This window comes from Dipodomys merriami, unplaced genomic scaffold (assembly GCF_024711535.1).
Source record: "Dipodomys merriami isolate MVZ:Mamm:240054 unplaced genomic scaffold, mDipMer1.0.p SCAF_497, whole genome shotgun sequence".
Taxonomy (NCBI): Eukaryota; Metazoa; Chordata; class Mammalia; order Rodentia; family Heteromyidae; genus Dipodomys; species Dipodomys merriami.
The window spans coordinates 459,639-521,599 of NW_027206065.1; the positions used below are offsets into that span (position 1 = coordinate 459,639).

The 61,961-nt window shown below is 46.3% G+C and overlaps 1 protein-coding gene across 6 annotated transcripts; it reads left to right on the forward strand.

The window, feature by feature from the left end:
• Positions 1-8,658: 8,658 nt before the first annotated feature.
• On the forward strand, positions 8,659-52,603 carry LOC138809395 (transmembrane protein 229B). 6 transcript variants are annotated; one of them, XM_069995913.1, is made up of 4 exons: positions 10,070-10,176; positions 34,908-35,039; positions 37,329-37,483; positions 49,131-52,603. In XM_069995913.1, the coding sequence occupies exon 4, from the start codon at positions 49,152-49,154 to the stop codon at positions 49,653-49,655; it is 504 nt and encodes a 167-aa protein (XP_069852014.1). In that variant the 5' UTR covers positions 10,070-10,176; positions 34,908-35,039; positions 37,329-37,483; positions 49,131-49,151; the 3' UTR covers positions 49,656-52,603. The 6 variants fall into 6 exon arrangements, with proteins under 6 accessions (XP_069852018.1, XP_069852014.1, XP_069852015.1 ...); XM_069995914.1 differs by having other exon boundaries at positions 34,972-35,039; XM_069995916.1 differs by having other exon boundaries at positions 34,990-35,039.
• The last annotated feature ends 9,358 nt before the right edge of the window (positions 52,604-61,961 follow it).

The window sequence follows — 61,961 nt, forward strand, 5'->3', positions numbered from 1 at the left end:
GAATGTAGTACCATCTGACTCGGCTATGATGCTCCTTGGTATTTTCCCAAACAATTGAAAATTTATATTCACACCAAAACCTGCACACAGTTTATAACATCTTTATTCCTTTTTCTTTTCATTTGTGTGTTTATTTTGTGCTGGCCCTGGGGCTTGAACTCAGGGCCTGGGCTCTGTCCCTGAGTTTCTTTTGCTCAAGGTTAGTACTCTACCACTTGAGCCAGAGCTCCACTTCCAGCTTTTTTGATAGTTAATTGGAGATATGAATCTCATGGGTTTTCTTGTTCGGGCTGGCTTTGAACCATGATCCTCAGATCTCAGCTTCCTGAGTAGCTAGGATTATAGGCGTGAGCCACCAGCATGCAGCTTTTTTTTTTTTTTTGAGTCCAGTCATGGGGCCTGAACTCTGGGCCTGGGCGCTGTCCCTCAGCTCTTTCAGCTCAAGGCTAGCGCGCTACCACTTGAGCCATAGCACCACTTCTGGCTTTTTTTTTCTGCTTATGTGGTACTGAGGAATTGAACCCAGGGCCTCAGGCATGCAAGGCAAGCGCCCTACCACTGAGCCACCTTCCCAGCCCCTGTTTTTTGTTTTTGACACAGCCTTGCAGTATGTAGCACAGGATGGCCTTGAATTCTTGATCCTCCTATCTCCCCTATTGAATGCTGGGATTACAGGTATGTTGAGAATCAAACCAAAAGTAGGGCCTTGCTCATGCAAAGCATACATTCTTACTACTGCTCTACATCATCAACACCAGCAGTTTTGCTCTTAATTTGGTCTTCACTGATCATATTAATTGACCAAGATGTTCTTCAGTGGGTGAATGATTAAATAAACAGTGGTATATCCAGAAAATGGAATATTATTCGTGTTTTAAAATGCATGAAATAAACCAGATAGCTCAATAACAAAATAAAAACTTATATATACATCTAGATGTGTCTTTAAAATTCTAACTTATGAAGTCTATAAGATACTATTTTGAAAACAAACTTTATGTCTTAGCGGGGGAGGGAGAAGTTGGGGAGGTAGGAAGGGAAGGGATGATATGGGAAAAACAAAGGAGGGGGTAACAATGCTCGATAGGAAGTATACTCATTACCTTACTCATGTAACTGTAACTCTTTTGTACAGTATCTCTACAATAAAAATATATATTAAAAATGCATGAAATAGGAGCTGGGAAGGTGGCTTAGTGGTAGAGTGCATGCCTCGCATGCATGAGGCTCTGGGTTCGATTCTTCAGCACCACATAAACAGAAAAGGCTGGAAGTGGCACTGTGGCTCAAGAGATAGAGCCTTAGCCTGGAATTGAAGAGCTCAGGGGTAGTGCCCAAGCCTAGAGTTCAAGCTCCACAACCCACCAAAAAAAGAAAAAAAATGCATGAAATAACATGGAAGGGACCTAAAGGCATATTACTGAATGAAAGAAACCAATCTGAAAAGACTTACAAATGTTATGATTTTAACCATATGGCAGTCTGGAAAAGACAAAACTATGGAGAGAGTGAAAAGTTCAGTGGTTGCCAAGGGTTCAGAGGGAAAGAGATGAATCAGCAGAGCACAGAGGATTTTTATGGCAGTGAAAATATTCTGTATGGTACTATATGGTGGATACATTTGTCCAGACCCATAAAATATATAACACCAAAGGAACTCAAGTGTCACTGGGGACTTTGGGTAATAATGTTGTGTCAGTGTAGGTCCATGGACTGTGATACTCGGGGAGTAGACGATGGGGAATGTGTTTAGTCAGGGGTGGGTTATTGTCTGTGCCTTCTGCTCAGTTTTGTTGTAAGCCTAAAATGCTCCAAGAAATAAAGTCTAGGGTGTGGGCTATAGCTCAGAGGCACCTAGCCTAGAATACTTGCTGCCTAGCTTATGTGAGGCCCTGAGTTCACTTCCTAATATGCCTGCCCCCCTCCACACACACAAAGGGATGTCATGGCATATGCCTGTAATCTCAGTATTTGAGAACCAGAGCTGGAGGCAAGAAGATTTCAAGTTTGAGGCCAAACTGGACTACACAGTGAGTTTAAGGCCAATCTAGCCTACACAGCAAGTTCAGGGCAGCTATGGCTACATAGTAAGACCCTGTCTCAACAAAACAAAACGATCCAAAACAGAGGCCAGAGCCATACTTTATGCATGTAGGCCACGCTATCCCAGAGGCTGAGGCAGGAGATCACTTGAACCTAGGAGTTTGGGATCAGCATGAATAACATAGTGAGACTCTGTCTCTTAAAATAAAATAGAAGAGATAAAATAAAAATAAACAAAACAAGCCAGGCACTGGCAGCTCATGCCTGTAATCCTAACTACTCAGAAGGCTGAGATCTGAGGATCGTGGTTCAAAGCCAGCCCAGGCAGGAAAGTCCATGAGATTGTTATCTCCAATTAATTACCTGAAAACTGGAAGTGGAGCTGTGGCTCAAAGCCATTAGAGCACTAGCCTTGAGCAAAAAAATCTCAAGGACAGTGCCCAGGCCCTGAGTTCAAGCCCCATGACTGACCCCCCCAAAAAATATTAAAAATAAACAAAATAATAATAACAACAAAAACTCACCAGGACCCCACAGTATAAATTTTCTGTGCCACTTGCTTCCTTGGTCCTGGACATTGCTGTTTGGAGTTGATTTGGCAGCTTTCGCTTTTCCCTTCCTTTTATATAGTGCCTTGACTTCTCTTTCCTGCTTACCTCTTACAGTGTGTAGCGCCAGAATGGCTGTTACCCCAGGGGGTTCCTGCAGAGCTTTTGCTGGCCTAGTGGGAAGGTACATGTATAACTCAAAGGAAATTTGATTCTGTACATAGGAACAGAGTGATCAAAAGACTGGAGATTTTCTGGTGGCAGAAATCCTTGGGGATTCTCTCTATTAATTCTCATAACCTAGACTCTCAAAGCTTACCTGCTCCTACCTCGTCTTCTCAAGTTCCTTTTAATCAACATTCCCTTGAAATAAACGAGCTTCCTGATCACATATATATCCTTCCAATAGCTTCTTTTAGATTAAGATAACAAATGTCAGCCAGGCATTGGTGGCTCATACCTGTAATCCTAGTTACTCAGAAGGCTAAGATCTGAGGATCACTGTTCAAAGCCAGCCTGGACAGGAATGTCCGTAAGACTCTTATCTCCAATTAACTACTAAAAGGCTGGAAATGGAGCCACAGCTCAAAGTGGTAGAGTGTTAGCCTTGAGCACAAAAGCTCAGGGACAGTGCCCAGGCCCTGAGTTCAAGTCCTAGGACCGGCACAGGCGCACGCACGTGCGCATACACACGCTCGATAACTCAAATCAGTTTCTGTTGCTTGCACAGAGTCCTAATTATGTTTCTATTTCTTCCTATTTCAAGTAGAGGCTGGTACAGAGATTTCTCCTATTTTCAAATGCCAGCATGCTAGCTTGGCTATGAGCTAAGACCATGACCACATACCCCCTCCCTCTCCTTCTCTCTCAACCGGCTTGTTTTCCTGTAAAGCCAATCCAAATACTTTCAAAGTCAAGATTGCCTTAGACTTTGATGCTCTTTGTGCTTCTAGCTCACTGCTCTTTTCTTGTCACAGCATCTGAGACAGACTATATGTGGTCATCTCTTGATCTCCAATTTCTGTACTCAGCCTCCCTCCCCGACCCTTTCTCATCTGGCCATGGGCCAGTTCCTCACTGAAATTACTCTCTTGAGCCACATCTCTCCTGACTAGTGGTCAGAGGGCAACCCCTAGGGAACCAATCCTCTGTAACAAGCATAAAGAAATCTTTCTGATTCCTTTCAAAAGTCATTAAGAACATTCCTTATGGTGGAGACAAGAGCAAGACCTTTCTGGATGGTTTGCTTTACAGGAAAGGCAGAAAATTCTTGTCCTTCACAAAAAATTTGCCTAATGCTGGGCACCAGGGGCTCATGCTTATAATCCTAGCTATACTAAGGAGGCTGAGATCTGAGGATCACAGTTCAAACCCAGCCTGGGCAGGAAAGTCCATGAGACTCTTATCTCCAGTGAATCACCAGAAAACCCAAAGTGGTGCTGTAGCTCAAGTGGTAGAGCTCTAGCCTTGAGCTGAAGAACTCAAGGACAGTGCCCAGGCCCAGAGTTCAAGCTCCACGACCGACAAAAAAAAAAAAAAAAAAAAAAAAAAAGCCAGGTGCCAGTGGCTCATGCCTGTGAGTGACTACCCAGGAGGCTGAGCTCTGAGGATTGAGGTTCAAAGCCAGCCCGGGCAGGAAAGTCTGTGAGACTCTTATCTCCAATAAACCACCAGAAAACCAGGAGTGGCTCAAGCAGTAGAGCGCTTCCCTTGAGCAGAAGAGCACAAGGACAGGACCCAAGCCCTGAGTTCAAGCCCCATGACCGACAAAAAAATAAAATCTCTCTCTCTCTAATATCTATCTATCTATCTATCTATCTATCTATCTATCTATCTATCTATCTATCTATGCCTAAGAACTTAACTTATTCAAGTCATTTTAGAGATGACAAAGATACTTAAAAGACTGTACTTTCCGCTGCTAGGTAGTAGAAGACAGATGTAAAGGGAATTCATATTAATTTACCCACTGTGGTAGGGACTTTCCATGACAGTATGGAGCTACTACCCTTCTTACCTATGTACTATGTACCTGGCACTATGCAAAATACTTTCTACACATTGTCTTATTCTCACAACACTCTAGGGGTGAGTATTACTATCTCATTTTGCAGATGAGGAAATGGGCTGAGAAAAGTTAGATAAACTGCTTTAAAATATCTAGCCAGGCAATGTTGGTAAGCCTAGCTACTCAGGAGGCTGAGATCTGAGGATTGAGATTCAGAGCAGGAAGTCCATGAACTTAGGATCTTGGATTCAGTGTTGCAGCAGAATGCTATGCCCTGTACATGACTGATTTTATTCAAAATAGTCTCAATGCAGATGAAAACGACCTTGGATAGGATGCCGAAAGTCCTAACTTTGAACCATATTTTGTTTTTATTAACAATGTAACCTTGACTAAAGTATGCAAGCCCTCTGAGCCTTGATTTTCTCATTTATATAACTGGAGATAGAATTAGCTGCACAGCCCTAAAGAGAAAAGTCACTACATTCCTAAGACACTATGTAAATTATTGTTAGATGATTGCTCATAGAGGAATGAGGAAAAATCCTGATCTTATTGTCAGGCCTGCATGAGAGCTGGAGAGACACTGATGCTGTCAAACCTGTGTCTCAGTTCCAAACTCCTCTCTCTCTTTCCCTCCTTTTCTCCCTCTCTCCCCTTCCTTTCTCTCTTACTTTGTCAGTCTTTGCCTGAACTCAGGGCCTGGACACTGGCCCTGTCAAGGTGAGCACTTTACCACTCGAACCACAGCTCCAATTTCAATTTTTTGGTGATTAATTGGAGATAAGAGTCTCATGGACTTTCATGCCTGGGCTGGTTTCCAACCTTGATCTTCAGATCTCAGACTTCTGAGTAGCTAGGATTACAGGGTGAGCCACCAACATCCCACAAACTCTTCTTTCTTTTAACTGTCATCTTGGTTTCTAGACTATATGTATATATATATATATATATATATATATATATATATATATATATATATATATATGTGTGTGTGTGTGTGTGTGTGTGTGTGTGTGTGTGTGTGTATATGTATATATATTATATATAATACTTTTTCCTTTGGCTTCAGGTTTATTTTTCTGCTTCTAATTTGAAAAGAGATTCATTTTTTATGGGCTCCTAAAAATATTGTTGATACCTGGTGGTGTGCCTACTGAGCCTAATGGAAAAACTGTGGTGAATTCAGATCTTGCTGTCTTGCCCACCCATTATGCTTTTTATCTGCTCAATGCTGCCCCCTAGAGCCTGAAAGGAGCAGTGCATCTTCCAAGGCCACAAAGGAGAATGGGAGACTGCTCATACACAGGACATCTTCTCCCCTCAACATTTGGACCTTGCTGCTAGACATAGTGATGATGCTTCTTGTCAAGATGTCCCTGAAAGGAGGCTTTGTTCTATCTCTCTGATGGTCACAGGCACAACCTACATGCTTGCCTTTATCCCTGACCTTTTCTTCCTTCTCCTTCTTACCCCTAGTAGAAAACAGTTCCCTTTTACTGAAAGGCTCCTAAGTGCTGAGGACTTTACGTACAGTATGTCACTGGGATCGCAGTGTACTTAGGGAATATGTGATATTTCTACTACATAGAGAAAGGATGATGAAGGTCAAGAGCTGTTGTAAAGAGCTGGGGGTATAGCTTAGTAGCAGAGTACTTGTTCAGCATTCATGGGACCCTTGGATTCAATCATCAGCACCAGAGAGGAAACAAACAAACAAACAATCAAAAAAACAACCTTTTGTGGATGGCACTTCATAGCCTTGAACTTCATATACTGGTTTGAAGAAGTCAAGATAACTCCTCTGTCTCTATTGGAAAAGGCTTGCTGTTTGTTTGCTTGCTTTTCCCCACAGTGTGTTGCTGAGGATCATATCCAGAGGCCTTGTGACTATTAGGCCAGTATCTTACCACTGAGTTCCATCCCAGCCCCATGCCAGTGTTTTTCTTAGAAAAGAATAGATTGGCTGCAGGGCTGTAATCTTAGTTCAGGCCTGTAATCTTAGCTACTTAGAAGGCTGAGATTTGAGGATTATGGTCTGAAGCCAGTCAGGGCAGGAATGTCCATAAGACTATCTCTAATGAAACACCAGAAAACCAGAAGTGGAGCTGTGACTCAGGTGGTAGAGTACTAGCTTTGAGTAGAAAAGCTCAGGCCCTGAGTTCAAGCCCCATAACCAAAACAAACCAAAACAAAAACCAGAATAATTGATCAGTGGAAGAACAGTATGTACATGGGGATGGATTCAGAACTCCTGGTCAATCCTAGTTTGGGGATACAAGTTTATTAAAACAGATTAGGTTCAAAAAGAGGAAAATAGCTTACCTTCTTAACCAGAGCAGGCAAGATGGGCTTAACAAACCTCCAGTTTCTTTTCTAAGAGACTGATGCTGCTTTGGACCTCTGAGTTCTTTTTTTTTTTTTTTTTTTTTTCCCCCAGAGCTAAGGACCAAACTCAATGCCTAGTGCTCTTCCACTAAGCTAAATCCCCAAGCCCCTCTGAGCTCTTTGTCCCCAGGGCATATTATTAAAATGGAAAAAGGCTTCAATCTCTTTTATCACCCCTCTCCCTGTTTCTCTTTCTGTAGGTTGGTGTGTGTGTGTGTGTGTGTGTGTGTGTGTGTGTGTGTGTGTGTGTTGGTGTTGAACCCAAATCCTCCTGAAAGCTAAGTACTTGCTTTTCTATTGAACTGTACCCCAACCCCTAGAGAAGCAGCCTTCAGACCCCTCAGATCAGACTAGCCTGGGGTGTGCGTGTGTGAGAATTGGAAGAGAGCACAGGTCAGTGACTCTAGCCCCCAACTGATGGAGAAAGACCCCGAGTTTAAGGAGGCCTACCAGAGTTACATAGCTACAGAATTCTAAGCTAGCATCTGGCCAAGTAGGAGATCTGACTTAAAACAGAGCAAACAACAAAAACCTCCTCCCCACTAGTGATATTACACGTTTTTAAATGTCCCTTCTTCTTGGCTGAGGTAGCCATCTCCTCCAGGATAGGAGTGGGGATGGGGAATTTCGTTCTCACTGTCTGCCCATGCATACACGAAGCCTTTTCCAGGACAGTATGAGGGGCCTGTTTCAAGTCAGCCCCCACTGATCTCCTACTTTCCATATACTGGAATTTCCAGGGTTTCCAGGTGCAGCCATTATTTTCCATCACCTAGTGAAAGATTGATCCCAGAAAGAACATACTCCTTTTAGTCTTTCACAGTATATGCTTTTCATCTTTGTGGACCTTGGAGGTTCCGGCCTTTGCTATAGGCGAACAGGCCTCAGTTTATTCATCTTGGAAATGGAAAGAAACAAAAGAACTGGTGGGGCTGTTGCAATGAACGAGCTGCATAGGAGACAATAATGGTACCCCATGTTGTACACGCGTCCATCCACACAACTCCTACAAGCGGAACGCGGTGGGTGGGGGGGATGGCTCAGACACCTCGAAAGCAGGAGGGGTGGGAGACGGAGGGGGCGGAGGGGCCGGTCAGGGAGGGCCCGGGAGTCTGCACTGTAGTCACCTGCGCCAACCCAGGCTGGGGATGCGCTGTGCGGGGGGCGCCCCGGGCAGGATTGACTCCTGGCTCGGGAAGGTAGCCGGGGGGTCAGGGCGAGCAGCGGGGCCAGCGGGCCCTGCGGGCAGGCGGGCGCACAAGGAGTTAATCAGGGCCGGGGGCAGAGCGCCTGTCAGACGCGAGCATGTGCAGTTTGCACCGCATCCGTACTATGGGTGAGTGCCGCCGCCGCCGCCGCCGCCGCCGCCGGGGGCTCCGTTCCGCCCGGGCAGCGGCGGCCGCAGCCCCCGGCGCCCCCACCCCCAGCCCGCACCCGCCGCACCCGGGCGCCAACAGGCGATGCGGGACTGAGCGCGGCGCGCGGGTCGGCCGGGCGGCGCGGGGGGAGGCACCGCGGGCCGCCGGGCGTGGGGGGCGGGGAGCAGGCGGCGCCGGCGAGCGCCGCGAGTCCCGGCGCGGGCGGAGGAGCGGGAGCCAAGCCTGGAGTGTATGGGGAGGAGGGGGACGTGGGGGGGGGGGGACGGCGCTTCAGGCAGCACCTGCGTCCGGCCGGCCCTGCCCGGGCTCTGCCGGCGGCCCCGGCCGGCCCCGCACCGGTAGGTGCCCGCGATGCCCGCCCGCAGACAGGCCTTCCCACGGCGGGGAGCGGTGGCCGCGCCGGGCGGGCGGGCAGCGGCGCGAGCGCGGGCCCCGGGGCGCGCGGAGGTGGGGGGGGCGGCCCCGCGGGGGAGACCCCGGCCGGACCCCGCCTCCGCCTTGCTTTCGGTTTCGAGGCGGCCGCCCGGGGGGCTTGGGCGCCGCGAGCGGGCGGCAGATTGGAGGGCGCTCGGGGTTGGGGTTCCCGGAGGGGAGGTGGGGGGGGTGGGCGCACAGGGGGGCGTGTTGGGCAAAGGGGCGCGCATGCACTGGCAACTTTCCCCGCGGGGAACAAAGAGGTGCCAGGCTGAGACGAGGGTAAAGATCCAGTGGAGTGGCGGGAAGTGTGTGTGTGTGTGTGTGTGTGTGTGTGTGTGTGTGTGTGTGTGTGTGTGTGTTGGGGGGGTTCAAGTTGCCATCTCTTCCTCCCCTCCCCCGCCCCCCTGCAAAGAGCACCCCGAGGCCGCCTCGGGAGGACAGAGTGGGGCACCAGGCTGGGCAGGGGCTGAGGAGCCATGGATCCTCTTTTGAGTTTGAGACTGGGGACTTCTCCCCAGTGTGCATGGAAAAAAAGTGGGTGAGGGTGGGCCGCACACCTGGGCATTCTCTTCCTCCCAGGTCTGTGCCCAGCCTGCAGTCAGGGGCCCAGCCCAGTCCCTGGCTGCCAGCTCCCCATCTGTGGTCCTTGGTGAGAGCTGCAGGGGGCCGGGATGCTCATGGCAAGGGCAGGGAGACTCTGGCATCCTTCCCAGGTGTCTTCCTTTCCCTCTTTCTATGTCCAGTCAGAAACTGACCCCTTTGCCTTCTCTTCCTGTCTTCATTTTTTTTTAAATTGGGGTGTCTTAGAGTGGAAAGGGTATGTTTGGTTTCCATTGAGACCGTGGCAGGTTGCTTTGATGCTGCTTCAAGATTCTTTCAGGAGAAAAAGAGGGACTCTGAGAAGCTGTCTGCCAGGGTAACCTTGGTGGTGGTGGCATGTGTGTGTGTGTGTGTGTGTGTGTGTGTGTGTGTGTGTGTGTGTGTGTGTTGTTCAGTTCATCCACAGACCACCCCAGTAAAAAACTGCTATTCCATCTGGAAGCCGAGGTTCTTTTCTGTGCTATACCTTGGGAAAGGGTCAAAGGGAGATCTGAAGGATGTGCTCTGGAGGTGGGGTGGGGTGTGTGTGGGGGTAATACAGTTTCTTAGTAGAAACAGATCAGATCCCAGCACCCCAGTTCCCATCTTTGTGTCTGCAGGAGCAAGGTGCCTTTAGCTTGCTGCTGGTGTGCATGTGACCAGTGTGGCTCCTGTCCTGTGGCAGGACAGCCCTCCCATAGCTGATCTCCGCCCCCTCCTCCTTCTTTATGGTTGGAAAGAGCTACATCTTCTGACCTATGAACACAGAAGGCACTGGAGGCTCTGGACTTCTGGGGACTGGCTGGCCTCTCCTGTGAGTGAGCTGATGATACAAGTGGTTGTAGGGATGGGGCCTTCAGGGACAACTAGAGCCAGAGGCATGGAAGGGTGGGCTGAGATGAAGCTTCCTCCCCACCCCTGAGAATTTGTATTTAGAGAAAGAGATGAGCCATGGAGGATGGGTATGGGTGGGGTGTGGGTGGGGTGTCTGGTCCTAGAAAAAAGTTGACCACTGAAAGATATAGGACCATTAAGGGATGGTAGAAAATGAAGTCCCTTGAAGTTTAGATCTGTCACCCTGAACATATTGCTAGAGTCAGGGTCCCCATACAGGCGCCGAGCCAGCCAGGTCCACTTCTGTGGACCTTTCCACTCTAACTGAGTAGGGTTGATTATTGCTCAGATCCTCTACTGGATTTACCCCAAGCTGTTTATTCCTAGCCGAGGATAATGATATGGAGGCCTGACGGCCCCACTCCCAGGGGTGAGAGAGCTGGCTTTTCATGGACTGACTGTTACTCAAATGTACGGGCTATAAGATGGGAAATTGATACTCCCTTGACTCCGTCTTTGAAAGTGATGAGGCATGAATTCTTACATTTACAAAGTGATTTAAGAGCCTCAGGTCTTTGGAATGAAAGATATTAAATGAGTTAGTGAGCCTTATACTGTATTTAGTTCGGTTGTATCAGACTTGCATATTGTGTCTAAAGGGAAAGGTGTCATTTTACAGGAAAAGGCTAAATTACAGCTTTTGTGATAGGGAAAGCCAACACTGGCTGGCTTCAAAAGTGTAGTTGTTATCAGAAAAGCTGTTGCCTCAGGTATACAGGCAGCAAGTGTTTGTGGTTGGTTTTTGTTTGTTTTTGTTTTTGTGTCAGCCTCTGTTCTCAGGATGTGTTAGAGCTCCTTCCTGGTGGGATTTCCCTGGGAAACTTCAGGCCAGGATGTCACCCTCCAAGCTCTGAGAAGGGTCTTTGATGATGTCAGCGGGGGTGGGGTGGGGTCTGATGTCATATGGATACTGTTGAAGCAGGCTGGCCCCATCAACAGTCCTATCAGATCTGGCTGTCCTTGAAGAAGAAAAGGTATAGCTAACTCTCCCCCAACCAGAGGGCTCTCAAATTTGTGTCCTTCTGACTCTCCTTCCTCTTCTCTCCACCCCTGAATTACAGACAAGGTGTTTTGGGTATTAGTTTTTTTGTATTTCAGGAACATTCCTTGTAAGATGTGGATAATTTCTCTCTTGGTAAACTCTTAGCTCCCTTTGTGTTAATACCTTGGCCAAGCAGTGGTGGTGGGGATATGGGGAAGGATTCCTATAAACCAGACTTTCTGTCCAGATTTTCTGCTTCTCTCTGCCCCTCCCCCTTCCATTTCTCCGATGTAAAAAGGAAAGCGTAAACTGATTCAGGAGGAAAGGGAAGAGAGGTCATTTTCTTTTTTAAATTGTAGTTCCCCTTGAGGGAAACTGAGTCATACTGAGAGTCAGCACATTGGCTGTGGCATATGTGAACAGGCATGTTGGGTGGATTTGAGAGTTATACCATGAGATAAAGAATTGTGGAGAGAAATTAGGTACCTGTGTTTGGTTTAAGATGTACACCTGCCTGAGGCTTTGAGCTGTGGGAGGCTCCAGCTGCTACCATCCAAGGAAAAGGAAGTGGTTTCTGGCCTTGATACACACATCCATAGATAGACCAGAGGTTAAGTGAGTAACTCAGCTGGTTCCCAAGATAGAAAGGAAGGCCTTTCTGTCTGCTCCCTTCCCTTTGCTGGCACACACCAAGCTGCAGGGGTCATCTCTCACCGTCTACAACTCTTATGGTCCAACTCAAGGTTCACTTTAACATAAGTTCCTGGGCTAGGAAGGTGGCTCAGTGGTAGAGTGCTTGCCTTGCATACATGAGGCCCTGGGTTTGATTCCTCAGCGCCACATGAGCAGAAAAAAGCCAGAAGTGGCACTGTGGCTTAGGTGGTAGAGTGCTAGCCTTGAGCTGCAGAGCTGAGGGACAGAGTCCAGGCCCAGAGTTCAGGACCTACGACCGACCAAAACAAACAAACAAACAAACAAACAAACAACAAACCCCAAACCAAGAGAAAAACAAAAACCATCAGTTCCCCTGGTGTATAAACTTAATGGGGTCAAGGGTGCACAGTGATACTGGTCTCCTTGCTCCTTTGAAGGATGGTTCTAAAAAGAAACCCTGTCATCTTGGTGCTTCTGTGCTAGCGTCAGGCACAAATCAGTTTGGCAATCAGAAGAATAACCACAGTCGTTACTAATTCTAACCACTCCCCTCCTTCCTCCTCTCCAAGATCCTTTACTCTGCTGGCTTCCAGGGAGTTTGAGATCCTCTCAGGGCTCCTGTTTGGGATGGTGATGTTATAGAAGGGATAACATCACTAAAATTAGGGCACCCAGGCAGGACTTGGGTCTTCAGATTGCTTCTTTCTTTGAAAGTATGGCAGTATTCAGGACTTCACCTACCAATTAATATAGGCATATCTACTAGATAATAACACACACATACACACACACACACACACACACACACACACACACAAATAGAGAGAGAGAGAGCACTTTCTGCCACTTCTTCCAAAAGCCACACACATAGAACATACTGAGAAATTATCTATTTCTGACTGCTCTCGAAGTTGGGCTTGAGTGATGAAAGCCTTCTAGTTGCTTCATTCATTATTTTAGTTTGTAAGAAGCACCTCTGCCATGTGAACTTCTGGAATGAACTATTTCTATCAGAAAAAAAAAATCACTCACCTTGAGTTTCAGTAAGGCCTTCACACCTGCTGGGAGGACTAGGAATACCATCCAAGAAAGAGATCCAAAGTTTACCAAGAGACAGTTCTCTTCTAGACTTTCTGAGAGACATTGTGGCTTTGAGCCACAGTGCACTTCCTGGGGCTCTGTGGTTTCATGGCTTGCACAGTTAGCACAGGGACAGACTCTGGAGAAGTCTTTGTAGATAATACAGGAAGCCCATCTTGTACATAACAACTGCCATTCTGTGGAGCAATGATGGGAACTTGATTTTAGCTCACTGGCAATCCTTATTCTTTCCCACTACTGTTCTTGGCCAAACTCAATCTTTGTCCCTAGTCCTTAGGTCTTCTTCCCTCTTATGCATCAACCTCATCCTCATCTATCATCATAATACTAATAATATTAAGCCAGGCACTGGCTACTCAGAAGGCTGAGATCTGAGGATTGCAGTTTGAAGCCAGCCTTGGCAGGAAAGTCTATGAGACTCTTGATCTCCAGTTAACCACCAGAAAACCGGAAGTGGAGTTGTGGAGCAAAAGACCTTAGGGACAGCAGTGTAGGTCTTGAGTTTAAACCCCATGACTGACAAAAAATTAATAAAAAATGTTTCCATAGCCAGGAATAAGGCATCTAGTGTATAAATCATATTTTTATCTACAGTTTAAAATAAATAAGGACAAGAAATATAGCAACACATGCAATTATTCTGGATTTTTGTCTTTTATTTTCTTGCCAAAAGCAATGAGATGACCTTTTTATACTGACCTGTAGATGCTGTCAAGCTTTCTTATTCCTGCACAGTGTCTAGCATATGTGAGTGCTTCTTCAACCATCAGCAGTGGCTCTTGAATGTGATCAGATGCCCAGATTCATAGGTCATTGGGCATTGAATCTGCTTATATGGGAGCTAGTGACAGACACATTTCAGAAATCAAGCTGGGCACTAGTGGCTTGTGCATGTAGTCCTAGTTGCTCAAGAGGCTGAGATCTGAGAATTATTCAAAGCTAGTCTAGGTAGCAAAGTCCATGAGACTCTCATTTCCAATTAACCATCAAATAGCTAGAAGTGGATCTGTGGCTCAAGTGGTAGCGCATTAGCTTTGAGCTCCAAAAAAATAAATAAATAAAAAGCTTAGAGACATTAGGGACAGTGTACCATCACTGAGTTCAAGCCCCAGGACTGGTGTGTTTATGCACACAAGTGCTCTCTCTCTCTCTCTCTCTCTCTCTCTCTCTCTCTCTCTCTCTCACACACACACACACACACACACACACACTAAAATCAGGACATTTGGGATTCCCTCCTTACTCACTTAATTGATGTTGCATAGCCCATTTCAGCCCCAGACTCTGAGACTTGTTATAGCCTAAGAGTTGACCACCATCATTTATTGAATGCTTATTAAATACCAGACATTGGGTTAAATTATATATATATATATATATATATATATATATATATATATATGTATGTATGTATGTATGTATGTATGTATAGTCTTTCTGTTGCAGCAAAGAGCAAGCTATCATTGATGTTCCTCACTTTACAGTTGGAAACACTGAGCCTTTGCAAGGTAAAGGGACTGCACAAATCACTGAATTAGGATTTGAATTAGGATTTGAACAGAGAGCTATCTGATTCTATTGTGTATTGTGAGTGTTGAATTGAGCGGGTGATGAAACAAATGTTGAGGAAAGGATCAAAACATAAGTACCACTAGTAAACATATAAGAAAAGTAGATGTGGCTTAAACCTAGCCAGGTAGAGGGAGATGGAAGTACAGATTTTTACTTGAAAACAGCTTCCTGATGAATGTTCAGGAAAGGTCTGTAGCCTGCAGCAGGGAAGTAGGCCAGATGGCCTGGGAGCTCTTTTTTTTTTTTTTTTTTTTTATAAGGGGAACAGGATTTTTGCTTGGCATAGGAATGTATCATATAAACCCTATTTCATTGTGATGCCAAAATTTTCTTCTTGCTGGCCAATTTTCCTCTTCCTCTTCTTGGGTAGCATTTTCCTCTCTGTTACCCTGTTGCTGCTAGTCCTAACAACTTAGCTTTTCAGATTTCTGACTCTAATCTTCATTTTCTAGCTTAGTTTCTGGGCCATCCTTTTGCCTGTCATTATCATACAGCTGGGAGGGCTGATTATGATGCCAATCCCAGGTATACTCTGCAAAGTACAGAAAGAATTAGACTATTCTCCAGGAAAGTATTTCTGGCCACTGAGTAGTCCATTTAGAGATGACTAGTTCATTGAGATCCATTCATTTTTTTGTTCAAGGCAAGTTAGCTATATACCTCTTCTAGTATTTTGAGGTGTTTATAGGGGAGGAATGAGAGTTGAGGGGTATCATGGAGGAGATGAGCTATCTTCTCTTACAGTTACCAAGATGCTGCATGATAGAGCATGTGATAGGAGCCAGGAGACAAGTCTCCTGCCAAAAACCCAAGCCTCTTCAAGATAACATAAGCACACAGATCATGTAGCTAATAAGTGGCCTAGCTCTGCCCAGCTCTAACAACTCTGGGCATGCGACATGAATTCATTGGCTTTTAGTTTCCTTACCTATAAAATAAATATTGAAAGAGATGTTCTGTAGCCACTCTTTTAAGTAGTTAATTCTGGATGGTCCAGGTGAATCTGGATGGTTCTGGCTTTTCTCATGGAAGAATTCACTCAATAGGGAACTGTAAGAAAGAGCTGGGAGAGCAAAAGTAGAGTTGAATGAGAAGGGAAAGGGACAGAGTCAGAGCTAGAGTAAGAAGCTTCTTCTTCTTTTTTTTTTTTTTTGGTTGGTCGTGGGGCTTGAACTCTGGGCCTGGGAGCTGTCCCTCAGCTCTTCAGCTCAAGACTAGCACTCTACCACTTGAGCTACAGAGCCACTTCCGGTTTTCTGGTGGTTTATTGGAGATAGGAGTCTCACAGTTTCTTCTGCCCCGGCTGGCTTTGAACAGTGATCCTCAGATCTCAGCCTCCTGAGTAGCTAGGATTACAGGCGTGAGCCACCAGCGCCCGGCTGTAAGAAGCTTCTTGTGAAGAGGAACTGGGTTCTCTCCTTCCTTTTTCCAGTAGTACTGTAGAGAGGTGGCATTTGCTAACCTTTCTACTCATTATTTCTTAACCACAAAGAACACTCTCCTATTTTAATTTAAACGTCACTTCCCCTTCCTCTTCTCACTGTCCCTTGGGGAGAAGCCCTTAAGTGAAGGCAGAAGTAAAATGGTACATTTGGGCTATGTTTCACGTTCTGCACTTGAATTTGGTAGACTCCAAGGCCTGGAGTAACCCAAGCTTCTAACTCTCCCCCTACTCCCCTGTCACCAGTCAGGTCTGTAGGATTTGAAGACTTCAGTTGATGCTTTCTGGGTGATTTGGTGTTAGTGAGAACATACCTCTTTTGCTACCCTGCCTCTACCTGAAAATGAAGATCAAGCCATAAACTCAGCTCTGGAGTCCAGGAATCATGAGTCTTTGTTCATGGAATAGGGCAATTTGGAATTCCCTTTGAAAAAGCATTTGACCCAGGGATTCTCTCAGTTATCAATAGTACCTTCTGTTTTCATTTCATCATACTCAGTGTTGAAGAGCAAACAAGTTCCCACCAAAACCACCAAATCAATCTGAATCAATCATTTCTGTCCCTGCCCATCTTATCTCTTTATTGTTATACCAGTAATTTCTAATGGTGATTGCTGTACCACTAGGTGTATGAAGGACAGACTTAGTTGGTGTGGGAACAAACATTTTGGAATAACTATATTTCTGAGTAAAAAGAAACATGACTCATTGGCATGTACTCATGATGCAACTTAATTTTGTGTCCCGCTATCACTTTATGCTTATTTAGTGGAATTAGTTCTTCCTTTGTCCTGGGATGTCCTGTTTATTTACAGGCAATAGAAGGTATGGCAGTTACCTTAAGTCACAAACATGGTCTCCATTCAGTACTTCACACACACCCAAGCCTTTGTCATTGGACTGGGAGTGATGGGAAAAGGCTCAGGGGCCAGTATTGGCTCCTGGTTCTCAGTTTCCTGAACCTGGCAGGTATTTAATGCTGACTCTCTTGAGGCTATGCACATGGATTTTTCCAAGATCCTTCTTCCCCCAACTGTGAGAATATTCACTTTCCATTGTCATGGGGAAAAAATACTCCTTTGGTTTCCTTTCCCTTTTTCCCTTCCCTCCTTCCCTGCCTCCCTGCCTCCCTGCCTCCCTGCCTCCCTGCCTCCCTGCCTCCCTGCCTCCCTGCCTCCCTCCCTCCCTCCCTCACCTACCTTCCTTCCTTCCTTCCTTCCTCCCTCCCTTTCTCCCTCCCTCCCTCCTTTCCTTCCTTCCTTCCTTCCTTCCTTCCTTCCTTCCTTCCTTCCTTCCTTCCTTCCATGTTGTGCCAGTCCTGGGGGCTTAGATTCAGGGCCTGGGCGCTGTCTCTGAGCTTTTTTTTTTTTTTTTTTTCTTGCTGAAGACTAGCACTCTACCACTTGAGCTACAGCTCCACTTCTGGCTTTTTGGTGATTACTATAGCAAAGAGTCTCATGGAATTTTTTTTTCAGGTTGGCTTTGGACTGTGATCCTCAGATTTCAGGATCCTGAGTAGCTCGGATGACAGATGTGAGCCACTGGCACCTGGAAAAATTTTTTTTCTCTATTCTACATCATTGTTCCTTCCTCAATACTTAAAATCCAGGAATTTACCTGTAGCCTTTTCCCATTAAGGTCCTTTAGTCTGTCTGAGTAAAGGACAACTGCAACTTTGACCTGTGTATGGTCCACATTAATCCCAGGATGCAATGGTACAATGACCCTGGAATGGCAGGGCCATAGACATCAGTACTCTCTGTCCACCAGCAGGACCTCAGGGCAAATTCTCTATGGTGAACTCACACCCACCAGCAGCACTGCCTAACTTTCTTTGCAAAGATGCCCTCCAATGTCTATTGATTTCGACTTATCAATACCATTGCTTGAAGGTTCAGGACTCTTTGCATAGATTTTGCAAATTATCTTAGTTGGCTGGAGGAGAATAATGTATGCATTATGTCTGTCTGTGTGTGAACTTGACTTTTAGAAATCACCCTCTTGCTGCATGATCCTCAGCAAGAACTTCACATTTCTTCACTTTTCATCATGAAATATAAAACACTTTGAGTCCAGTCTGCTGCCTTTTTTCTTTAAGAGACCTAATATATGCTTAGCAAGTCTATTCTTAAATCTAAACCTTGCATTTGACCAGTGTTAGTAAAGGTTGACTTAGACTAATAAGGCCATCTAAGGCTAGTTACATGTCATGTGTTAATAGATGTCACCACAGAAATGCTCATTTGTTAACTTAGGAGACCCTGCTGTGGGAACTATGTACTTTACAATATGTGCTCTATATTACTTTCGTGTGTGTGTGTGTGTGTGTGTGTGTGTGTGTGTATGCTGGTACTGGGGCTTGAATTTAGGGCCAGGGTGCTGTCCCTTAGCTTTTTCCTTTAAGGCTGGTGCTCTACCACACACTAGCACTTGCAGGTTTTTTTGTTTTTTGTTTTTGTTTTCCTAGTCCTGGGGCTTGAACTCAGGGCCTGAACACTGTCCCTGAGCTACTTTTGCTCAAGGCTAGCACTCTATCACTTGAGCCACAGCACCACTTCCAGTTTTTTCTGCTTATGTGGTACTGAGGAATCCAACCCAGAGCTTCATGCATACTAGGCAAGCACTCTACCAACTGAGCCACATTCCCAGCCCCACTTGCAGCTCTTTTGCTGGTCAATTGGTGATAAAAGTCTTATTGACTTTCTTGCCTGAGCTGGCTTTGAACCTTGATTTTCACATTTCAACCTCCTGCCTAGCACCAGTCTACATGATAAAATTCTAAAATATTCTGAATTCTAAGGACTCAGGATAAAGGTTATGATGCTATATAACATTTCTTATCAGAGCTATTGTTGGTATGGGAGTGGGTAAGGTTTTTGGACAACATGGAACTTTACATGGAACTTGCCTCATTAATATCCCTTTGATCACAGCCCTGGTTTTACATAGTTATAGCCCTTGGCTATGGTTTGATTTTTTTTTTGAAATGTTGCATTAAAATATAATTTCTTTTGATTCCTAAGTTTCTTTTGATACCGGATTAAGTTTTGGACTGAAAATGAATGCTTTTTCTTTCTTTTTTTTAAAGGCTGAGCTTGACCTTAGGATTCTCAGTCTTCTTGCTTCAGTCTTTCAAGTGTGGGATTACAGGTTTGAGCCACTAATTCCAGCTGCAAATGTCTTTTTTTTTTTTTTTTTTTGTCGGTTGTGGGGCTTGAATTCTGGGCCTCAGCTCTTCAGCTAAAGGGTAGTGCTCTACCACTTGAGCCACAGCACCACTTCTAGTTTTCTGAGTGTTTTATTGGAGATAAGAGTTCTCCTGGACTTTTCCTGCCCGGACTGGCTTTGAACCTCCATCCTCAGATCTTAGCCTCCTGAGTAGCTAGGATTATAGGCAAGGAGCCACCGGTGCCTGGCCAAATGTCTTTTGTTGTTGTTGGTGATGGTGGTTGTGGGGCTTGAACTCAGGGCCTGGAGGCTGTCCTTGAACTTTTCTGCTCAAGGCTAGCTAGCACTCTACCACTGGCGCCGTGATCCACTTCTGGCTTTCTGGTGGTTAATTGGAGATAAGAGTCTCATTACTTTCCTGCCCTGGCTGATAGGTTGATTGATTGACTTGACTGATTGATCCTCAGATCTCAGTCTCCTTAGTATCTAGGATTATAGGCAGGAGCCACTAGCACTTGGTAGACCAGTGTCTTTCTTGCCTCACAAAAAGGCATTGACTGCCTTGTGGCTTAGTCCCAACAGGATGCCTTCCCCCCCCCCCCCCCCACTCCCCTACCCCTCTAGCCAGTCTTGGGGTTTGAACTCAGGGCCTGGGCTCTGTCCCTGAGCTTCTTTTGTTCAAGGCTAGCACTCTACCACTTGAGCCACAGTGCCACGTCTGGCTTCTTCTGTTTATGTGGTACTAAGAAATTGAACTCAGGGCTTCATGCATGCTAGGCTAGCACTCTACTACTAAACCACATCCCAGCCTGCAACAGGATTTTTTTTTTTTTTTGTCAGCTTGAACTCTGGGCCTGGGTGCTGTCCCTCAGCTCTTCAGCTCAAGGCTAGCACTCTACCACTTGAGCCACAGTACCAATTCCAGTTTTCTGATGGTTTATTGGAGATAAGAGCCTCATAGCCTTTCCTTCCCAGGCTGATTTGAACTGCAATCCTCAGATCTCAGCCTCCTCAGTATCTAGAAATATAGGCGTGAGCCACTGGTGCCTGGCTTGCAACAGGATTATTTTTTTGTTGTTGTTGTTGGTGGTGGTGGTAGAGCTTGAACTCTGGGCCTAGGTACTGTCCCTGAGCTCTTCAGCTCAAGGCTAGTACTCTACCACTTGAGCCACAGCGCCACTTCCAGTTTTCTGAATGGTTTGTTGGAGATAGGATTTTTGTGCCTGGGCTTTGAACCGGGATCCTCAGATCTCAGCCTCCTGAGTAGCTAGGATTACAGGCATGAGCCACTGGCGCCTGGCTTGCAACAGGATTCTTTTTTTTGGGGGGGGGGGTCCAGTCGTGGGGCCTGGACTCTGGGCCTGGGCACTGTCCCTCAGCTCTTCAGCTCAAGGCTAGCACTCTACCACTTGAGCCACAGCACCACTTCCGGCTTTTTTCTTTTTGCTTATGTGGTGCTGAGGAATCAAATACAGGGCCTCAAGCATGCAAGGCAAGTGGTCTACCACTGAGCCACCTTCCCAGCCCCTCAACAGGATTCTTTTTTTGGGGGTGGGGGAGGGTCCGGTCATGGGGCCTAAACTCTGGGCCTGGGCTCTGTCCTGAGCCACAGCACCACTTCCGGCTTTTTTCTTTTTGCTTATGTGGTGCTAAGGAATCAAACCCAGGGCCTCAGGCATGCAAGGCAAGCACTCTACCACTGAGCCACCTTCCCAGCCCTCTCAACAGGATTCTTAAACCACAGAGCTTTCCTCTTTTCCTTGGCTGTGATTCTGTGATAAACTGGTGTGTCCTTAAAGGAGTAGGGGCTTACTTCTCAGCAGGTTTAACACAGAGGAAAGTTTGAAAACAATACAGATATGTAATGATGAAATCTAAGGTATTCTATTGTGTTTAATTTTATGTTTAGTTATTTGAGGAAACTAATAGCATCAGTGACACAGAATTGCATATTTGAGTAGATAGGCTAGGCTAGGAGAGCCCTGTTTATACACAGACCTTGCATGAGATTGGAGACTGTTCCTTTTCTTTCTCTCCAGTCCACCTCCATGTCTCCTCAGATTTGGAGAACCTACCAGTCACCTGTCCCTTCCTGAGCAAAAGGCACATTTTTTTTGTTTTTGACTTTTTTTGTTTAAAAAATGATAGCCAGAACTGGACACCAGTGATGCTTGTATTCCTAGTGACACAGTATGATCATGATCAAGGCCAACTTGGGCATGAAGTTTACAAAACTTCATCACTAATTTACCACAAAGCTTGCTGGAGGTATGGCTCAAGTGGTTGAGTGTGACTCAATTGGTCGTGTCAGCCATGAGCAAGAAAGCCAAACCAAAGTGTGAGGCCTCAGGTACCTAAACACACACACACACACACACACACACACCACCCCACCCCCCTCCCCGACACACACACAGAGAATAATGGCCAGGCCTGTGGAGTTTAGGCTACCTTTCTGTCACTAAATAGCCAGGCCAACTCTGAATCTAAGCCTTGACTATTTACTTCAACCTATTGGAGGTCCTCTGGGGTGTTTACTTCTCTATCTTTATTCCTATTCACGATTCCTCACAACATAGCCTTTTCCATAAATATCCTTAAGCATCCTCTTACATACTGTTTACTCGTCTTCTCATCCATTAAGGAGGATATGCCATAGATAGAGCCTGGCACCTGGTTCTTTAACGTCTTCTAAACACATCTCTGTGTCCAGATATTGAACCATTTATCATTTCCCTGGTCCCTTGGGATTTTCTTTCTATTACTGTTATCCTGGAAAAAATGCTGCAAAATGGTAATCATTTGAATTAAACCAGGAAAATGGAATTTCACAAAGGCAGACAGTTGAATAGTTTTTCATAAGCCCCATAGTTTGACCATATGATCTGTGTACTGATCATTTGGGAGCTTCTTATTGGTGTCAGTGAAAGACCATTGTCTTCATTGATCATTGAACAGTCAAATCCATCTTGATTTTGCTCAGCCTCGAGTCCCTCTTTGCACTGCAGTTTTCCTTGCTTCCAGAGGCATATGATCTACATTGGTACCTTCATTTTATTTAGCAAAAAAAAATTTGTAATGCCTCATAAGTACCCTGAAAAACAGATACTATGTGTGCCTATATACATTCACTTTAATTTTTTTATTATTTTTTGTAATACTTAGGATCAAACTCAGCACTCACATGCTAGAAAAATACTCTACCATTAAGCTACATCCCCAACCCGTATGTGTGTAAATGTGTGTGAGAGACACACATTTAGCCCAGGCTCGAATTGAAGTGTCCATCATCCTGCCTCTGCCTCTAAGTGCTCGGATTGCAGGCATGTACCACCAATATAACCAAAAAGTCTCATGTATTCTAATATGCTATTGCTTGGACATAACCACACAGAAGCTAGAAGGATACAGTCAGGTGCCTGAATCTTTACAAAGTCACTGAGAATGTAATAATCACAAATACTCACGTGATACAGGTTATTTGTGTGGGTGACTCAAATTCCAAATGTGCTGCTGGTGGTTTTGTCATTCTCCAAATTGATGTACCTTTCTTGTAAAGTGCCCAAGAACATAGAGTACAATATTTCCTCAATTTACCTACTAATTCAGCCCCTATAAAAACCATGCACAATACAGGCCTGAAGTCACATCACTCTGGAGGAGGCTCTCAAGTTCAAGGCCAGACTCAGCTATGTACAAGACTCTATCTCAGAAATCAATGACAAGGACTGAAAGAGTAGTTCAAGTGGTAGAGCACTTGTCTAATAAGCATGAGCCTCTGCGCTCCAACCTCAATACTGATAAAAACAAAAATAAAAAACAAGGGGGCTAGGAAGGTGGCTCAGTGGTAGAGCTTGCCTTGCATGCCTGAGGCCTGGGTTCGATTCCTCAGCACCAATAAGAAAAAAGAAAAACGCCGGAAGTGGCGCTGTGGCTCAAGTGATAGAGCGCTAGCCTTGAGCTGAAAAGCTGAGGGACAGCGCCCAGGCCCAGAGTTCAGGCCCCATGACTGGACCCCCCCAAAAAAATAAAATAAAAATAAAAAACCAAAAGAATGACAAAATGTATCAAAGGGACTGGGGCTCTAACTCCACAGTAGAGTGTTTACCTAATGTGAATGAGGCTCTAGTTTCAAATCCTAGCTCTGCAAAGCAAAACCACTTAAAATAAAAGGTTGTTGGCACAGATAAATAATGGATAGGCTTTTTGATTATTTGTTGCCCAGTGCACCGTTCTACACTGATGCAGGCCCCATGTGAGAACTACAGAATACCAGGCATTGCTCCTCTGGGTACCTGTAGAACTCCCCACCTACTGTGGGGTTGACAGAGCTGCCCCCAGTCTTCTCTACTGGCCTTGAATAGCCAAAGACTCTGGGAGTTTGTATTCTAGGCCTGGCTTACAGTAGTACAATGTTTGTATGACCTTAGTTAGGTTACATTTCATTTCATATGCCTGGGTCTCTTCTCTGTGAAGGAGATTAACATGACAATGTGGGTTGGGGATGCAGCTCAGTGGAAGAACCCTCGCCTGGCATGGGTGGTGTCTTGTGTTTGATCAACAAAATTGCACAATTAAAAAAATTAATTAAAAAATGTAAGCCAACAAAGGAGGAGGCTACAATGCTTGATAAGAAGTGTACTCATTATCTTGCCCATGTAATTGTAACCCCTCTGAACAGTATTTTCACAATAATAAACAAAAAGTAAGCCAGACTGGGAAGGTGGCTCAGTGGTAGAGTGCTTGCCTTGCATGCATGAGGCCCTGGGTTCGATTCCTCAGCACCACACAAGCAGAAAAAGCCAGAAGTGGCACTGTGGCCCAAGTGGTAGAGCGCTAGCCTTGAGCTTAAGAGCTGAGGTTTAGTGCCCAGGCCCAGAGTTCAAGCCCTATAACTCCCTTTCCCCCCCAAAAAAAAACCCCAAAAAACAAAAACAAAAAATGTAACCCAGGCATTGGTGGCTCACACCTGTAATCCTAGCTACTCAGGAAGCTGGGATCAGCAAGAGTTGAAAATGGAGGTATGACTCAAGTTGTAGAAAGCCATCCTTGATTTTAAAACAAAAGCAAACCAAAAAAAAAAAAAAAAATCCCAGTGAAACAAAACAAGCAAGAGCACAAGGTCCTGAGTTCAGGCCCTAGTACTGGCACAGGAAAAAGAAAAGTGCCTTAGGATTATTGGACTGTGGCTCACTGTGTTCCCCACAAACTCAGAACAGCACGGAATATCCTGCGTGTCCACAGTGGACAGCCCATTCACAAGCTCTTCTTGCTGTGATTTCTTCTTTAGCCCTTAAACATCTTAGATCTCTTCAAAGAGAAAGAAAGGAAAAGAGAGGGAAGGAAGAGAGGGAGGGCAAAGGAAAAAGGAAAGAAGGAAGGAAGGAAAAGGGAGAGAGGACACCTCTTTCACGTCTGCTTGTCTAGCTATTTTTCTTCCTTCTCTTCACAAGCTCATTTCTCACGTCCCCTCTACACACTAGCCCAGTGACCTCCTTCCTCCATGGTCACCAGTGCCTCTGTGTTGCCAAGTCTTTTCCATCTCTGTGTAACCTGCCTCTTTAGCTGACCCTGCCCTGGGTCATTCTCCTATTTCTGTTTCCTGGTTGTTCCAGGGTTCTTTCCCAGGGTTCCTCCAGCCTTTCTTATCCTTCCTTAGGCCCTTTCAGACCACTTCATCTTCTGCCAGCACTGGATGTCACCCCTGTACCCTCTCCCCCACAATGTTCCTCCTTCTGCAGTGCTCCATCCAGCTGGAATCCCAAACCTATCTCCAGCCTCCGGCTGGCAGTCCACACTTAGTGCACCTGAAATGCGGCTTATTGTGGCTCCCAGACTCCCATCTCCCCACCCCTTCTGTCTTCTCTTATAATGGCCTGACATTGCCCAAGGCAGTTGTCTGTATGTCATCCTTAACTCGTTCCCCTCTCCTCCCAATAGAGCACTCATGGAGTCCTATCAGTCATGCTTTCCTAATAGCCTTGCACTAATTTATTGTGTTTCTTAATAGTTGTCACTAATTCGTGGTGTCTGCTAAACTCCTAATTTTCTACTTGGACTGGAAGAAGACCCTGAATTAGGGTCTTAAAAGTAACTAAATATTATTCTAAATTATAAGTTTTGAGAAACAATGAAGTTTATATGGTTGCTGTGCCATAATCACTTCTTGATTCATGCTCATTTTTTTTTCTTTTCTTTTCTTTCCCTCACAGTACTGAGGATGGAAACCAAGACCCCAAATGTGCTAGGCAAGCCCTGGACCACTTAGCTAACCCCCCTTTCCTTTTAAAAATAATTTTCTCGGTGCCCTATCATAGATGGGACCCTGGTGTGTATAGTGTGCCAGCAGCCAATCAGGACCACGTAATGTGGGTTAGCTGCCTTTGGCCTGGATTGAGGTCTTTGAATCTATACGCTTTGTACATACCTGGGAACACAAACTAGATACTGAATGAGTAATTACTTATGAATGAATATGTAGATGTAGGTATGAATAATAAGATGAACTTGGAAAGTCTTGTTTAGGTAAAAAGCACTGTGAGAATGTAAGTCATTGGCAGTTTTCCAAGTATTTGATATTACAATAGAATTACCAAGATTTTGGCACAGTGGGTGAATCAGGTGGCAGCGCACCTGCCTAGCAAATGTAGAGTCTTAAGTTCAAACCCCATATTACACACATACACTCACACACACTAGTAGCAACACAGCTGGAGCAGTGAACCTGAGGAGGGGCACAGTGCTTGTGTCAGTGGGAGAGTTATTCTGGAGTTAGCTCATGGGGATGCCAGTGGGGTGTTGGAAATGGGGCATCTGCCTTAGAAAGCCTGAGTGACATCTCAAAGACAGAAACGTGGCCTGGACCATTTTTTAAAAAGCCAATAGCATATAAAACCCTGAAGCTATAGTTTAACAGGTATACCCTGACACATGAGAGCTTAGGGCAAAACAGGTGTCAATACTTGGAGAATACATTAGGTAGGGATAGTTCTCAAAGTTTAACCCTGTTTTCTGACATTAGGATGGACGCCTCCTGCAACACTGCTGATCTTGGGAAGAGAAAGGAATAAAATGATGGAGAAGCAAGAAAAGGGAGGGAGGAACTATGCCTTTGAGGAACATTTTTTTTTTTTGCCAATCCCGAGGCTTGAACTCAGGGACTGGGCACTGTCCCTTAGCTTCTTTTTTACTCAAGGCTAGCACTCTACCATTGAGCCACAGCACCACTTCTGGGCAAGCACTGTACCACTAAGCCACATTCCCAGCCCTTTGAGGAACATTTTGACAGGTAGAAGTCCAATAGCTGAAACGTTTATACCCACTGAAGACATCTGATAAGTACTGGATTTGCCCTTCATATGTCTATATCCTTCCCATTCCCACCATCCACTTTGTTTCCTTGGTTGTGGGATTTGAACTCAGGACCTGGGTGATATTCCTAAGCATTTTTGTTCAAAGCTAGTGCTGTACCACTTTGAGCCACAGCACCACTTCCAGTTTTCTGGTGGTTAATTAGAGGTAAGAGTGTCATGGGCTTTCCTGCCTGGGCTGGCTTTGATCTCAGCTTCCTGAGTAGCTAGGATTACATGTGTGTGTTGGGGTGTACTGGGGTTTTTAACGTACAGTCTTGTGCTTGTTAGGCAGGTGCTCTACCACTTGAGCCATGCTTCAGTTAGTCCTTTTTTTTTTTTTTTTACCAGTCCTGGGCTTGAACTCAGGGCCTGGGCGCTGTCCCTGAGCTTCTTTGTGCTCAAGGCTAATACTATACCACCACTTGAGCCACAGTATCACTTCCAGCTTTTTCTGAGTAGATTACTGGAGATAAAAGTCTCAGAAATTCCTGCCCGGGCTGGTTTCTGATGCAACCCTCAGATCTCAGCTTCCTAAGCAATTCGGATTACAGGTGTGAGCCACTGGCAATGAATCCCTTTTTTGCTTTCATTTGTTTTAGCAGTACTGGGGTTTGAACTCAGGGCACTGCACTTGTTAGGCAGGCAAGTCCATTTGGGGGAACACCACCCATGTGGAAGAACCTGCATGTGTTGAGCTCAACTCAGTTGAGTCACCACTTCACAATTATTTTCTGCTGACTGGTCATGAGAAACAAATGCTTATTTGTCATGCATGCAAATAATATAGAAGAATGTTATTGCGCAGGCTACTCAGCTTTATTGTATATCACGGAGGTATAAAAAGGAGCTTCGTGTCTTCTCTGGCTCTTGAAGCTGCCTGCGATAGAGCAGGGTGAGAAAGACTTGGACTCACGGAAAGGTAAAGGGCAATATACTGTGACTGCACAGGGGAGTCCCCTAGAGCTGGGCCACAACCCTGGAGGAGAGATGCCGCTTAAGCAGCTGAGGAAAGGTGTCTTAGGAGTTTGCAGGAAGAGGGATAAAGGGGATTGTGGTGTTAAGTTAGGTGCCAGTAATTTTTTTCTTTTTCAGTTTTCATCTCACTGGAGGGTAATTGTGGAGGGCTTGAAGGTCAGGTTGATGCAGGTCAACGTAGAGGAGAGAGCAGGGCATTGCAGGTGGAGGGAATTCTAAGCAGAGGACTAGAGAGAAGAGACAAGTGTGTATGCTTGGGTACCATCAAATTATGGTCCACATGGACCAGTCTTGGTAAGAATAGAGGACAGGATTCACCGCCTGTGTGTGTGTGTGTGTGTGTGTGTGTGTGTGTGTGTGTGTGTGTGTGTGTGTGTGTGTGTGTGTGTGTGTGTGTGTGTGTGTGTGTGTGTGTGTGTGTGTGTGTGTGTGTGTGTGTGTGTGTGGTGTGTGTATACCTATATGTACGAATGTGCCAGTACTGGGGCTTGAAGTCAGGCCTTGTGCTTTTGCTTAGCCTTTTCACTCAAAGCTGGCACTCTACCATCTGAACCACACCTCTAGTTCTAGGGGGTTTTTTGCTGTTTAATTGGAGAAAACAGACTCTTGGATTTGTCTGTCCAGGCTGGCTTTGAACCTGAACTTTCAGATCTTGGCCTCTTGAGTAGCGAGGATTACAGGTGTGAGCCACCTACCTTTGGCTTTGCAACATGGTTTATTCACCAAAACCTTATGAATATCTATTTGTACTAGGCATTAAAAAAGAAAAATAACCAACTTCCTCCTATGCTTGACTTCCAGCTAAAAGAAAATAAATAAAAATAATAACCTTTCTTGGGGCTGGGAAGGTGGCTCAGTGGTAGAGTGCTTGCCTTGCATGCCTGAGGCCCTGGGTTCGATTCCTCAGCACCACATAAGCAAAAATAAAAAAGCCAGAAGTGGCGCTGTGGCTCAAGTGGTAGAGCACTAGCCTTGAACTGAAGAGCTGAGGGACAGCGCCCAGGCCCAGAATTCAGGCCCCACGACTGGACCCCCCCCCCAAAAATAATAATAATAACTTTTCTAATACTGAAGAGAAATTTATTTCATGTCTAAACTATTTAGCTTAATTTAACAGCCTTGTTTGCCCTGGTAGTCCTGCTTGTTCCTCAGGATATAAGAAATACTTTTTTTTTTTTGGTTGCTTGTGGGGCTTGAACTCGGGGCCTCAGCAGTGTTCCTGCCTGAGCTCTTTTGCTCAAGGCTAGCGGTCTACCATTTTTACCCATAGCTCCACTTCCAGTTTTCTGATGGTTAATTGGAGATTAAGAGTTTGATGGACTTTCCTGCCTGGGTTGTCTTTGAACCACAATCTTCAGATCTCAGCCTCTTGAATAGTTGGGATTACAGGCATGAGCCACCCACCCCTGGCATGAATAATACTTAAAAAAACACATTTCATTCTGTTGTCACTATTAATTGTGTTGTTGTTTTTTTCCTAGCTAGAACTTCTATTTTTAAACTCGGTCCTTGTTTAACAGCTCTGGTTTCTGTTTGGTGTTAGGTAAACCCTGTGAACTGGGTTCCTTGTATCTTTGGGGTTTTCTGATTATCTCTCTAATCATAAGAACTAGTTCCAGTTGCCCCTGGTTGTAGACAAGTAGGTGGATGTGTCTGCTGGGTAGTGGCAGAGGTGAGTCTATCAGATGATCCCTTGCCCCTCTCCTCTAGTGACTGGGTTTGAATCTTAGCCCGCCCACTTATTAGCCCTGTGACACTGAGAAAGAATGCAACCATTTTGAGTCTTACTTACACAATAAGGTAATAATAATGTCCAATTGAAAACATTTTTGTAAGAGCTAAATGAGATAATAGAGCAGATTTTTTGGAACAAGGTCACATATGTGTATGTGAGGTCAGTACTATTATTGTTATTTTTATTATTTTATAGTTCTCCTCTATGTTTTCCCATCTGCCTTCTGGATTCAGGGAGCCCTAATAATTCCTTGTAGTTTTCTGGTGCTACAATAGATTGATTCTTCCTCGATGATGTGTTTTCTGTCATTTCTAGGGCTTTGGGGGAAGCAAATGCATGCCCGTGGCTATTGTGACACGGGCCAGCATTTCCTTCCAGTTGTTTTTCTCCATGCTATATGTGTGTTAATATCATCTGTAATAGATACACCAAGGTGTGTCACATGCATTAGCTGGTCCACCAGCCTGTCCCAGGGCTAGTCTGCATCACCAAGTGTGCTGTGTCACCTGCTAGACTGAAAGGTGATGAGTTTTCTCAGCCTTCCTCAGGCTGGTGAGGCTGTCCTAATGAATGTAATGGGTCCTCTGTTTCCTTTGTCAAGAGGAATGTTAATTATTTTCAGCAGTCTAATTATGTGGCTAATGAGAGACTGACTGAGATAACATTCCCTTTAATTACTCTTGCCTAACTGCTGTTTGGAGCCATAATTTGAGAATGTTGCAGGGCTGGGTGTTTTCTAGGTAGATGGAGCTGTCCAGCAAGTGGCTGAGTGGGGAGCAGGATTGCTGGGCTTAGGCTCATGGTAAAAGTGCCTGATATGGCTGGAGTTAGGGTTCAGCCCAGGGCATGCTAATCTTTCCTATGGGCCTTATTTACAGGAAAGGGACTGTTTGGGTGGGTCAGGTGGAGCCTTCACACCTGCCACAGCTCGACTCTCATTCTTCAATCTTTCCCAGAGAACACCTGCCCTTCAGTCAAGTATTATCCAGGACATAGATATGCATAGATAAGGAGGGCCTGGTCCAGATGGCTTTCTAAAATACATTTTGTATTACACCCTTCCTCTCATTGCCTAGGAAGAATGCCATACATTTGGGTTCTGATTCCTACCACACTCCCAGGTGTATCTCGTGTACTATAGTCTTCCTGTAGCACCCTCTAAGCTGAGCTGTGATGGGTACATCTTTAGGTATACCCCAGCCCATGGGTGATCTCCAAAAGACTCTAAGGGGACAGATTGTGTGAGGAACAGTTGTCAACTGTAAGTGGCCCATTACCATAGGCAAATCCAGTCAGTCCCTCTAGTTCCTGCCTCTACTTCCCTATCTGTCATGGGTACTGTAAGGGGGAAAAAGCACTGGTAAAGGTCTTGGCCCTGTCATTTCCTAGCTGTCCCTTAATCTCTGAGCTTCACTTGTAAATTGGGATTTCGGTCTCATCTACTTGTGGAGGTTGGCGAGAAGCCCATTTTTGAAAGGCTGTCTGGTCAGCAATAGATATTGTAGAGTTATTAGTTTTAGTCCCTCTTTAAAAAAAATTGAGAGAGGTGCTAGTGGTTCATGCCTGTAATCCTAGCTACTTAGGAGGCTGAGATCTGAGGATTGTGGTTTAGAGCCAGCCCTGGCAGGAAAGTCTGTGATACTCTTTTCTCCAATTAAACCACAAAAAGCTGGAAGTAGATGTGCGGTTCAAGTATGAAGCCCTTGGGTTTGATCTTCAGAATCACAAAAAAAATTAATAAAAATCTAGCAGCCAATGCTCCCAGTTTACTAATACTCTACAGTTCAGGTAAGGATTGACTACCTGGAAACTGTTGGGTCTTGGGATTTTTATCCCATGGGGGAGGACGGGGAGGAGGGATAAAATAAAAAGCATATGGCCTTCCTTTGTGGCCATTGCACAGAGGTTGCACAGGCATTACCTGTGAAGTTGGTCCTCTGCCTTTCCTATTGTATCTTGTTTGCGCTTCACATTTTAACCTTGAGATGACATGGGGAGTGGGCTCTATAAAGATTGAGGGCCAGAATTCCTCCCCCCCCCCCCGTCCCAGGTAACTTCTTTAATTAAAATATTAAAGCAGAGGCTGCGAAGTTGGCTCAGTGGTAGAGCGCTTGCCTTGCATGCATGAGGCCCTGGGTTCAATTCCTCAGCACCGCATAAGCAAAAAGAAAAAAGCCGGAAGTGGCGCTGTGGCTCAAGTGGTAGAGCGCTAGCCTTGAGCTGAAGAGCTGAGGGGCAGCGCCCAGGCCCAGAGTTCAGGCCCCACACTGGACCCCCCCCCCAAAAAAAATTAAAGCAGAGGGGACTCCATTGTGTTAACTGAAATGTCCTGTTTGTGGGTGAAGCTGGGGTTGGAGCCCCAGCACAGCAGAAGACAAAACAGAAACAAAAACCCAGAATAAAACAAAATCAACAAAAATGAAACTTGACTAGGTGAGAAATTTGACTATTATCTCTAATCCTGATTTATCTGAAGTTCCTATAAGCAGTTTAATTTCTGCTTGGTGGTGAGGAACTTTGGCTTTTAGCCTACCATGTTGGATCTAGTGCTGGGTTTAGTTACGGCAGTAGCCTCTTGTAGCATTCTTTTTCATTCATTCCAACCAGAACCTCAGGATTGGCTCCTATTGGAGCATATATCCATCCCTAGACAATCATGGAGCCAGGATGATCTGATGTTTTACCATGATGGTGCCCCCATTCCTTGCCCTTGAACCATACCGATACCAACTGCTTTGGCCTTGCTATTTTCCTTCCTTCCTTCCTTCCTTCCTTCCTTCCTTCCTTCCTTCCCTTTTTTTTCTTTGATCCTTTTGAAGCTAGGGCCTTATACTTAGCACACAGTCTTATCACTTGGCCTTAATATTTCTCAAACTATTTACCTTGCACTGATGTAAGATTCTCTTCACCTACTATTCCCTCTCCCTAAGCTCTTTGAATGATTTCTTCTCATCTTTCCTATCTATGCCTGAATGCTACCAATATCTTTCTCCCTAGCTAGTCATGATGGAACACTTACCTATAATCCAAGGTGCTCACACTAGGTAGAGGTAGCTGAGCTGAAAGTTCTAGGTCAGCTCTGGGAAAAATTATCAGAACCTTCAAATAGGGTTTGGAGCATGGCTCAAGTGGTTGGAGCAACTGCCTAGCAATTGTGAGCCCCTGGGTTTAAGTAGTCAATGGAGAAAGAAAAGAAAAGAAGGAAAGGAGGGGAGAAAGACTAGCTTTCCGGAATATAGCCTTTTCCCTTCTTCACAGCAGAACATGAGTGATAGATTGTTTACTCATTCATCATGTTTCCATCAATCTGAGGGAGGGGAGGGTCAGGGCAGGAGCACTGTCTTATCTACACCTTGTACTATGTCTGTCCTTCCATGAGTACTGCTGGAACTCAATACCTTGAATAACAGGTTCTTGAACTGAGTGGCTTAGTTGTAGAAGCAGAGCATTAGTGACCCACTGGTGGATCAGTCCAGCCTTATACTCCAAGAGACCCTCCGACTCTGCCTGCTCTGATGAGGTGACAAAGGGCAAAGTCCTTGTTCCTAAAGGACATGGACAGTCATGGGAAGAACCCAGATAAACTCCAGATCATGCTGTCAATGAGAGTGTGAGGCTGTTCTCTCTTGTTTTCTGGCTGACAGGAGAAGGTTTGCTGGCCTCATGTGACAAGGCTTCTAGCCCCCTGGCTGTGGCCTGATGGGATCTGCATGGGGGATTATGGCTGAAGGGCGGGAAGGAAGCTCTTTACTGTAACACATGCCTAGCTCTGGGAAGGTGGCCAGGCAGCTAATTAGAGAGCCTAGCAGCTGTCCCGCCTATCAGACAGCAAGCAGGAGCAACTCAGTGCCAGGGAGTAGGATGAGGTGGGGGAAGGAAAGAGGCCAGTGACCAACCTCCCAGGTATAGGAGTTGGCCCTTCAGGGTTTGCTCAGAGAGGGACTTGGAAGAAGCAGGTAAGGTACAATAAACTACATGGGGAGGAAGAAGGAAGGAGAGGAAGGTTGATAGACAAGGTGGCCTCCAAATGAAGGAGAAGACAGAGGTATGGTGTAGAGTAGGCAGGGAAATCCATGGTCCAATCCTAGAGTGAGGGGACCAAGTAGATGGACAAGGACAAGTACAGTGGGACTCCAACTGCCATTTCTACCCACTTCCCTGTCTCTTCCTTGCTTCTAAGGGGCCAAATACCACTTGTCCTTTGGAGGACTGAAAGACCAATTGCATTTGCAGCTGTGCGTGGTCACTTTGTGGTTTGCGAAGTTGCCAATTCCATTAGTCTTCAGGGTTGGTTTTACTACCAGGATGAGTAAAAGCAATTGCTCTGGGTTATCTGAGAAGAACTAAGGACTTGGAGGAACCAGAGGGCTCCCTAATGGGTCTTTGGGAATTTTCTCTTTACTTTGTGGGCACCTGGATAAGGAAGCATATATTTTAAGAGATCTAGTTGTTATTTGTCCAGGTTCCTGTCACAGACTCTTGTGTTATTGAAAATGGGAACTTTTGGTAGCACCTGAGTTTTTACAAATAAAGCCCTTACGTTGGAACCCTCAACTAGCCTGGCCTGGGCCATACACCAAAAGACCAAAGGATGAGATTAGAGGGTTGGACCATCTAGCCCCATCTACCCACCTCTAAGGATATGAACTCTCGGACATCAGTATTTGCTGTGCTCCCAGTGGCTGAACATAGAGGTACTGGGAGGTAGCCAAGTGTAAATCCTGTCCCTGTATTTTTCTACATTCATTTCTTTCATATGGTTGTCCCAGGAACCAGACAACCAAGTAGGGAACAAATAGGGGTCTTGGGAACTGATTTGCACTCCGCCTATCAGAAATACAGGTGATAACTTGTTATTGCTTGTGATTGGCATCTGGAGGGGCAGTATTATGGGACTGAGCCCTCAAAAGCAAGCATCTGGCATTATCTTGTAGTGGGAGCATCCATCATGATGAATTCTGGAATAAGCAGCTGTCTTCTTGGAGAGCTACTGGGTGGAAGTATGTGGGAAGTCCCATACATTTGAGAAAGATTCTGTGTTGTGAAGGAGAGTGCTTTATCTTTTTCTGGGAGGTTTGAGAAGAGGAGAATGGGAAGGTAAATGTTTAGGATGGTGTTTGCTTGCCTGTATCCATTCTGGCTCCAGTCTTGGGTTCAGGACATGGAGATGGGGGCTGGGGAAGATTTAAGTTCCGGTCAGAGAACTGGACTGAATCCTGCAAGCCCAGCTTACCCTAAATAGTTACAGAGGAGAAAAAAATGATACAGAGGAATTTCCTGCCAGCAGCTGCTGGTTAAACCTCTTTGGGAAATCAATCCTTGTGAGTGAAAACTGGCTGTGCCTTTTGAGATTGCCTGCTCGTTGTAGAAATAAGAAAATAGGCACTATTGTTTTTCAGTCTGAGCTAGTCTGGACCCCTGACAATCTAGGAACCTGAAATGGCCCCAAGGGTGCCTGTCTGGGGTGCTCTGCTACTTGAGCCACACCTCCAGGTCTCCCTGTGTGTGTTTTTTTTTTCATGTTCCCCCCAACCCGTCTACTCAATCTCTCTGCACCTCAGCCAGTGTGATGGCATTTTCAGAGACAGCCTTGGTTATTGTAAGTATGTTTCTGGGAGACAGCTCTTCCGTGATGCTTTAGAAATTAGAGACTAATTCCAGTCATTACTAGGAGCGGTTATCACTCAAGAATTTAGCTGGGCCCTGTCTACCCTGCTTATCTGCCCATTCAACAGAAATTCTGTGGCCTCCAGGAATTCATCACATGATGGGGAGACAGACACATGGAGTGATTTTCAGATGGGTGAGTGGAAGCATGGTCCATATCCTAGGAGCATGCTTTGAAGGGGTTCTGTACAGGGCTCCAGGGAGGCACATGGAATCTGAGGAATGGGATCTGCATTGAACGTGTGTACTTAGCCAGATCCCTTACTCTCCTGAGCCTGTGTTTTTGTTCCTAAAGTGGAATACAAATATCAAGTCTTGGAGATATTATTGTCACTCCCATGTGAGTGCTGAACGTGAGATGATGCACTAGAAAAGCTCAAGTTCCACAACAGGCTCCTTGCTTAAAGGGCCCTTCCCACATTCCTATTCCCCACAGACCTTTAGCTGGGGTCCTGTAATCTACCAGGAGCTTGGTGAGCTCTGTCCACTGGCACTTGCTCTAGAAGGACAGGGAGAGTCAGAGGGAGGTAGGGATGGCTTGTGCTCTTCCAGGAAGAGGTGGAAATCCTGCTATACTAGCATCTCATCCACTCCTTGGGCAAAGGCTTGCAGACCAGGAAGCAGAGCAGGTATCCAGCCAGAGGCTGGTTCCTGGAGGGACCTGCTCTAACCACTGTGCCTTCATCTTTCAGGACAGCAGTTCAGTCAACAGCAGGCTTCCAGGCCTGACTGTAGCACCACCAGATTCCACTGGCAGGATGTGGTCTTTGGTTTCCGTTTCTGTTTTGTCTCCTGCTCTGCTGTGGTCTTTTGAGGGCCCCGGGGAAGGGGAAGGGCTCATGAGTAAGACTAAACATCTTAGGCCATGTGTCACAGTGGTGCTGGTAGTAGAAGTTATCAGGCATACTTCGTTAAGGCCCTTTCTTCCAGCTGATAGGTATGTGCCAGGGTGACCCCTGCCCCTCATCTGGCAGACTGGGAGAGGGGAGGAGGATGTACAGTGGGGGTGAGCTGGAGGTTCCTGTTTGTGGAAGGGCTGGGGAGGGCCAGGGCCAGGCAAGGCCGAGCACAGCCACCACTGCGCTTCATACCTGACTTTCACTTTTCTCTGCACAGAAGCCCCAAGGGGAGGCCCAGGGGCACCCCCAAATCTACCTGACATAGTGAGATTAAGTCCTGAACCCTTTCCCTTTTCCTTCTTTGCTCTCCTCCCATGCAAGTTATCAGCTTAGGGGACAAAGGGAGAGAAAGGGTTTGTATCTGTTAAAAGTCTGGAGGAGGGAGAGGGAAGGAGCTGGATGTGGGCATTGGCACAAGCTGGCACCTCTGTGGCCTACCCTTCTTGAGTGGAGAGGGGGATGGGGCTGTCATCAGCCACACACTGTTCTCACTGAAGCCACCTTGCTGGGCTGAGCCCTCCTCTTGGGTTTGTGCAAGCTCTGGGTCAAGGGGGTTCCCAAGGGAAGTCTACATCTGTGTACACGATACAACAAAATATGTTGACCTCTCTAGCAAATGGTCAAATCAGCTGGCACTGGTGGCTCACGCCTGTAATCTTAGCTACTTAGGAGGCTGAGATCCCAGGATCTTGTGGTTTGGAGCCAGCCTGGGCAGGAAAACCCACTAGACTCATCTCTAATGAACTACCAAAAAAGCCTAAGTGAAGCTGTGGTTCAAGTGGTAGAGAGCTGGCCTTGAGCACAAATGCTCAGGGACATTACCCAGGTCCTGAGTTCAAATTCCAGGGCCTGCACCAAAAAACCAAAAACAAATGGTCAAATCTTGGGGGTATTATTAAAAACATGCATGTAGTAAAACTATGCAGTAAGATTTATATCAGTTTAGAGCCAGTTGTTAATATAAATAGTAAGGGCCTTAACAATAATCATGGTTAAAAATATATATAAAGAGATAAATATTAGGATGGTGGATTGCAGGTAAAGGGTTTTAGCACATCTTTTGTTTGCCTTTTATTTTTCTGTGTGTGATTATATTTGATTCCCCAAATTCTAAAACAGATGTCCTACAATGTGTGCCTTCTATGAGGTTCTCAATTGCCCTTGATAACAGATGTGCCCACTGCGAGGTAAAAGTGTCATTTGAAGCTAAGAATGAAGCTAGATTTTAAAATTATATTCTGTCTCAGGTTTACAAGTGTGTACACACTCATTCACTCGTGACACAAGAGGTCCTAAGTCCTGACCCCATGTGTGGACTGGCCAAGAACCAGCTCAGGCTCTCATGGCGTGATTATCACCAGTCATGAGCAGACAGGACCGCAGAGACGAGATGGCAGGTTCCAGGAGAGGAAGGGAACTGGTGGGCTGCTATAGAACACTGGGCCTTGCACCTGAATCTCTGGCTGGTGTAGTGGCTCAGGGCTGGGGAAGATTAAGTTTACAAAGGCCTCTTCTTTTGTTCCCAGGGGCACATGGAAGCCAAGGATCAGCTGAGCCCTGGGGCTGATACTTGCCCACATTGCTGATCCCTGGTGTGGCACCAAGACAAAGGTTAAGCCAGAGCTCGCCTACACAGTGATCCTGATGTCAGTTCTGAACCACTCACTCAAGGCTGAGATAAGTGAGTATGTTTTGGCACCAAAACATGAAAAAAATGCCCCTGCCTGTTTGTCTATTCAGTGTCGCATCTGAAATGGCATGAGTCCAGGGATTTCAGTTCTCAGTCTGTCCAAGGGCTTGTCATGTGGCTACAGTTCTAGAACGGCTAGGCAGAATGGAACATTTCAGGCCATGTCACTGTTGGAGCCATCTTGCAGCCACCTGACATCTAAAAACTGGGTCAGACCCAGACTGACTGACATAAGTGAAGCCAGGCACTAGCACCTGGGAGAGGCCATTCCTGCATTCTTTCTCATCAATAGGCTCTTGTGGACTTAGGGTATCAGGTTTTACTTCTGTGCAGTGGGATGTGTGCCTATCCTTGAATGAAGATTCTTTCCAATGCCATAAGCAATTCTTTCTTTTTTTCTTTTTGTATTTGCCAATCCTGGGGCTTGAACCCGGGTCCTGGGTACTGTTCCTGAGCTTCTTTTGCCATGAGCAATTCTTATAGTACAGTCCAAGAGACCTTGAGTAGAATATCTAGGGTCCCTCCTAGAGAAGGGAATTTGTGGAATAAACTTAGCTACCAAAAATGTGACCCCCATACTGCCAAAAAGATGGCTTCTGCACAAGGGCTGTGGCATGGTTTAAGTGGTAGAGCACCTGTCTAACAAGAAAGAGGTCCTGAGTCCAAACTCCAGAACCGCAAAAAATAAAATAAAATGAAAATGACCGCTCAAGAAGCCAGGAGGAGCAAGTCCTTTTGCTTTTCAGCAGCACCTCTTCCTAAAACCAGAGAAACCCCATGTAGGGTGAAAGACCTCTGACCAAGGAACCATTTCTGTCTTCATCTGGCCCTTCTTCTCCTCCACCCCACCCCCACCCCAAGCCTCTGCCTCTAACGTTTCTTTTCTTTTCTTTTCTTTTTCTTTCTTTCTTTCTTTTTTTTTTGTTGTCAGTCGTGGGGCCTGAATTCAGGGTCTGGACGCTATCCCTTATTCTTCAGCTCAAGGTTAGTGCTCTACCACTTGAGCCACAGCGCCACTTCCGGCTTTTTCTGCTTATGTGGTGCTAAGGAATTGAACCCAGGGCCTCATGTATGCAAGGCAAGCACTCAACCACTTATCCACCTTCCTAGTCCCTCTAACGTTTCCTTAGTGCTTAAAAAAATAACAATTCGCTGTAGTCCCAAGCCCCAACAAAGTCCATTTGGCCTGAAGGCTGTTATATCTGTACAGAGCAGACAGTCCAACAGTGGGGTCTAAGACCAGTAGGAAAAGAGCTCCTTGCAAGGTAGGGAAAACAGAGCTAGTGCTTTGGTGGTCTTATGCAGACAGGCTTTTGGGAGCTTGTGGGCTGGTCCATGGGAGCCCAGAGCCTCTGTGCAGGAGCCTGGGAGGAGATGGAAAAGGGGTCACTGGGTTATTTCTCAGCTGTGGGCAGATCTTGACTCTCCAGATACACGTTTGCAGCTCAGGAGCAGAAGCTTTTTCATGCTCAGCTTTGGGCTTTCAAGCCCAGGTTGTGATTAACAGGTCTTTCAAACAGTCCTCTTGTATATATTTGTAGCCTGAGTGGTATGACCCAGCATGGACTTGAGGGGGATTGGGAGTAGGGAGTCAGCCATGAGGCCATTAAGGGAATGTAGTGACTCAGATGTAAGGTCTATTCCTCCCCTCCCCCCCCCCCCGCGGACCGCCCCCCCCCCCCCCCGCAGTGATGGAGGTCCTTTGAGAAATCTACAGCATTGTCCTTAAGACTGTTGTACACCTTGATCTAGTGATTCCACACCTGAACTAACTCATTAAAAATATTTCAATAGGGCCAGGAGTGGTGTGGTACATACCTGTAATCTCAGCACTTGGGGAAGCTCAGGCAAGCAGATGGTAATTTTGAGGTCAGCCGGTGCTACATAATGATGTACTGTCTAAAAATGAAAAAAAAAATAGAAATCTTTCATTAGGAAATAGTCCCCCAAAAGCAAATGGCTCTTGCCGAAATACAAGGAATTTCGGGGGTGTCATCTCTAATAGAGGAAATAGTGGAATGGTGGAAATGGGAAATAATGGTTTCATTTGAGTATCTTGGCTAATTACAGTTTTCAACTTGGTAGAATATCACATAGTCATTTTGATAATGAGCATGCAGGCTCTATTACAACTTTGAAAAAGTTCTAAGTAAAAATGGCAGGTTGTATAGAACAAGCATGTTGTGAGGACTGTGAAACTCATCCATGAGGAGGGATTGTACAGAGGAAATGATCGTGGCTGTTAGTTTGGTGTTGTGATGAGTGCTTTGCCTTTCAATGGTGCATGGATTGAATTCTTTTAAAGTTATTTAATGGGATCGACTATAGACATTAAAAGTGGCTTTCTCTAAGATGTGGGATTGAAGAGGCTTTTGCTTGCTAAGTCATTCCTTTTTATAATATTTAAATTTCAGCTGTGAACTCATGTTGTTTTAGTAATTGAAAAAAAACAATAAAGCTATTTTTAAATGCTAGAATTAAAAATTTAAGGGCTATATTCCTCAAGATGAGGAGAGGAGAAAAGCTGAGCCAGCTAGTGGTTTACAACTGCCTAATCAGTATTTAAGGGTTTGGGCCTGTTTAGGCCCAGCCATCCATCCATCTATTCCCCAAGTATTGTTGAAGTTACCCCAATTGAAGAAAACAAAGCCCCGTCCTCCATTGCAATTTGGGACATACCATAAATAAGCAGCAAAATGCTGTGAAGAAAATAAGGTGGTAGGGAATAACTGGACATGGTGGTACATGCCTGTAATCCCAGCCCTCAGGAGGCGGAGGTAAGAAGATGGCAAGTTCCAGGTCAGCTAGGGATAAGAGTGAGACCCTGTCTCCAAAAACAAATAAAAAGATGGGAAGACATGAGCTATGTTGGATTGGGGAGCCAGAGAAGGCCTCAGGGGTGACAGCTGAGCTGAGATAGACGAACAACAGAGAAGAAGTCATATGGAGGTCTGAGAAGAGCAGTCTAATGTATACTCAGATGCTCAGCCTGTGGATCCCATCTGAAGGGTGCCCTTTGTACCCTGAGGCTTGTGGACCTCTAGGCTAGCATTGGCTCCACTCACCAAGCCCACTTGCCACCTTCGCCCATGCTTCCAGGTAGGAATTTGGTTACTCTCTGAGTCCCTCTAAAATCCTGTGTGGAGCAGTTGTCTTTGATACTCTGGGCAGATGGCTCCTCTAGGCAGCTGCACACAGGCCATTGCTCCTGGCTGGCATTTCCACAGCAGGGCTGGCAGTAAGGAAAGCTCTGGGTAATGCACCCCCTGGCAAGAATGGCTCTTACACTGAGGCTCTGAGGGCTGCCATGGTCCTGCGAGGGTCAGCTTTTTTCTTTTTGCGGGGGACGGGGGTGGGGGTGGAGAGAGCTTAAACTCTGGGCCTGGGCACTGTCCTTCAGCTCAGGTGAGCCTTCTACCACTTGAGCCGTAGCACCACTTCCGGCCTGTTCTGGTAGTTTATTGGAGATAAGAGTCTCATGGACTTTCCTCCTCAAATCTGTCCTGAGCAATACCCATAGCAAGCATACCCAGCCAGTGGCCACAGGTTCCCCACCCCTCTTGCTTCCTTTCTGGCCCTAGAGAAAAGCTGTTTTCCTCCTCACACTACCTTTGCTACAAGTTTAGCTCAGAATTTTTTTTTTTTTTTTTTGGGTCCAGTCGTGGGGCCTGAACTCTGGGCCTGGGCGCTGTCCCTCAGCTCTTCAGCTCAAGGCTAGCACTCTACCACTTGAGCCACAGCACCACTTCTGGCTTTTTTCTTTTTGCTTATGTGGTGCTGAGGAATCAAACCCAGAGCCTCATGCATGCAAGGCAAGCCCTCTACCACTGAGCCACCTTCCCAGCTGCCTAGCTCAGAATTATTTTAGAACTTTTCCTTCCTTCCTTTCTTTTCCTTCCTTCCTTTCTTCTTCCTTCCTTTTTTTCTTGTTCTCTCTTTCTTTTCTTCTTTCTTTCTTTCATTCTTTTGTTTGTTTGTTTCTTGAGGCTAACACTCTACCACTTGAGCCATAGTTCTACTTCTTAGTTTTTGGTGGTTAATTGGAGATAAGAATCTCATAAACTTTCCTGCCTAGCCTGGCTTTGAACCATGATCCTAATATCTCAGCCTCTTGAGTAGCTAGGGTTACAGGCCTGAGCCACTGGCACCCAACAATTTTAGAACTTTTAACTTACCCCAGATATGGAATAATTATCCTTCTCTTGTTGACTCTCCTCTCCCCAAGCACAGACCTAGCTAGAGACAGACTTGAGGTCTCTAAAGCTGAATCTCACTGCCTTGTCCCCAGGGCCTCTTAGGAGTGCTGTGTGTCTCCCTAGAACATGGAAATGTAGTGATTGGGAGGGAAGTGGATGGTGTGGCCAGCCTAATTGCATGCAGGCAAGTCTATTTTTCCAGGAAGATGCATCTTGGGACAAAAATTCCCAGAGTCATTGTGTTGTGGGCACTCAGCTTCCTGGAACAAGATGAGAGTTTTTGGCAAAACCAAAGGCAATCATTCCGTCTGGCTTTGCCTACAGCTTGTCGTAGTCTTTTAAGGCCATCTCCTTGTCAGTCTCTGCTGCTTGCTCTGCTCTCACTTTTCTCTGCCACACTGTGGCAGAGCTTAGCAGGTTCTAAGAGGAGCAGGTAAGATTCTCCTAGGGACTTCTCCGCTTTGCCACAATAGGTAGTTCTCTGACAAGTCACCTGGAGCTCTGGCCCTTCACGGGATTCCCTGTTCTCAGGCTCTTCATCAGCAAGGGCTTCTCAGAATCATTATTTCCCAAACTTCTGCGTGTTAAGTCATCACTGCTCTCCAAAAGCTTTTTTCCTGCTTCCAGCCCTTCTCACGCATGCCTACACACTTGAACTTTCTGTTCTGGGCTGTCCACTCCTTGTATCACAGTCCTCAGGATGGCTGTTTGTCACCAGAAGAAAGAAGCCAACACCCACCAAGCTGCAAGTTCCTCTTGCTCAGGATTTCCCAGGACTCTGATTCCCGGGCTGAGTAAGGAAGTATTGGAAGGGGTCCAAGGGAAAGGGGGTTAGTTTAAGGAGACTAGAGCCCAGAAGAGGGTGGTGAGCCTCTCCTCGCTCAGGGTCTAGCCACGGCTTCTGTGATTGTCAGAAATAAGATTGGCTAGCTGGACACAGCTGAGATCTGAAGCCAACAATTCCTGTCAGGAATGTGTGTGTGTGTGAGACTCATCTCCAACAAACCACCAAAAAGCTGAAAATGGAGCTGTGGCTCAAGTTGGAGAGAGCTAGTATTGCGCAAAAAAGAAGTTTACAGACAGCACCCAGGCCCTGAGTTCAAGCCTCAGGTTGGTTTGAACTTGTGATCCTCCTGCCTCATCCTCCTCTCTGATTACCTGTGTGTACCACCATGGCTGGCTAGTTCAAGCCTCAGAACTAGCACAAAAGAAAGAGAGAGAGAGAGAGAAGAAGAAGGAAGGAAGGAAGGAAAGAAGGAAGGAAAGAAGGAAGGAAGGGAAAAGAAAATAGATTTGGGAGTTGAATTCTGAACATACTCCCAAGCCAGAGCCCCAGCTCTAATCTTAGTATCTTCCATCCTCCCACCCCCTACCCCAAGCATCCAAGCCCCAAACACTGTCTCATGTTCCTTTGTCTGAAGTCCCATCTTCTTTCCCCAGCCAGGTCTTTCAGTTGACCTCATTCTTCTTGAGAGCACCAACTGTGTTTTCCTGGCACAACCCCTCAGACAAGATCTGACCTTGCCTAGGTATGCTTCTGTCTCATCTTTACAAGTACTTCCTGCTGTCCAGAAAAAGAACCCAGGCCTGGGGCTCCCCCTGTTCTTCCTCTTGTTCTGAGTTTGCACCTTTTCACCCTTTCATCTTACTTCTGCTGAGGGTTTTGGAATCTAGCTCTTCCAGATCACCTAGGAAAGACTGGAGCCTGTGGTTTCTCACCAGCTAGGAAACCATTCTTGACCTCCCAAGGAAGATGAGATCAGATGCAAGAGAGCAGGGTTCAAAATCAGCATCAAGATGGGGGGGCTGGCCTGAGTAAGATCCATGTAGTCATATCAGGCTGCTGTAGGAGAACACTGACTGGGAAACCCCTTTCTCGGCCCAGGATCCTGGGAGCACGTCTCCCTTGCCCAGAGAGGGCCAGGGATGGGTGTGCAGGTCAGGCAGGCAGCTCTAAGTTCCAAGGAGCCAAGTCATGGCAGAAGGTCGAGTGGTCTCTGTATCCCTGTGCCTGGGCCACAGGTCTCAGGGGCTGTCAGCCTCTTCTGCATTTCCTTGGAGTCAATCTCTTTGCCTAAAGAGGGGTTTCAGGATAAAGTGAGCTTCTGTTCTTGGCATGCCCACCCTTTTATTCTACCTTCTTTCCAAGCCTGATCCTCAGGGCTGGCCCTTCACCTCAATTCAGTCACAGGGAAGTGGGCAGCTCTCCTAGACTGTGTGTGAGGTTACTGTTTCGTCAGTGTTGCCTGGCTGACTGGCTTGGCACTCTGGGTAGGGTAAAGACCTTGCGGCTCGTAGGGAAAGCTGTCCTGAGACTGGTGAGGACAAGAGCACTGTGATTCTTCCTCAGGTAGGACATGGCCCTTGAACCAAGAGAGGCTATATAGGGCTGGGAAGGTGGCTCAGTGGTAGAGTGCTTGCCTTGCATGCATGAGGCCCTGGGTTCTATTCCTCAGCACCACATAAGCAAAAAAGAAAAAAAAAAGCTGGAAGTGGCGCTGTGGCTCAAGTGGTAGAGTGCTAGCCTTGAGCTGAAGAGCTGAGGGACAGAGCCCAGGCACAGAGATCAGGCCCCATGACCGCCCCCCCCCCCCCAAAAAAAAGAAAGAAAGGCTATATAGATGCCTGGCTCTGGGCCAGGAAGGACAGTACCCATTCGGGAACAGTTGCTATATTGGATAGTACATGTCTATGAGTTCATTTAGCCTCACAAAACCCTGGAGGTAGTTATTCCTATTGTTCTTCTCCTGTAAGGAAACAGAGGTTTGGGGCATTTGGGTAACTCCCCAAAAGATTCCACAGAGGTAGCCTATCAGGCCAGACTCTAGCCCGGGCAGTTAGGATCTGGGCCGCTGAGCTCAGAGGCTCCATATCTATCCCTTGGTGATGGTTTGCTGTTGGGGATGCATTCAAGGAGTTCAGTACAACCTGACACTCTGTCTCAAACAACAACAGAAGGAATTATTTCTAAAATGCCACTATGATTATTTCTCCCACGTAAAGCCCATTAGTGGGCTTTTAACACCTACACTCCTAGGGAGAGTTGGCAAAGCCATTCCAGACTCTTCTGCCTCAGAACCTGTCCTCTGGATCTTGACATTGCTATCTTTAGTCCTTGGGATGACCTTTCCACCTGTCACAAACCCCGATGACCCCTGACCCCATTGCCCTCTGTGTGACACATAGTACTGACTTTGCTATGATTTATCTGAAGCTAGCATTAGCAGCTGCTAGAATATTTCATATAATGGTAAGAGAAAGGAGACTCCAAACACATGACTGATTTTACAAAGGTGCGCATTCATGTAAAGATACAGAAAAGTTTAGCAACAACTACATCTAGATGGTTATATCACACATGATGTTTTGTCACAATTTTCTGTGTACTCTAAATTTGCCACATACACACAAACCTAAAGAGACCTCAAGTCCTGTAAAATGAATGCACATACCACATGCTGAGTATGCCGGATGTACTGAGTGTATCTATGGAACAGAGGGACAGACCCCAGCTCAACTTCCCCAGCCAAGCATAGAACAGAGCTTCTGATGACTCACACCCTCACAATCATGCCAGGCAAGATCTAATCCATACACATGTGAACTGAGTAGTAAAAGGTGATTCAGGTCACCAAGTTTTGGGCTGATTTGTCAGGTGGCATTTAGTAACTGCTTGAGAAACATCTTCATTCCTTTGTTGAATGCGTATGTGTGTGCTGGGCACAGTGCCAGGCATTGAGATTCAGCACTGAACCAGACAGACAGGTCCTTACTCTCTGGAACCCTGGGTAGTGTGGGGAAATGACGGAACATGCTGGAGTTATTCACGGCCTCTGGTTTCTGAGTGCTTGGTGGTACCATTAGTCAGGATGGAATGGGAGGGAGAAAGATTGAGTTTGATTGGAAAGGAGTTTGAGGTGCCTATGGGACATTTCAGGTGGAGATGTACAAAGAAAAATATGTTGTAGGTACAGAAAAGAAAGGTCTGGCTTGGGACTGGATGTTAGCAATATAACAAAATACTCTGTACCAAAGAAAAAGGGCTGGGAAGATGGCTCAGTGGTAGACTGCTTGCCTTGTATACATGAGGTCCTGGGTTCGATTCCTCAGCACCACATAAGCAGAAAAAGCCGGAAGTGGCACTGTGGCTCAAGTGGTAGAGTGCTAACCTTGAGCTGAAGAGCTGAGGGACAGTGCCCAGGCCCAGAGTTCAGGCCCTACGACTAATTTAGAAAGAAAGGAAGGAAGGAAGGATGGAAGAAAGAAAGAAAGAAAGAAAGAAAGAAAGAAAGAAAGAAAGAAAGAAAGAAAGAAAGAAAGGAGGGAAGGAAGGAAGAAAGGAGGGAAGGAAGGAAGAAAGGAGGGAAGGAAGGAAGAAAAAAGACAGAGGAAGTGCTGTAGAAATTTAGAAGAGGAGGAGATATTTTGTTTGAAGATCAACTGGACACTGGGTTTGAGCCTGTAGAGGTGAGAGGAGAGGGCACATCACATAGAATGAACAGGATGCACATCAGCATAGGGCAAGATCATAAAGTCTTGAATGTCAGACCAAGAATGCTGTAATGCTTCATTAGGAGCTGGGCAGCCATCTGAGTAGTGATGTGATGCATACTTGGTATGGAGATGGGTAGTTAGGTGCAACAGGATGAGTTTTGAAGTAGAAATCAGGAGATATTGGTTCTAAGTAGCCAAGTATGTTTGCAACATGACTTTAACTCTAGTAACTGAACGGCTGAGGCAGGAGAATTGAGAGTTCAAAGCTAGGCTGAGCTACACAGTGAGAACTTGTTTAAACACACACACACATACACACAGAGAGAGAGAAAGAGAGAGAGAGAGAGAGAGAGAGAGAGAGAGAGAGAGAGAGAGAGAGAGAGAGAAATCTGTTCTAGTCTCTGCTCTTCCATTTACTGAACCAGGATGTAAGACAAATCATTACTCTTCTCTAAGTGACACTGCTTCACTCACTATAAAACTACCTGTGTTTCACATGAATCCTAATTAAGAGCTAGTGAAAACAAGTATAATTAAAGTGCTAGGAAGAATGTAAATGCCGCACAACGGTGAGTTAGCTATTGTGACAATGAAGCTTGTATTAGCCAAAAGATGATGCCAGGATCCCCAGCTGGTAGGTGAATTACAGGTGTCTTCTTTTTCTTCTTCTTCTTCTTCTTCTTTTTTCTGTCAGTCATGGGGCCTGAACTCTGGGCCTGGGTGCTGTCCCTCAGCTCTTCAACTCAAGGCTAGTACTCTACCACTTGAGCCACAGCACCACTTCTGGCTTTTTCTGTTTATGTGGTGCTAAGGAATCAAACCCAGGGCCTCATGTATGCATACTACCACTGAGCCACCTTCCCAGTCCACAGGTGCCTTCTTAACCTTTGTCCTCACCCCCATCTTGGAGAGGAGATTGACAGATATCAAGCCAAGTGTCCTCTGGCAGCTGGCAGACCATCCTGTTCTTGATGCAACCCTTGAACTCTCCCACATCTTTCTCTGCATAAAAAGGCCATGTTATTTAGGCTCATGTTCAGCAGAGGGCTATGCCAGCAGCTACAAAACAAGGTTATAAACTAATGTGCCCTCAAGGAGTTCGCAGGCTAGTTGGTCATAAAGGCTTGTACATCAAAAAAACAAAAGTAGAAACTGCACAGTTATAATCCCAGCACTCAGAAGCCAGCTTGAGCTACATAATGAGACCCTGTCTTTAAAACAAACAAACAAAACCCCCAACAGTATAGCCAGGTATGAACCAGTTGCTCACACCTATAATCCTAGCTACTCAGGAGGCTGAGATCTGAAGATTTTGCTTGAAAGCCAGCCAGGGCAGGAAAGTCTATGAGACTCTTATCTGCAATTAACCACCAAAAAGGCAGAAGTGGAGTGCTAGCTCAGGGACCATGATCAGGCCCTGTGTTCAAGCCCTGGGACCAGCACAAAAACAACAACAATAAATACATTTCAGTACATATGGTAGCATCTGATAATGAGCCAAATGAATGGTCAAGACCCTGTCTGGTATACGACGAAAAAGCTAGAGGCCAGTTGTCCAGGACAGACTTCAGGGAAGCAGGAAAAGATGGGAGCAAGACCATACAAACTAATGAGGTTTGAAAAGGAGGGAGAAGGAGAAAAAGGTTTGTCAGCCCACTGCTTCCCCTCGACACTCAAAACTTAACACTAAGACTTCATCCAATGTAGCAGTGAAAAACAAATGTGAAATGCCAGCTTCAGGTAACTGCATCTATAATCCTAGCTACTCACAAGGCCGAGATCTGAGGATCATGGTTTGAAGCCAGCCTGATAGGAAAATCCATGAGATTCTTATCTCTAATTAACTACCAGAAAACCAGAAGTGGCACCGTGGCTCAAAGTGGTAGGATGCTAGCCTTAAGCACAAAAGCTCAGGGACAGCACCCAAGCCCTGAGTTCAAGCCCCATGACCGACCAAAAACAACAACAACAACAACAAAAAGTGAAGAAAAGGAGATACAACTTTAGGTGTTTCATTAGGATGGTCATTGTCAAGAAAATAGGAAAAAAAATGTTGGCAAAGATGCAGAGGAAACAGGAACATTTGTGCATTGGTCCTAGAATGTCAACTGTGGAAAGCAGTATGTTAGTTCTTCAAAAAGGCAACCGTAGAATAACCTTAGAATTTATCATGTAATTCCACTTCTGGCATAGAGCAAAAGATCTGGGTGTGGAGGAGATGTTTGTACACTCATAATCACAGTACCATTATTCCCAGCAGTTCACAGGTGGAAGCAACCCAAGGTATTTATGAACAGATAGGTGGATAAACAAAATATCCCAGCTGGTGGAATTTACTCAGCCTTCTAAAGGAAGGGAGCCAGGTGCTAGTGGCTCACACCTGCAATTCTAACTTCTCTAGAAGCTGAGTAGTAGAAGCTGAGTAGTTTGTAGTTTGAAACCAGCTGGGGCAGAAAAGTCTGTGAAACTGGTAGGTGCAGTTAACCAGCAAAAAAGCCAGAAGTGGAGATGTAGCTCAGTGGTAGAGCACTAGCCTTGACTGAGAAAGGCCAGGGAGAGGATGAGGCTCTGAGTTCAAGCCCCAGTACTATACAAAAAAATAAAAAGAAGAAGGAGAAGGAGGAGAAGGAGGAGGAGGGGGTTCATTCAGACACAGGTTCATTCAGACACATGGTACTCCATAGACAGACAGATAGATAGATAGATAGATAGATAGATAGATAGATAGATAGATAGATAGATAGATAGATAGATAGATAGATAGATAGATATCTGGGGTACTCAGAGATGGAAAGAATGGTGGGCAGGACTGGGGGGAAGAGGGTGTGGGGGAGTTAGAGCTCCTGTTTGGGATGATGGAAAGGGAAAGGTGGGTTTGCAATCTCCAGGCACTGGCCTAGGGAGGACAACCAGGTGACGCCCTCCCTCATGTCTTCCCGTGTCACCAGCAACAGGCCTCACTTGGCGCCATGGCTTCTGCAGAGCCCCTGACCGCGCTGTCCCGCTGGTACCTGTACGCCATCCACGGCTACTTCTGCGAGGTGATGTTTACCGCGGCCTGGGAGTTCGTGGTGAATTTTAACTGGAAGTTTCCGGGCGTCACGAGCGTCTGGGCCCTGTTCATCTACGGCACCTCCATCCTCATCGTGGAGCGCATGTACCTGCGCCTGCGCGCGCGCTGCCCGCTGCTGGTGCGCTGCCTCATCTACACGCTCTGGACCTACCTGTGGGAGTTCACCACGGGCCTCCTCCTGCGCCAGTTCAACGCCTGCCCTTGGGACTACTCCCAGTTCGACTTTGACTTCATGGGCCTCATCACCCTGGAATACGCGGTGCCCTGGTTCTGTGGGGCCCTCATCATGGAGCAGTTCATCATTCGCAACACCCTCCGCCTGCGCTTTGACAAGGACGCGGAGCCTGGGGAGCCCAGTGGCCCTCCAGCCCTGGCCAATGGCCACATCAAGACTGACTGACGGGGGCGGGGCCTGGAGAGGGGTGGGGGTGGGCTCCCTCATGGAACTCGTGGACAGAGAGGCCAAGCTGTTCAGCACAAGCCCTGGGCCTCCCCCTGGTAGAGCAAACGGCCCCCGTATTCTCTATGGAAGGATGATCTTGGGGCCACAGAAGGACTTTGGAGAAGGGCCACGAATCTCAGCCCAGCTCAGCCCACCATGGGGCTGCCAGCCAGAGGTTTGTGGCTGAGCAACGGTGGAACTACAAGGATGGACTTGGGAAGCAGCGGGCCTGTTACTGGCTAAGACACACTGAGACTGGGGTTGCAGGTGGGAGGCAAGCCCAAGGAGGCTATGGCTACCTCTGTAGCCACCTGCCCACCTCCCGTATGGATTTCGCTGGGCTTTGGCTGGTTCCATTAGGCAATATTCAGGTGCTTGCTTGCAACCAATACCTCCCTGGGGGCCTCTACGCTGCAGCCTCAGACTGACTGGGCGGCCAGGAGGCTGCTTGGTGGTTGAGATGGTGTGCAAAGGCTGGGGAACCATCTTCTGCTCCTCTCTCCTCCCCCAGGGCCCCATGCTGCTCCCTTGGCCCTTTGGGGCCCCCCTCCCCCTCCCCACACCCCCATGGTGCTGGATTCCCACCAACCTTGGGCTTTTGGAGGTTTTCATCCCCGTGTGTTCGGTGGCGTTTCCCCTTCTCTCTTTCTTATGTTCAAGGCCTTTGCCACTAGCTGCCCTTTTCTCCACATCAGTCACTGTCCCATCCCATGTTCTCAACCCCCTTGCCAACACAGCAGCTGCCATAGGTGAAGCCCTGAGACAGACCTCCACCTCTGCTTGCCTGTAGCCTTCCTCCCTCACCCCCCCTCCCCACCTGCCATTCTCTCACTGGCCTGATGCCTAGGGGAGATTCTAAGTTGTCTCCCAGCTCTGGTGGTGGTGGTGGTGGGGAGCTGGGGCAGTGCTTTCTCCCTGCTGGGGCCCTACTGAAAATAGTATTTATTCCCCAGTGCACAGCTCAGCTGAGAGGGCCCCTGTGGATCCCAATGGGAGCCTAGAGACAAATCAGTTCCATGGGGGAAAAAAGCAAAGCTCCAGGTCATATTTGACTTTGAAAATGGATTTTCAAGCCCATCAGCTTCCTAGGGGCCAGGAGCTCTATGGAAATGAGGAACCGAAAGAGGACTCTTTGGAGCCTCCCTCTACAACAATGGATGGGTTCTGATTCTACCATGGCCCAGCTCTGCAGCAAAATCTCAGAGCTGCCCCTTTTCCAACCCTTCCAGCAAGGCTGACCCACTGAGTTTTGTCCCTCCAACAGTATTAGCCATGCCACAATTCATGGGCATCGTCATCTCGGTTGGCTCCCCTCCCTTCATGACAGGTCCAATGCTGGCAGTGGACAGGTAAGATCTTCATTCTAGGCCCTCTTGGGCTCTGTCCCTCATTCTTGAGGGAAGGGGTCTATAAGCAAGTGGGCCATCCTGTGAGACATGCTCTGTTGGTCACCCTAGGATTAGGAGGTGAACGCTAACCTTTCCTTTCTTTTAGCATTTAGATAATTAAAAAGAATCTCCTCCTACGTTGTTCTGTCTGGGTCATACAGACCACACCAGCCAGGGAAGCTAGCTACCATCTGATGTCTGGGTCCAGAGAAAGGCTTGGAGACTTGGCCTTTGGTAGCATTTTTTTCCCCTGCAGTTCTGTCTGGGGACAGGTCTCCAGGTGGTTCCCAGTCTGGTTCTCAAATCTCAAACTGCACACAATGGGTGGCGAGCCCTGCATTTGATTTTGTGACCCCAGTTTCTGATTTTCTTGAGGGAGGGAGTATTTGCTTTCCATCTGTAGGTGGAAATCACTGGACAGTGATTTCCCCCAGCTCTGTGCTATCAATCTCTTGCAATCTCCTGTGTGAACAACCTCCTTCTGAATGAATCTGGTGATCAATTTGCTGAGCTCTTGCCAGCCGAAGAGTTCCCTAATGCCAGCCCAAAAGCCCTGAGAGAGCCCCCCCACCCCAGGTCTTACCACTCAAGATGTTGCCTTGTAGGCATTCCCTGGCACCAAGTTCTTTCCATGTCCTCGAAATCCCAAGCCCTGGAGTTCCTGGAGTCGGCTTGTGTGCCTGGCAACATTCAGCATTACAAATCTGCTTCCTTTAGGTGCCCTCCCCTCAGTTGCTCCTATGACTCCTTATGGAACACAGAGCAACCCCCTCCGTATGGCCCCTCCCCCCCTTAGCTAGGGGAAGTTACAATACATGGCCTGACCACAGGAACTGCAGGCTTGGATCCCTCTACAGGCAGCCCATACTTCAACTCTACTGTGTATCTTCTGGGCTCCATTTCCTTAGTGCCCAGGGCTTAGAAGTTCAGTGTGATGCTAGTCCCGCTGTTGATAGCATTTTGGGAGTGCTGGTGCAGGGTCTGCTGGCCTTTTATGAGTCTCTGGAATCCTGAGCCACTCCACTGGCCATGGCAGAATCTCCGAGTTACATATCACAAACATGCATGGTTGAGCTGCTTTGGATGTCTGCTAGGCCTCCTGCCCTGTCCCTTCCTCAATGCCAGCCAGTCACAATGGCCTATGCTTATTCTCAGCAATAATATGTAGGGAGGGCCCTTTGTGCTGGCCACTAGCTTGTTCTGTATGGGGTCTCCCAGGAAGGCACTTGCTGGGTGGGTCGGTGAGAATGTGTTTATGAAGCTCTGGGCTATCCAGAAGCTGGGAGCAGAGGCCAGAGGCCTGGCCCTGGTGGCCAAGGCCACCCAGACCTGGCAGAGCTGCAGGCCTCAGCTTTGGGAGGGAGCCTCTGGGGTGAGTGGGGCTGTGGTCCCCACCTAGTCAGCTCTTGAGAAAGGCATCTGACTGGTTTGTGAATCCATTGCCTGCTGTGTCTCTGTTGGTCTCTGTCTCTTCTGTTTCATATCTGTGCACATAAATATACTGGTGTTGTGTTCAAAGATGGACTCTGACCTGTCTTTTCCACTGTGGAGCTCCCAGGGGCTGCTGGAGGGGCCAGACCCTTCCTCTCCTGTATGACATCATCCCAACTCGAGGAGGGCTCCTGGGAGGTATGGGAAGGTCGTGCTCCCTGCCAGTCTTTACTAGCTCTATCCCAACCCAATTGAGTAGCCTGAATCTACTCCACTAAATCTCCAGCCCAGGCAGAGCAGGATCTGATCCAGGCCTTCTGTCCTAATCTACCAGGTGATGAGGACTCCCAGGTAATATGTAAAGTGGTTGCATGCACTTGCTCACGAGATGAGCTCCTGTTGAACACACTCACCATGACTTGGAATGTCTCACGTGAGAGGGCCTGAAGGAGGAAGCTCATGGTGACTCAAAGAGTTAAGAGGCCTTTACATTGCATCAAGTTTCATTTGGATGGAACAGAGTTCTGTGCTTCTCCCTGACAATTGCTGTCCTCAAGAAGTGCCTTTAACGCTGTAGCTCAAGTGGTAGAGCGCTAGCCTTGAGCTGAAGAGCTGAGGGACAGCGCCCAGGCCCAGAGTTCAAGCCCCACGACCGGACCCAAAAAAAAAAAAAAAGAAGTGCCTTTAAAAGGAGTGAATCCTTTCCTATATTCGGTATATCTGCTCTCTCCACCTCCCCCATCCTCTTTGCTCTACCTTAGGCCTCTGCCAACTTAACTACTTCCTGGAAGAGGATGGAGGATTTAGAAGTTGCTCAGCTTGCTCAACCAAACCAAATGACCTGGATCCTGTGCTGTAGCCAAGTGATAGAACAGGGCAGTATTCCAAATCACCAGGAAAGCACTCTGCTTCTTCCTTCCCAACTCACTTGATGGTATTCATTTCTTTAAAAGCTTTTACCTTTATAAAAATGAGCTAGGCTTGAGCTGAAAAGCTGAGGGACAGTGCCCAGGCCCAGAGTTCAGGCCCCACGACCGGACCCAAAAATAAATAAATATGAGCTAGCTTTGCATAAGAGAAGCTAAGCACCAGTGGATCATATCCGTAATCCTAGAAGGAGGTTGAGACTTGGAGAATTATTTTTTTTTCCTGTTGGGCACGGGGCTTGATCTCTGGCCCTAGGTACTGTCCTTGAGCTCTTCAGCCCAAGACAAGCACTCTACTACTTGAGCTACAGCTCCATTTCCAGTTTTCTGGTGGTTTATTGGAGATAAGAGTCTTACGAACTTTCCTGCCTGGGCTGGCTTTGAACCAGGATGCTCAGATCTCAGCCTCCTGAGTAGCGAGGCTTATGGGCGTAAGCTACCAGTGCCCAGCTGGAAGATGGTTTAAAGTTAGTTGGGGGAAATAAAAACATCCAGGAGACACTATTTCCAATTAATTGGCAAAATGCTAGACTGGGTAACTCAAGTGATGGAGTGCCAACCGTGAGTGAAAAGGCCAAATGAGAGGGAGATGTCCTGAGTTCAAGCCAAAAAAAAAAAAGTTCCCAACAGTTATTTATAGGCAAGCATGTTACAGGAAAACATATTGAAATAATCTACTTTATAAAGCTTGAGACAGGGCCCAGAGAGAAGCCAAACTTTTTTTTTTTTTTTTTTTTTGTCCATCGTGGGGCTTGAACTCTAGGCCTGGGCGCTGTCCTTCAGCCCTTCAGCTTAGGGCAAGCACTCTACAACTTTACCCACAGCCACTTCTGGTTTTCTGGTGGTTAATTGGAGATAAGAGTCTCAAGGAGGGACTGGGAAGGTGGCTCAGGGGTAGAGTGCATGCCTTGCAAGCATGAGGCCCTGGGTTCGATTCCTCAGCACCACATAAACAGAAAAAGCGGGAAGTGGCGCTGTGGCTCCAGTGGTAGAGCGCTAGCCTTGGGCTGAAGAGCTGAGGGACAGTGCCCAGACCCAGAGTTCAGGCCTCATGACCAGCAAAAAAACAAAAACAAAACAAAAAAGAGTCTCAAGTGCTCAAAATCCTCAAGGACTTTGAACCTCAATCCTCAGATCTCAGCCTTCTGAGTAGCTAGGATTATAGGCGTGAGCCAGCACCCTGCTAAAAACTCTTTTTAACTAGCCAATAAAGTGGGTGCCTGTCTTTCTTTCTTTCTTTCTTTCTTTTTTCTTTTTGCCAGTCCTGGGGCTTCAACTCAGGGCCTGGGTACTGTCCCTGAGCTTCTTTTGCTCAAGGATAGTGCACTACCACTTGAGCCACAGCGCCACTTCTAGCTTTTCTGTTTATGTGGTACTCAGGAATTGAACAGAGGGCTTCATGCGTGCCAGGCAAGCACTCTACCACTAAGCCACATTCCCAGCCCAAGGCCTTTCTTGCTTGATGGTTCTGTTCCTCTCCTCTTCTACCTCATCTTCAACCAGTCCAAAGAGATTGTCTAAGGATAATTCATTGAGTTAAATGCTCCCAAGAGAGCTAAGGTCAAGGACCTGTATCTTCTGGAGTCTTCCAAGTCTTTACCAAAAGCCTAATGTTTAACAAGAGTGAAGAAATGACCATAGCGTTGGCTCCCTGGGGTAGACATCTCAGAAGGGTGCATTGTGCTCTGATAAAAGCAAGGGACAAGTAGACTGTCTTTTGTTTTCTTTTGTGTCTTTCCCTCTCTCCCTCACCCCCTCCCTTCTTCCCTCCCCCTCCCTCTCCCCCCTTTCTCTCTCCTTCCCTCCCTTCCTCCCCAAATCTCTCTTTTGTTAGTTGTGGGGCTTGAACTTGGGACTTGGACATTGTCTCTGAGATTATTCTGTTCAAGGCTAGCATTCTACCACTCCTGGTTTTCTACTGGTTAATTAGAGATGAGAGTTTCTCGGACTTTACTGCCCCAGCTGGCTTTAAACTTCTATCATCAGATCTCAGCTTCCTAAGTAGCTAAGATGATAGTGAAAGACCCCAGACTCACTGGGATACTTTTTTCAACGGGAGGGCACCCCAAGAACCAAGACTCCAAGCCAGCAGCTGCAATAAGCAAGAGGAGTTTATTTGGCGTTTGTGCAAACGGGCTCTCTGTCCGAGGCAGACAGGAAGCCCCGAGCAGCGGTTACAGGCACTTTTAAAGACAAAAACCACAAGATTAGCATAAGACCCCAGGTTCCCCAGGATTGGCTCAGTTTACTACACGGGGAAGTTTATAACACTCTCTGTAATAAAACAATTGGCACGGATGATCAAATGGAGATAGTCTCTCTGGGAGATAAGGGTTAGGGAGTTTACGGAGTTACAGACTTGTGATTAATTAACATTTGGCCTAATTTGCTGGGCTCACCAGATGGCCCTTATCTTGAGCCCCCTAAACTGGGAATTTCTACACAGGAATGCAGAGGAACATACTCTTTGTTCCTTATCTTGGGTCCCATTTGGCCACCTGGGGAATTTACTTGTTAGCTCTTTTTTTACAACTACAGAGCTAGTCCCAGGGCCGACATCTAGACTCCCCAAACTTTTTATTTATCTCCAGAGAGGGGAAGGGTCAGAGCTAGTGCAAGCAAGTTTACAGAAGCAAACCAGCAGTTAGCATTTGTAAAAATATAACTCTAATTTTTAATCTTTTAATAGGAGTGAGCCACTGGAGCCTAGCCTAGGCTTTTTAACAGGTTTACCTAATGTAGATAAAGGATTCACTCCCTCTAAAGGCACTTCTGGAAGAGCAGCAAAGGGAAGCCAATAACCTGAGGCTCAAGGAGCTAGGTCTTTTTTTTTTTTTATTTGAGAACATACTGTACAGAGGGGTTACAATTACATGGGCAGGATAATGCATACATTTCTTACCAAGCATTGCAGCCTCCTCCTTTGTTTACCCTTCACCTCCCTTCCCAGCCTCCTCCCTCCCCCCCCATCATACCCCCCTCCCCCCCCCCCACACCGACATTGTAAAGCTGGTTTTGACATGACATTTTGTACTTCTCATTGTTGCAACAGGTCCACCTGAATCCTTAAACGACTTGTTTGTCCCCATCTCCTCCACATGTTATACTGACATCAAATATAGTGAAAGCGGGGGTTACACTGTGGGGGATGGACATACAAAGCAACAAAGAAATAATCTTATAAATGCGTTAGAAACACATGCATGAAAGAAACGAAAACATTAAAATACATATTTAAGGGTTCGTTTTCCTAACATCACATTATCTGACCTTTTCCGCTTGACTCATAGCTATACTAGATATTGCAAATAAGGGAAACCAAGGAGCTAGGTCTTTAACAGCAGCTGTGGCTTCTTTCACTGCTAGCACTATAGCCACAGGTACCAATTGCAGCCAGATGCTGCACTATGTAGATCTATGCATTCTCTCATGTTCTCATACTTTCTGTGGATGCCATTATATCCATGCTTTTTTTCTGAAAAGGTTTGTTTTTGTTTTTGTTTTGTTTTGTTTTTGGGTCTGGTCGTGGGGCCTGAACTCTGGGCCTGGCACTGTCCCTCAGCTCTTCAGCTCAAGGCTAGCGCTCTACCACTTGAACCACAGTGCCACTTCCGGCTTCTTGTTCTTTTTGCTTATGTAGTGCTGAGGAATCGAACCCAGGGCCTCAGGCATGCAAGGCAAGTGCTCTACCACTGAGCCACCTTCCCAGCCCCTTCTGAAAAGGTTTGATGCCAATCAGTCGGAAATCTTGAATTTACCAAACCACTTTTTTCTTTTTCTTTCTTCTCTTTTCTTTCTTTCTTTTTTTTGGGGGGGGCGGGGAGTAAGATCCCACTATGCTCACTATGCTGTACAGGGTGGCCTCGAACTCCTGGGCTCAAGTGATCCTCTTTGTCTCAACCTTTCCAAGTAGCTGGACTACAGATATGCATCAGCGTTTCACAAATCATTCGTTTCAACACAAGCCTAAAACTTTTCATAGAAGATTTTTCAAGCTTAGATCCTCTTGGTCTCTGCTTCTCTAGTGCTGGGATTCTAGATGCATACCACCACACAAGCTGTAGCAGTTTTAGAGTCCACTTATATGAATACTACTTACAAATGAAAGCATTTGGGAGTGGGAGGGTACAGGAAGCAGGGGACTGCGAGGCAGGTTGTATGGAGTGTCATCTTACCAAGTCTTAAAACAACTGGCACAAAGATTCTTCCTCGTGGGGGAAGGTTGTAAAATTTTCACCTTGGTAATTCTGGATTTAGCCTTGACAACCTCCCCCAGCCCTCCCACACACAGCCTTATTTTTGTCCTGGACCTTTTCTCCTGGATCCTATTTCCTGTGCTGGGGGTGAAGCCTGAGTCTCTGGTTGTAGGTGCTCTTGGAAGGTTTGATACTACCAGATGAAACTTCCTTCTAGCAGGGTAAAAAATTGCCAGGCGCCTTTCAGAAACTCACACTGGTCTGACAAGTGACCTGTTTAGCTCTTCAACTTCCGTATCAGACTCCTCCAGCCTGTTAGGGGCCAGGCTAGTGAACTTGTCACTAATAGCTAACCAAAGAGGAAGAGGTCAATGGGAGACTGATTGCTTCTCTTCAGGGGAACCTGCTCAAGTGTGGGGCCTGGGAATGATTTTCAGTTCTGACTCAGTGCAGTGCTGAGAGTCCCCTGATGCTTTCAGAGGCGGGCTGGATTCTCACGGACTGGAAATTCCTACCTGGGTACAGTGTTGAACTAGGCCAGCACATCAGGGTGCTAAAGGGACCTCTTCACAAGTGAACTCCTCTCATGAGCCTATTCTAAAGGTCAGGCTGGATGTTCCAGAGTACCAGAGATCAGCAATCCTGTTCGGACTACAGTGATCCTTGCTGTATCTGTGCCTATGCCATGGAACGACTCACTGTCTGCTCCCTCTTTCCAATTTGTTAGTCCCCGTAGAGTCCTGCCACCATCCTCTAAGAGTCTTCGGGCCTTAGCTAAAGACCAGTTCCATTGCTTTGTTCATTGGTTCATTCAAGTGACGTATTTTCTTGGTTATAGCAAAGGTGGCGTCTTAGAGCCAAACATAACAGAGGAAAAAGTGCCATCGATGGTCTGACCTAGCTCTTTGCCTCTTTGCCTCTAAGTAGAAAGGAAATGTTCCAGCTTACAAGGGTCCACCAGGTAAAGAAAAATGATTCAGCTTGGTTCACAGTTTGGGAGGTTTCAATCCATGACTCTTGTGTTGGGCCTGTGGGGCCCAGTATATCTTGGAGGAGTACAGTACAGGGGCAAAGGATGTCTATTCATTTCATGGCCAGATACAAAAGAGAAGAAAAGGAAGAGCTAGGGTCCTAATATCCCTTTCAAAAGCTACACCCTGCCAGATGCTGGTGGCTCACACCTGTAATCCTGGCTACTCAGGAGGAGGCTGAGATCTGAGCATTGCAATTCAAAGCCAGCCTGGGCAAAGAAAGTCTGTGAAACACATCTCCAATTAACCACCAGAACACCAGAAGTGGCGCTGTGGCTCAACTGGTAGAGTGCTTGCCTTGAACTGAAGAGCTCAGTGAGTGCCCAAGGCCAGAGTTCAAGCCCCATAACCAACAACAACAACAACAAAAGTTACACCTCAAATGACTATCAGGCTTCCAACTCAACCCTGCCTCTTAAAAGGTCCCTCACCTTCCAATAGTGCCACAAGCTAAGGACAAAGACTTTAACCCATGGTCCTTGAAAAGGCAGACACTAAAATACAGCCCACATCTAAGGGAAAATTATGGGGCCTCACTCAGCCTCTCCTTGAAAATCCCTTCTGAGGAGTGGCGCCAAGAAAGAGAAGGTTGCCAGTAGAAGCTTCATACTCTTAACATCTATCTCATGATCTCAAAGGCCACATCATGGATTGAGGTCAGCAAGATTGAAAGGTAGGTCTTTCTGGCTTCTGAAAACTTTTCCTTCTACCTAGAAGTACTCCTGGGCTGGGTGCTAGTGGCTCATGCCTATAATCCCAGCTACTCAGGAGGCTGAGATCTGAGGGTCACAGTTGAAAGCCAGTCTGGGCAGGAAAGTCCATGAGACTCTTATTTTCAATTAACCACCAGAAAACTGGAAGTGGCGCTGTGGCTCAAGTGGTAGAGCACTCACCTTGAGCTGACTTGCTGAGGGACAGTACCCAGGCCCAGAGTGCAAACCTTACAACTGACAAAAAAAAAAAAAAAAGTACTCCTGAAGTTCTCTGGGAAATCAAGCTCTGTAGACCTTTGTTCCTGAAGTTCTCTGGGAAATCAAGCTCTGTAGACCTTTGTTCCTGAAGTTCTCTGGGAAATCAAGCTCTGTAGACCTTTGTTCCTGAAGTTCTCTGGGAAATCAAGCTCTGTAGACCTTTGTAGTATCAAGGGTCTTGTCAGTATTAGGACAGAACAGGACAAGGATGGCAGATAGCACAGGTATTGAATGAGATAGATTTAAGTTCCAACTCCTTGCTCTGCCCCTGACTGTCTGTGTGGCATTTGGCAAGATACTGAGACCCTCAGACTTCATCCAGTAGTAGATTTAGTTCAAATTCAGTCAGTTACAGTTTATTTCACATTCTGGCCTCCTCTCCAGGCTGGGTACAAAAAAGAACTGTGGTGAAGGTTTAGAGCAACCAGAGAGGTATTAAGTCCCAACTCAACAGATCAAACATCTTAAAATGGAATCTTAGAGACCCATGTTATTAAAGGGCTAGTGGGTAATATCTATGGGGATTTTCACTGACCAACTCTGGCTTACCACCCTGTTGCTTATAAGGGTGACCAGATAGCCCAGTTTTCCAGAGACTAGGGTCTCCTAGGACATTGGGCTTTCTAATAAATGAACAAGGCCAGACAGATAAACTAGTTAGTGGAAGCTTAAAACACCCTTTACTAATTGCAATACCACTTAGTTCCTGTTTTGCAGAGTGACCTGTCAGCCATTGGCCATGGTCTTCTTGGTGGGTCCTCTCTCCAGGCCAAGGATGGATTCCTGACTCAAATAATTAGCCTCTTTCTATTTCCTTTGAACCCCAAACAAAGCCTAAACAGCCTGTCCAGTAATTCCTGCTACCTGGATCCCTGAAGGTGTTCAAGTTCCAGACTTTCCTTGACTATAATAGGTGCCTTCATGGCTTGCCTATACTTGGTTTACATTATTTAGTTCTTTACTTGCCTACAACTCTGTACAGAAATGAAAATATTCTGTCTGTTGACAATCCAGATTCCTCACTTCTTTTTTGTTTTTGCTGGTCCTGGGGCTTGAACTCCAGGCCTCAGTGCTGCCCTTGAGCTTCTTTTCCTCAAGGTTAGCACTTTCCCATTTGAACTGCAGCACATGTCTGGCTTTTTCTGAATAGCTTGTTGGAGATAAGATTCACACTGACTTTCTTGCCTGGCCTGGCTTAGAACTGCAATCCTCAGATCTCAGCCTCCTGAGTAGCTAATATTACAGGTGTGAGCCACCAACCCCTGGTTCTCACTTCTTTTTTATTTATGCACTTTTAAAATTATTATTCTATTTTTGCAGGTACTGAGATTTGAACTCAAGGTCTTGCATTTTGCTAGGCAGGTACTCTTACTACTTGAGCCACAGCTTCGGCCTTTTATTTTTTTTGCTTTAGTTATTTTTCAGGTAGGAACTTAACATTTTAATCCAGACTGACCTCAAACTGATATCCTACCTATAGCCTCCTGTGTAGCTGGGACTCCAGATGCATACCATATACCCAACCAAAGTTTGTGCATTGGCTAGTCTCCTAAGTATCCAAGATTACAGATGGGAACCATCACACCCAGCCCTCTCATGCTTTTTAAATACTGAACATCTCCTGTGATCAGATCTTTAGTCCTCACACTTTCCCTTCTTGCCCTTCCTGCCTTCAAAGCTTGTAGCTATTATCTCCCATCTAATCCCCAGTGTCCATATTTGTGCATGGGGCCAGCTCTACTCCTTCCTGAGTTTTGAGTTAACTACTGAAAATTGGAGGAAATGATACCACAGGAATATCCCAAACTAAATCTCATTTTTATGAATGACAAAGCAGCCAGGTGCCAGTGGCTCACACCTATAATCCTAGCTACTCAGGAGGCTGAGTTCTGATTATGGCAGTTCAGAGCCAGCCCAGGAAAGTCCATGGGACTTTCTTATCTTTAATTAATTACCAGAAAACCAGAAGTGGCATTGTGACTCAAGAGGTAGAATGCTCGCCTTGAGCTGAAGAGCTCAGGGACAGTGCCTAGGCCCAGAGTTCAAGCCCTACAAGTGACCACAAAAAAAAAAAAAAAAAAAAAAAAGGTAAAGCATCCAGACTTACCTTTAAAAAGATTTTTTTTCTAGACAGGGTCTTACTATGTAGTCTACGTTGACCTTGGACTCTTAGTCCTTGTGGCTAGGTCTCCCAAGTGCTGGGATTGTAGGAATGTATTACCACGCCCAGCTTCAAGTTTTATACATACACCGGTAGACAGACCAAATCCAGTTAGGATTAATCTGATTTAATGTTCTTTCCTTCAGTGTCTCTAGGAGGT

Excerpts from the sequence above, each read along its gene's own strand:
- LOC138809395 (XM_069995917.1), top strand. The coding sequence starts at position 49,152 with ATGGCTTCTGCAGAGCCCCTGACCGCGCTGTCCCGCTGGTACCTGTAC.